The sequence below is a fragment of the Camelus dromedarius genome, unplaced genomic scaffold, assembly GCF_036321535.1.
Source record: "Camelus dromedarius isolate mCamDro1 unplaced genomic scaffold, mCamDro1.pat HAP1_SCAFFOLD_53, whole genome shotgun sequence".
Classification (NCBI taxonomy): Eukaryota; Metazoa; Chordata; class Mammalia; order Artiodactyla; family Camelidae; genus Camelus; species Camelus dromedarius.
The window spans coordinates 15,849-87,937 of record NW_026989788.1 but is presented as its reverse complement, the minus strand read 5'-3'; the positions used below and the strand labels follow the sequence as shown (position 1 = coordinate 87,937).

Below are 72,089 nucleotides of genomic sequence, written 5' to 3'. Positions count from 1 at the left end.
AGGTAAAGGCACAACAGATCACTTAAGTCGCATAAGAAGCTTTACAATTTGTTACTGAAGGTGGATTAATATTTTAAGAAAATTTTGTCCCCTTAACAGAGAGAAAACCAAATGTAGTCTTGTACCAGCTTACTTCTAAGATTAATTTACTTTGCCCAAGTTGATTCTAAACTTAGCCAATTCTGACCACGTACAAAACTCTTTCCTCAGGGTTCCTCTTCCACAAGCCTTCCCCAGCTTTCTATACTCGTATTAGTGTGTCCCTTATTTTTTCTTCCATTCAGAAGTAACCAGATTCAGGACAAAGTCACTATTTTTCATTAACAAAATATAATTCCATTCCTTATATCTTCCTTTACACATTTATCTTACCTTCCTAGGATACTGAGATCTTTCCCTTAATAATAGAGACTATTTCAGAGTGGCACCAAGCATTTATTAATATTTCTAAACACCTTTAGTTTCTCTGTAAGAGGAAGTCATATGTTAAGTAATTCATATTTCAATCTTATTTTATCTGAAAATGGTATAGCTATTAAATAAAATCCTATCATTTAACTTAATTTAGCACAACTCTAGAATTTAGATACCAAACATTTAGAGATTATATTAAGCATACATTTTAAATATATATTTTAAAAAATTTACCCAAAACTCTCTTCTCATTTGCATTTAATTTACTTCAAATTTTATCACACCACATTACTATTATTTTTTTGACAAATCTGTAACAGATATAACAGGATCTTATTTGACTTTCATTAAACCTAGGTACAGTAAAGATATTATACTTAATATTGATGACTTTAAAGATGTCTATATTAATTAGAACATACATAAACTAAACAATACCAAGTGTTATCTTAATATTGAATATTTTCCAGTTCACGTGAACCTGAAGGTCAACTTAGTCAGTTTTTATTTTAAAAATACTTAATTTGTAAGCTATTATTTTTACGTCAATTAAGCAGAGCTCTTTGACTTTGTTTTTATTTTTTTAGCAGCAGAAATATCTCACATCTATAATGTGTACTCAGGCTTATAAACAGACCAAAGCTAGAGATCTCATAGCTTCACTTTAAAACTTACTTATAAGATGGGTATAATAATAGTTGGAGTAAGCTGAATTTGCTTGCTCAAATCACTAAGGCTTACTATTTATGAAAAAGACATTTAAGATTTCTTGACAAAGTCTGACGGACCCATCAGAGTTCTGGGTTCTAAAATGCCAAAAATTTCTTTGGCCTTAAGTTTTCTCTCATTGAGCTAATTAGGCTCAGTCCTAGGTCACTGTTTGCTGTATATACATTTCTGATCTGCAAGACAATGACAGACACTTCCAGTTCCCCAGAGAACTGCTCTGTCACGCAGGCCCAATTGTATCTCCTTATTTGGCTTTTTTGTATCAGTGAGAAGAGCTGTAAACAAAGAATTCCATGTTTTAAAACTTTAAGGTTCAATTTATCTTGTCTTCCAAAGCTTGCATAAGGCATTTAGTAAGGTCTCTTTTCCTTGAGTTATAAGTTAAACCCAGGGTAAACCTCTTATTATATTTTTCTATTAGCCACTGAATATTAGTTTTTAGTTTTACATTATATTGGACGGCTCATGTAGCTCTATTGGTTTCCTTTATTTTGTTCAATTAATATTTTCTGAGGGACAGAAATGTGCCCAGCCTTGTAATACCAAGAAGAGGAAGCATTTTTCCATTGAAACATATCTATCCCACAACATAATTAAGCAAAAAGTTTATATAAAGCCCATTTAAACATACCAATTTTACAAACTTTTATCTCAATTTTATTAACTCTTATACCTTTAATTTTAATATTTATTTGGTTTAATCAATAATTTTTATTTCTAGAAGGAAAGCCAGAAGCCTTTTTCTTCTTTTCTTTTCTTTCTTTTTTTTTTTTTCCCCACTGTATCTAATTTTATAGAAAAGTCTCTGGGATCCCCAAGTTTGAGCCAAAGAACTTAGGCCCTTCTCAACTTTTAATTTGATTAATTGGTCTGTTGCCCCAGTCATTGATCAAATATCACAGTCTACATATATTATATGTATCTATCCCTATAAATACATACATTTTAAACTGGGGCAAATAAAACGGACTTCTTTGAACTTTAATTTTGGGGGGCAGTAGGTGATCTCTTTGGACATTTTTTTTTTTAACTTTACGTAGTGTAGTATCAAAACCTTGTCTCTAAATCCAAAAATGTCCATTTTATTTATCTCATTCAAAATAACCATCAAAAAGATTTACCCATTTTGGATAAGCCCCTTTTCTTTTTTTTTTTTTTTTTTCCGTTAAGAAAAAAATCTTTCGACATTTTTACATTCTTTTTTCCAGTTACTCAACCTAGTTAACATTAATTATTCTAAGATTTTATTAACATCTCTAAAACCATTAATGGGAAACGAAAAACATAAATGTAGCTTTTTAAACCAGTTTTTGTAAAATAAGTTCTTAGATTAACCATTAGATATATTTTCTACCTTTAAACTTGATTTTAATAGGTACCAATAAAACGGCTGTTTATAATGAGAGCTCTTTCAACTCTCACCAATTTAAAAGATTTTCCAAATTAAGGGATCCATCATATGGCCATCAATTTATATATATATATAGTGATATTAAACGAATAAGATGAAGAGGCTTTTCCAAATGAGAGTAGGGGTGCTGCCTAAATAAAATTCAAAAGTTTACTCTCCAAAAGGTAAAGCAGTTCATGGTCCAGACTGATGCAACAAAGGTTACGATGGCAAAATGCCTGAAAATTGGTACAAAGGATTGTTGAGAATCCCAATTTATTTGTGTGGCCACCATATGTACACAATACTTGTACCTTTTGCAAGGCAGAGTCCAAATTTTCCATTAAAAACAAAAAGGAAACACATATATACATACATACACACACATAAAACACCCAGCGAAAGATAAAACGTATATATTTCAAGGACACAGGAAGAGAAATCCAAGTTCCCCCTAAAAGGGTTTTGGATTTTATAAGTCCAGAAATCCAAAAAATGTTTTTATCAGGCCTGGTTAGTTACTTTAAGAGTGAGATTTTTTTAATTCCCAATTTAATTTGTAAGTTTTGTATTTATATAAACCTGGCTGGGGTATTAGTTGGAGGCTGGCAATCTGTCATTTCTTTTTCTTTTTTTCCTTTTCTTTCTTCCTTTCTTTCTTTCTTTCTTTCTTTTTTTTTTTTTTTTGTTTTTTTTTTTTTGAAAGTTCTATTCCCCATTCTAAGGTAGGGTTGTCAGAATAAAGTTGCTAGTAGGTTTTCCCGCAGGGACAACTCTATGGCATGAAGTCTTTGCCTATACCACTCCTGCAAGTTTCTCAGTCATCCGAGAAAACTGTTACCAGCCAGGAAGAGGGTCCCATTTTTGGAGTTGAAAGGTTCCTCATAAGAGTTTTACTTTTATTCTGAAAAATTCAATGGAGGTAACCAAATTGAGGAAAACATTAGACCAGCCTCTTACCTAACCACTCAGTCCTGACCCCAGTGTCTTTCAACATGGACCCACACTGGATGTCTCCACTGGGTATTTTCCTGGTATCTTTCAACCAGCCCCACCTTGGACGTCTCCTAAAGATTGGTGTTTCCCGTTATCTTTCAACCAGGCCCCACCCAGTATGTCTCCACTGGGTGGGTTATTCCCCCCCAGTATCTTTCAACTGGAGGGCCAGGTACCTGGATACACCGCCAAATAAAACTCAGGATTATCACCCAATATGGGAGATCCGAGAACCAAGATAGACTCACCCAAATTCATCTGGACTCCCCGAGGAAGTGGATTGGCACAAAGGGCCACTGCTGGTACCAAGGCTCCGGTTACTCGGAGAGTTCAGTTGGAGAAAGTCTGCTCTGGGTCCCTTCATGGTGTCCAAAACTGTTGACTGAAATACATGTGCAGCCTAAAATTTAAGAGTTATGTTTATTTGGTGGGAGGACTCAAGCCGGGATGACAGCCTATGAGATCGCTCTGAGGGACTGCTCCCAAGAGGTTGGGGAGGAGCTAGGATATATAGGAACTTTACAACAAAGACCAGGTTGTTGGAACAATAAAACATTGTTTGTTATCTAAAGAAAGCCAGGTATGTCAAGTTAAAGAGTTTAGTGATTTTCTATGTATCATTTGGGCTCACTGGATTCATTCTTTAGACAAGCACCTAGCTATCGAGGTCAAATATCCTGTCTTTTCTTATTCTCATTCTGTTCAGAGGGCACTGTTGTGAGTGGCTGTAGACGCTGGTCTTCAGGCCTGTCCTCGCTGGGGGATGGCGGCAGCCGCTGATGGCTTGGTTTCATCATTCTTTGTTTACTGACATGGTTGCAGTATTTTCATTCACATTGTAGTATTTTCATTCACAGACTGATTGTGGATAATCTGGAAACTTGGAAAGGAACCGAGATAGAATTACTGCAGGTACCTTCGACTTTAATATTCCGTGTGCAAACATAAACACGGATTAAGCATACATTTGAATTTGGTGATGTATGGAAGGGTTTCTGCACATTACAGGAGAAGGCAAGGCAGAATTCCTCTACTTTGTTGGCAGGGATGTGGGTCCACCTGTCTTTTCTGTAGCGGTTTCTGAGAGCAGTTTATGGTAATTAACAAACATTGATAAACGGTGTCACTCATTGCATTTAAGAGCAGGCCTGTGCAAACTTGTGTATTGGACAGGTGGATTGGAGAGAGATGTAGCCCAGGCCTGGGCTCAGATACAGGTTTAAATCGCCATTTCCTCACCAAAGGGCCTTGGACTAGAGTGTAACCTCCCTTAATCTGTTGGTGAATCTGTGAAATGTGCATTATAATATTCGTTTCTTCCTGGGTTTGTTGTAAGTTGTAAACAGTATTATAACACTCATGAAACACTTAACAAACAGGCACTTAGCAGTGTTCACTGTGTCTGTCCGCCCCGCTTAGCGTGTGTCACAGCCGTAAAGGTAGCATGTGCCTGTTGAGGATGCACTGGTAGCCCCTTGAATAGGTTGTGAATTTGGTGATTTCCTTTAATCCTTGAAACTCTATATGCCATGGGCAGTTATTTTCATTGACAGATGAGGAATCTCAGGGTAAAGAAGACTGTGTAATTTGCCCAAAGTCAGACCATAATTTTGGGTGCTGGGGCCTCGGTTCAGCATGGGCCCCTGGGCCTTCTGCCCTCTCCGTTCAGCCCCAGAGCCAGACGTGGGGTCGCCTGTCTCCCAGCCCAGAATATCCAGTAGGCAGCAACACAAACCTGGACCTGTGCTGCTTAAGCAAAACTCCGGAGGGGAGGCAGGTACTAAGGGGATAAATGTAAAAACAGACGACTGCAAAGTGTGATCAGCTCTGAGAAGGAAAGGAACACGCCTCGCCATGCAGACCCGGGAGCTTTCCCTTCGAGGCTGCTCTGGGGGCGTTCATCTCAGCTAAACAAACTCCAGTCCTGCACCAACGCAGGAAGGCAGGGCGCGTGTGAACTGGTTGACTTGGCCTCGTTGATCATACTCATTCCCCATTCAGCGGCTGTTCTTACGGGCACTTACCTAGTACACAGATGTCGGCCATAATCATCACGCACTTTGCTTGGTAGTTTTATTGGCCTCACATTTGAGATGAGGTAATTGAAGCTGGGGAGTTTGTTGCATGCCCGTGATTACCTTGGAAATACCCCCACTGGTCTTTCAACCTAGACTGGTGTGGCTGTTATATCCCAGCCCTGTGAATGGCATCGTGTAGCTTCTACCAAGTGGCGCAAATGAGTGACATTGATTTTTCTTAATTTGTAGGAAATGGTATGTGACAATAATAGAAAAAGGTAGTCAGAAATTGTTTGGAAAACTAGAACAAAATCCAATTCTTCCACAGCTGGGGAAGGGTACCCAGTGTCACTCACCCCACTCACTGCTTGGCATCTCCTCCCTGCCGACTCCGTGTTCAGAAGCCACTCTGAGCCTTTGAAGAACATTTTGCCTCATGACACTGTTGACTAGGACCTGCGGCCTCTCTGTCCCTGGTTAACTCTCTCTTCAAAGCCATTTAAATTTTATGCAGGCTCCTCAGCTCAGATGTAAGAATAGCCTCTTTAAACCTCTTGATGCAGCTCCTTAGTGAAGATCTTTCGAAGGAAATCTAGCCAAAACCTGGGAGGTATGAACACAGTGACTGTAACCTCAGCACTTTGTGAAGTTCAGAATCAGAGGGGTGGGAGACTCAGGAAAGGCTTTCTAAGGTAGAAAGGGGAAAGTGAAAGGATGCAGGCTGTGTGAGACTGAAGCATCTCGGTCCCAGCTAGCAAAGCAGCTGCGTTCAGGATGGTATGTGAGGAGTACAGAGTTCTCACAAAGAAAGAAGTGGTGGGATGGGAGGGAGGACAGATAGATTCTTTACTAGGGAAGGAAAAAGTGCGCTGAAAACTTCCTGGTTGAATAAGAGGACTGTGACATGATGTGCTTGTATTTTGGAGAGAAGGGTTTTGTGGGGACAGGCCTAGGAGAACGCTGTCTGGCTAGGGGGTCAGCACAACAGGGAACCACAGAGAACAGGGCCGACCTCAGGGCATCTGCTGGGGGAGGGGCTGCCCGCCATTTTGAGCCCTGGGGGCTGCTTCTGTCCCTTAGCTGGGGCCTGAGAACTCCCTTCATATCCCAGTCCTGTTGTTACAAGAAAACAGATGTGGGGCATGAGAAGGGCTGTGTCCCAGGCTTTGGTTGAGCCCCTGGAATGTGCCCCACCAGACATGGGTCCTTGGCTTCATGCAGGAAAGATTTCAAGAGCAAGCCACTGTTGAGTAATGGTAGATTTATTCACAGAGACACATTGAAAGGCAAGAGAAAGGCCACGAGTTGTGGGGTTCGGGTGCTCAGATTAAAAGTAGGTACACACTCCACAGAGAGAGTGTGGGCCTTCTCGGAAGAGGGAGAGAGAGTGGTGACCGCGAGGTGGCGCTGTGTTGCTCGTTTTCTTGGGCTTGGTGGTTTCGTATGCTAATAAGTAGACTGAGCAGCCTAAGGGCAAGGGGCTGGGATTCCCAGGGAGTTGGCCATTTCCCACCCTGTGACCTTTTGTGGCTAGCCTTGGGATGGCCATGGTGCCTTTGGGCATGTTATTCACCATGTTACTATTACAATGGGTGTATAATGAAGCTCAAGCTCTGCTAGAAGTTATATCTCTTCATCTTGAGCCTCAAGGCCTATTGGGGATTGAATCCTTCACCATTTTGATGTTAATTGTTGTGGCCTTCCTTGAATGGCTGTGCTCTGCCCCCTTCCATCCTGTCTCACTGTGATGACACAGAGAGAGCAAAGGCCGGGCCCTACCCGTGCTCCTGCATTTAACAGGGGGAGGGGTGGTGTGGGCTGAGGATGACTCTGAGTGGTGAGAAGGATGTTTCAGATTTTCCCACGTGGGACATGGGGACGTGCCAGCAGCCACTGCAGATTGATCTCACGGGCATTATCGCTTGTGTCACTCATCTTTTCTATTTTACTTTTTTTTTTTCAAGTATTTAATCTAAATTTAATATCAGGTTTTTTTAGTAAAGAAATTTCTCTTTTTCTTTTCTTTGGGGCTCTTTAGGGGGTAGGTAATTACGTGTATTTATCTGTTCGTGGAGGCTCTGGCACTTGAACCCAGGACCCCGTGCACGCTAAGCACACGCTCCACCACTGAGCTCTAAAACCCGTCCCATCATCTTTTACTTTTTGCTTTAGCTGCCAAGAATCTTACAGCTGAATTTCTAGTCGGCCTTTAACACTTACCCTAACTTCATGGCATTCATTTTTATGACTTTACCTTCCCCTGGTTTCATTTAAGTATTCAATCTCCATTTTGTCTTCACTCTCACTTTTGTCTTTTTGTTGTTATGGTTGTTAAGCTGTGTTTAAAAAAATTGTTTAATTTCTCTTTTAGCAGGAGGCTGAAAGTAAATAAATATGTAAACAAACTTATCACACTTAAATATTTTATACTTTCTAAGCTGTTTAGTAGTTACTTAAAAACCGAATTGAATACTAAAGTGATAAAATTTTATATTATTTTTTAACTTTTTATAAAGTTATAGCTGATTTACAGTATGATATAAGTTTCACGTGTACAATAGTTGCACAATTTTTATTTTTTTGTTCCATTTATAGTTATTGTAAAACATTGGCTATATTCCCTGTGTTGTAAGATCCATCCCTGTAGCGTGTTTATGTTAGATGGAGCAGTTTGTATAAGAAAGCTGGGTAACGCAGAGTCTGGGGAGTGGCTCTGTCTAACCCATGTTCATGGTCACCCTTCTTGTCAGAGCCCAGGCCCTCACTCCTCTCTGCAGGGGAGCGAGTGGAGGCAGCCCTCATCAGCGCTGGCACCACCCTCTGAGTGGCAGTGACAACAGTGACTGTCTGTGGACATGCAAATTGTTGTTCCAGGAGCTTTACATGCATTTCTGCATTTAATAATTAAAGCCCTCCTGTGAGGAATCATTTTATGTTTTTAATGAATAATACATTATATTTTGATTTTGATAGACTTCAAACCTCCAGAAAATGTACTGGAATAGTACAATAAACGCTTAGAGACACTTCACCTAAAAGGGCACTATTTGCCCTTTTGTGTCTGGCTTATTTTAGTATAAACTTTCAAGGTCCATCCATGTTGTAGCCTCAATCAATAATTTATTCTTTTGATTTGATAATATCTTTTTTCTTTTTTTCGTTTTTTGTCTATTTAAAAATATTTTCATTGAATTCTAGTCAGTTTATAATGTTGCATCAGTTTCTTGTTTACAGCACAACACTTCATTTATATAGGAACATACCTGTATTCATTTTCATATTCTTTTTCAACAGAAGTTACTATAAGATACTAAATATATTCTCCTGTGCTATACAGTATAAACATGCTGTTTACTCTATACATACTACCTGCAAATCTTGAACTCCCAATTTATTCCTTCCCACACCCTCTCCCCTTTGGTAACCATAGTTTGGTTTCGATGTCTCTGTGTCTGTTTCTGTTCTGTAGATAAGTTTATCTTTTTGTTTGGTTGTTTTTTCTTTTTTTGATTTTTTTTGTTTTTTTTTTTTTTAGATTCCACATGTGAGCGATCTCATATGGTATTTTTCTCTCTCTTTCTGGGTTACTTCACTTAGAATGACATTCTCCAGTTCCATTCATGTTGCTACAAATGGCATTATTTTATTATTTTTTTATGGGTGAATAGTAGTCTATTGTACAAATATACTACAACCTCTTTATCCAGTCATCTGTCAGTGGACATTTAGGTTGTTTCCATGTCTTGCTACTGTAATGAGTGCTGCTGTGAACTTTGGGGTGTAGGTGTCTTTTTGAATTAGGGTTCCTTCTGGATATGTGCCTAGGAGTGGGATTGCTGGGTCATATGGGAGGTCAATTTTTTGTCTTTTGAGGAACCTCTATACTGTTTTCCACAATGGCTCCACCAAACTGCATTCCCACCACAGTGTAGGAGGGTACCCTATTCTCCACAGACTCTCCAGCATTTATTGTTTGTGAACTTCTGAATGATGGCTATTCGGACTGGTGAGATGAGATATTTGATTGCAGTTTTGATTTGCATTTCTCTGATAATGATATTGAGCATTTTTTCATGTGCCTATCGGCCATTTGTATGTCTTCATTGGAGAATAGATTCTTTAGGTCTTCTGACCATTTTTGAATTGAGTTGTTTGTTTTTCTTTCTTATGAATTGTAAAAGCTGTTTATATATTCTGGGAATTAAGCCCTTGTCAGTCTCATTTATTGCAAATATTTTCTCTCATTCCATAGGTTGTCTTTTTGTTTTGCTTACTGTTTCCTTTGCTGTGAAAAAGCTTGTAAATTTAATTACATCCCACTTGCATATTTTTGCTTGTATTTCTATTGCTTGAGTAAACTGCTCTAGGAGAACATTGCTGAGATTTATGCCAGATGTTTTCCCTATGTTTTCTTCTAAGAGGTTTATAGTGTCTTGTCTACATGTTTAAGTCTTTAAGCCATTTTGAATTTATTTTTGTGTATGCTGTGAGGGAGTAGTCTAACTTCATTGATTTACATGCAGCTGTCCAGTTTTCCCTACACCATTTTCTGAAGAGGCTGTCTTTATTCCATTGTATGTTCTCACCTCCTTTGTCAAAGATTCAATGACCAAAAGTTTGTGGGACTATTCTTGGTAATTTTGTTTATCCGTTCATTGATGGATGGATATTGTTTGTAACCTTTGGCTGCTCTGAATGATACTGCCATGAATATTGATGTGCAAGTTTTTGTGAGAATAAGTTTTCATTCTGTTGGCTGTACAGTTGGCCCGCCATATCTGTAGTTTCCACTTCATGGATCCAGATGGCTGATTGTAAAGGGACTCGAACATCCTTGGATTATGGAATCCAGGATGGGGGGTTCCTGAAACCAACCCCTCGAGGATACTAAGGGATGACTCTACATGTAGGAGTGAAATTGCTGAGCCATATAACTCAAACCTTTTGAGGAAACAACAGACTTTTCCAAAGAAGCTGCACCATTGTCCCTTTCCACTGGCCGCATATGAGGTATCTCTGCCTCCTGAACAATACTTGTTATTGTGCATGTTTTGATTATAACCATCCTGTTGGTTGTAACATAAGATCTCATTTTCATTTTGATTTGGCTACTGATGCTGAGATTCTTTTCATATGCTTATTGGTCATTTGTGTATTTTTTTAAATCCTTGGAAAATTTAAAAATTGGGTCGAATTTCTTTGTATTGTTCAGGTGTAAGCATTTGTTATATATCCTGAATACTAGTCTCTTATTAGATACATGCTTTGTTACATTTTTCTCCTATTCTGCAGATTGTGCTTTCACTTTAGTTCTTTTAAACATTAAAACAATTTCTTTACAGGTGAGGTAATTAGATGTATTGATTTATTTTATTTTTCTTGCTAAGCACGCCCTCTATCAGTTGAGATACCCCCTTCCCCTGTCATTTCACTTTCTTGATGATGTCCTCTGTAACAAAAAGATTTTAATTTTGATGAAGTCCAGTTTATCTGCTTTTTTCTTCTATCACTTGTGCTCTTCGTATTGTATCTAGGAAACTAAAGCCTATCATAGGACCTCAAAGATTTATACTGTGTCTTCTTTTAGAAAGTTTATAGGTTTAGTTTTTACGTTTCTGTCTCTGATCCATTTTGAATTAATTTTTATTTTTTATATAAAATATGGGGGTCCAGATTCCAGATTCACTCTTTTGCCTGCAGATACCCAGCTTTCCCTGCACCATTTGTTGAATAGACTATTCTTTCCATGGAGTGTTGTTGGCACCCTTGTGGAAAACTGACTGTAAATGTAAGTTTTTTCCCCCTGGGATTTTATTGTGTCTCATAGATTTATTTATCCAAACTTATGCCAGTACCATACTGACTTAGTACTATAGCTTTTTAGTACACTTTAAAGTGAGTCACCCCACTTTGCTCTGCTTCTTCAAGATTGCTTTGGCTGTCCTGGGCCCCTTGCACTTCCATATGAATTTTGGGATAAGTTTTTCAATTTTCGCAAAGAAGTCAGCAGGAATTTTGATAGGAATTCCACTGAATTTGTAAATCACTTTGGGGAGTCTTAACATTTTTAACAATATTGTCTACCATTCCATCAACATGGGATGTCTTCCATATATGTAGATCTTTTAAAATGTTTTGGTGATACTTCAAAATTTTCAATGTACAAATCTTGTTAATTTTTGTTAAATGTATCTCTCATTTTATTTTTAATGCTGTTGTATATGGAAAGGCTGAGTTTCTTGAGGGTAGGACTATATATCAATTTGTTTATTTCTAGGATTTCTACGCAGCAACTACCCTAGGTTTATATTTGCTACATAAATCTATCCACAACTCTTCCCACCCCCATGTTATAAGAAACCAAGACCCAGGTTAAGTAAGCTACCTGAACACCTATGTGGAAGTGAGAAATGAGACCCTTGGGTGGGGCTTTGTGAAGATAATACTGAGAGCTTATTTAGGATGCTTTCATCTTAATTTCTTTTAAACAACACTTTCGGTGTAGTCAGATATATTAAGAACATGCCCTTTTGATGTGCAGAGGAGCTAAGACTATTATCAAATAATTTCTAGAGAGAGTGTTGTACTTGAAATCTAATTTGCATCAATCTTTGAAGATTTATGTTTCAGGAGCTTTGACTAAAGAACACCTGTCTTTATTCATTAGTGACAATTAAATGCTCAAGCAACATGTAATAGTCTGAGAAACTGCCCCTGCCCCGTAGTGCTGGGTGGCTGCAGCTGTAACCGGAGTCAGTGCTTACCTTTCCCAGTATGCTTGTGCTGATCTGCTCAAAGCGGTTCGTCCAACAGTGTGTCTGTAGTCTGTTGGACATAGCCATAAAACATTGAGTTAAGGTTGCTGGAATGCATTATATTCTTATTAATAATAAGTAAGCACATATTGAGTGCTTACTGTATGTTGGGAATTGTCCCTCAGACTCACATGAATATTATTTCTCTTAAAACCTCACATATTTCCTTGTTATTCTCACTTTACAGATAAGGAGACTGAGAATTAAGTCTTCTCACTTTTGGGTGGAGCTCATTATCAATGACGGGAAGTTGTAAGGAAAAAGATATTGATTCATTCTGAGAAAACATTTTTCTGAGAGTCAGCAGTGAAGAAGGTGGACACTGAAGAAGGTGATCATTGTTCGATTGAGACGAGCCCTGGGTTGTACGGAGTCAGCATCCCTGTCCTGGACACAGCCAGTGTAGAGCTGCGTGGTGGGTGAGGCAGCGATGCCGCGCAGGGAATGCGGATGCCGGGCCATTGGGCTGTGCTCACGCCCGGTGGGGCTTTCTCCTAAGGGCAGTGGACCGTCATTGACAGATTTTAAGTAGGGGAGTGGGGTGCTCTCGTAGATCACTTTTGTCTTGTAGAATGCTTAGAAACATTTAGAAGGCTCAGCAGGAGGTGATGTGATGAGTCAGATTAGGGTGGCTGCCAGGTGTAGGAGTGTAGAATTTTCAAGTGGTTTTCAGTCCCAGTTTTGTGTCTCAGTAGCCGTGTCACTTTGGATGATGCACTCAAGGAAGAGAAACAATGTATGTAATCAATAAATGCAGTGATGTACCGACCTCCCAGGACTGCTGTGGAGATCCAGTGAGATAACGTGTGCACAGTGTGCAGCATGGTACCCAGCACAGAGTCAGTGCTGAGTGAGTGCCAGTGAGTATCTGTTAGGACAGGTGTGGGTGGTGGGACTTGGTGACTGAGGAAATCTGGGCCCTGAAGGAGGGGTCCAGTCACATCTGTGAGTGATGGGCCTGAGCTGGGAGAGGCAGAGAGACCTTGCCCCCCAACCAGGGGCCCTGGGCAGGACGGCTATGGGAGGAGCACCATGAAGTCAGCTCTTTGCAGGTGGAGTTGGAGTTGCCCTTGAGACATCTAAGTTCAGTGTCACGAGCTCAAAGAGGAGGTCTGGGCCCAGGCTGTGAATTTTCCTATAATCTTAATCCCTGAGGACGCCGAGGTATTGATCACTGAACATGAAGACATATTTTACAGGACAAGTGAATATTAGTAACATCTCTGTCATCAAAGCTCACGTCTCTTTATTCATCACCCGCTTTGCTAATTGGGTTCTTACAGAGCTCACTTCACCGACCTCCCATTGGCTCAGGCTCCACAGTAAAGTGCTGGTGAGCCTCCCTCCTTTCTAGAAGACGACACATTTTGCTGGTAGCCTTCTGTACCTCGCCAGAATTAGAATTTTAGTTTGTTGATTTAATTCTATTTTCTGTTAGCCATCTTCTGACAAGAGAGACCTTTTACCTCATGGTCATATTTCAATTAGCTGTTACTGAGAATTGCTGATCTGATCAATAGAGTAAGTAGTATATTAACTTTGTAGAGTACTTATCATTTTTCTGTCTTTGCCCTTTAATTTTGTATGCCCTTTCTCTATCCTATTTGGGGCCTTAATTTTTTTTAATTAAAAGATGTCTGTTTGCAGTTAAGTAAACAAAAGAAAAAATACACATGATAGCTAAACATAGAAAATATCTAGTGTGTTTTCTGTCTCGGCAATGGAGGGTTGTAGAAACTTGTGAAAACCTTCATTACACAAGTTTCTTAAAATGCGGATTAAGAAATAAAACCTTCCTTCCTCATCTTTCAAGCTGCACAGCTAATTGTCAAGAAAGTGAGGGGAAATCCTCAGAAGCCAAGACAAACCAGAAAGCAGGGATTCTGGGTGATACATGAGCCTTAGAAGCCCTGGGGTGCCTGTTGGCTCCTGTACTGAGTTTCAGTTGCCTTGACAGTAGGGCAGGAGGTGAGCCCAAAGCCTCTCACACTGGGAGTTGGATGACTGATCATATGTAAGGCCAAGCCCATCCCGAGAAGCATGGTTTACTAAAGGGTGAACTAGGAAAAAAACATTCCTCAAGGCAAGACAGTAAGGAAAGTCAATTTTGTTGGAAGAGGGGAAAAATAACAAATCCAAAGTAAGGATATATTTTAAAGCTCTTCTGGCATGAGAGTGACCACAAACTCCTGGCAGAGAAGCACAGCTACTCCTGGAATGAGAAGCTGTGGTTTGAATGAATCAGTGAGCAGTCATTCCGAAAAAGGCCTCCAGAGTCTTGTGGATCAAGATACTGGACGGCAAACACCTCTCTTCCAAGGTCTCATTCAAATAACCGGAAATGTTTTAAAGGAAAGAAGCCATATTCATAGTTCTATTTATTAACATTACTATATGCTAGGAATTCAGAGGTGACTATGGAGTTGACTCCTCATTTATGGACCTTACTTTCTCTTTGGGGAGAAAAACTGACATAGTTGGGGAGCTTGGTAGAGGGAGGTGTTAGTCTGTTGCAATTAGCCAGGAGAGGAGATTAAGAAAGCAGTGAAGGGTGGGTGAACTTTTTAGCTGAGGACAGACAGTCTTGTTCAGTTGGCTTTTAATTGCAGGCTCAATGAGCTGTCACTGGAGGGAATAGATCTTACGGAGGATGGACTTAGCTCAGGCCTCTTTAGAATGGACAAGTGAAACTGGAGAAAGACAGTCAAATCTGTGCAGACATTAAAGTTCACTTGAACATGCTCCATCCCTGAGCCATAGATAGGACAAATATGCAGCACTTCTTAAGGACAGAGGAGTGGTTTCTAAGGTTCTCCAAGAATGAATCCCAGGGAACCGGGATGGCCAGTTGTCAAACTGTGACTTTGCTCTTTGGACGGTGTACCCACCAAGGGTATTGGACTTTTATAGGTTTCCATTTCTCTTTAATACACGTCAGGTGATGAGGACGTGGGCACAAGTATTTGACACCTTGTCGAGGCGACTTTGGTTACCTGACTAGAAGCACGGGCACAGCTATGGCTGCGTCATACATCTTGCCGCCCATCCCGTTCCCCGGCTCAGTGATCACGGCAGAGTGGTCCCTTGTTGACCTGTCTGTCTCTTCTGTGACATCATAACCCATGAAAAGACCGGAGTGTATTAACGTGGATTTCTTAAAGTCAAAGGAACAGATCAAATATGGAGTCAGATTTGTTCTTTCCTACTTCAGTAGTGCCATGGAGAAGGCAGTTTGGGCAGCTTTTTGTCGGGCCCTAGAGGCTTTCTCTCTCAGCCTCTGGGCACCTTTATTGAAAACCCTTCATAGCTGTCTGGCATGCTGTAAAACCACTCCGCCTGTTTTGCCCTGAAGATGTGTTCAGTTTATAACTCATCTCTACTCCTTGGAAAACAACTCAATAAAAACTCAGTTGGTTTCCCACCAGCCCTGGGCAGGGGTGGGGGATACCTTGTTATTATTTCATAAAATAAAAATAACAACAATAATAATAATAGTAATAATAATAATAAATAATAATAATAAAAGAAGTCTTAAAACAGCACTGGGCACATTGGAGAGAGTCAATAAATGCTTCCTGGCTTAAGTCAAAGTGATGACTCAGTGATTCCATGGCTGCTGTATTTGCTGAGCTAATTACTCCTTTGCTCCATTACACATTTTTTTAACTGAAAAATACATGCAAATGGTTAAAAAAAATTCAAACAGAGCACAAAACTACACAAGTGAAAGAAGTTTACCCTCTTCCTCTGTTCTTCCAGCCCTCCCTGGAGATGCCACTGTTTACTATCCTTTGGATGCTTTTCCAGATATGGTATGCACATTCCCAACTATGTATGTAAATTCCTTTAAAGTTTTAGATATTTTTAACTTAAAGGGATTTAAATCCTCAAGTGGCTTCTGCCCGGGTAATAGAACAGAACAAATCTGACTGCATATTAGATTTTTTCATTTGACTTTAACCCCATGCTCTGTCTCCTAGGCTTCATCTTGCTTGTAAAACAATGTTGCTTAGAGCCTGAAATATACAGGAGAGCCTATTCTGAAGGCTCTGACCTTTAAGGATATTTAACACTTTTTCATTCATGAAAAGATAACAAATTACAGAATAGAAAATAACGTTTGTTTTGTTGGAGGTTTACAGAGATTTGACCCAGGCAGATAGCTGCAAGAACAAAGGATTCTAACAACAAGGAATTCCTACACCAGGAAGATTGCAACAACCAAGCACGTAGGAAAGGGGCCTGAATTCTGACTTGGGGAGATGGTTTTCCAGGACATTATTTTGCCATCTAGGTCTACAGAGACTTGCTATTCCTTGCCCCAACACCTGGTCTCCCAACTTATTGGCCTGTCCTGCAATGAGGAGAATGAATTTGGACTCGGTAACACTCCTATCTACCTAGCAACCTGGGCACTGGAACTGAGTGTTATGGAAACAACAGGCCAGCCAAGAAACAAGCACCACTGGGGGGGTTGGAGTATTCAGATTTATTATGCCGGCGGGCTCAGAGGGGCTTCTGCTCCGAAGTTCTGAGCAACTCCAAGACATGCACATGAGGTTTTAAAGGGTTAGTTACAAGTAAGGGGTATTACCCAATAAGGCTCAAACAACAAAAAGCAAGGAATCTGTACACTGGAGCTTATCAACTTGTAATAGATCACGTTACTGACACCTGTTGAGGTTGGATTTACGAGTTAGCTTGTTAGCCCAGTAAACTGACACTAAACTTCAGATTTACGAGTTAGCCCAGCAGAATTTAGATCAGTAAACCGACACTTATCACACTTAGATTTGTGACTTAGCTTGTTAGCCCAGCTGGGCTTTTCCTTTACATGAGGATAGCTCTCCCACACCCAGGGAACTACTGTGAGCCCTTGATGGTTCCACTAGGGTGGGGTGTGGTTTACCCAGGAGGGATGGGGACTGTGCACCAACACTCAGGCAGTCGGCTCTGTCTGGGGCTCTGATCTTGTACCACCCCGCTCCCCGCCAGCCCAACACCTGGGAGAGTGGAACTAAAGCAGAGATCATGCCTGCCTGTTTCCCAGCGTGTAAAAGGGGAATAGGTACTCTTCCCAAGGTAGTTCTGAGCGACAACACCTGCGGGTGCTTGGTTCCCAGAGCAACAGAAAACCCAGCTCCGCGTGGGGGCCATGGGTGTGATACCCATAGGGGTTTTGCAGAAGCATCGGATGGAGGGCTGGATCCGAGAGGTAAAACATGAGCTGTGGGCCTTGAAGGGTAACAGAATGGTACAGAGGCAGGACTGCCGCCTCCTTCGGGGTGCCCCCAGAGGTAAAGCTTTTTCTCTCCATCTCCGCTACGACCCTACCCTCTCCAGATCCATCCCTTTTCTCTGCTCTTCCGGTCCATCTGTCTCCCTCCACTTTTCCCCTCCTCTCCTCCCCCTCCCATCTTCTCCCTCCCTCGCTGCCCCACCTTCTCTCGCAGAACCCAGAGTGGATCACTGGCCCTCCTGCGCATGGGCAGTCGGTGCCAGCTCGACCGCGGGTTGGAAGCTCCAGCTCCGAGCCTCGGATTGGCCCCAAAGGCTTCTCAGCTCTGTCGACCGGTAGGCCTTTAGCTCCTTCCCGGGGCCGGGGCCTCTGGCTGTGGAAGTGCAAGGTGGGGGGCTCCCGGGAAAGGGGTCAGGCGGCTGCGGGAGGGCGGTCGGCATGTCACAGCCCCTCAGGGCACCAGTCAGCCTGTGTTCAGCTGAATTGCTCTGGCCAGACCCCTCTGCCCGCGCCACCTACCCCGGCTCCCCGGCCACACCTGTCCATGGCCAGGTGTGCACCTGCAGCCTCTCACCCAGCCGGGCTCCCCTCAATCCGTGGCTGGCGTCCCCTTCCCCTCTCCCGCCCGCGAGTCCTCTCCTCCCGGGCTGCCTCTCCTCGGCCGCCGGCCGGTCCCCGCCCCTGGGCGGGCTGTGTCCCGGGCGGGCGGGGTCTGCGGACCCGAACTGGGGCAGGCGGCTGGGGCTGGGGCTGGCCTCCGAGCGGGGCTGCAGCCCGCGTTTCCACCAACCGCCCCCCCACTTTCCCTGTCCCGCAACCCCGGGGCTGCCCTGCTCTCCCTTTCCTGCTCCCTGAGGACAAGCTCAGCGGCGTGGGCGCTGCTCCCTGGGCTGAGAGCCTCCAGCTGTAAAGCCCAGCTTCTGGTGGAGTCGGGAAAGTGGATCCTCAGTGCTGAGCGAGCTTCTGTCTCCTCCCTCAGTGTTTCTGCCCCAGGTAAGTACCTTGAACACTTTCAGGTGTTATGATGGCGGTGCTTGTTGATGTCACGTGTTTTTATAGTGCCAGGAATTACAGTGTTGAAAGCAGGGCTTGGTTCGGTTAAAAATGAGCTGAAGGCATGAGGCTGTGACATGCTCCTTCCTTCCCACTCCCAGTGTGAAACGTGTAACCGTCGATTTTAAAAAGATAGTTACAGTCCCTAACTAGCCCAGCCCAGCTAGGGTGCGTTAACAGGAACAGCACCACCAGAGGCCTTGGAGACCCAGGGACATTGCAGTCCTAAAGAGCTCCTGGCACGGTTTGTTTTGTTTTGGTTTTTTGTTTTTCTTAAATCGTGGGGCAGACTAGTAGTATAGAGGGAAAAATAATTGTCAAGAAATATGTTTTCATATAACAGCTTTATTGTGATATTGTTCAAACACCATGAAGTCCATCCATTTAAATGGTACAATTCAGCAACTTTTAGCATATTCACAGTTGTGCAACAATTATTATTCCAGAACGTTTTCATCACATTAGAAAGACCAGTGGAAATGAGTGACATACCCACTCCTCCCCAGTGGTGTTTCTAAAGAAGTTTCTTGCCTATTCCTGACCATAAAATAACTTGTTACATTCCATGAAATATCTGGTAGGAATTTTAATCAGAATTGCAATGCACTTGTGTATCAAAACTGGAAGAATTATTGTCTTTATGGCATAAATTTCTTCTACCCATGAATATATCTGGGACTGTATCTTTTCATCTCTCCAGAGCCTGGCCCATGGGAAGTCCTCACTAATTGTTGGGCTTGTGAATGATGAGATTCTATACATCGTTAGATGCTACTGTAGCCTTTCACAGAAGAGAAAAGTAACCTCAGTGAAGCCAAGTGACTGTCTGATGGTCAGAAAGAGTGACAGCCAGTGCTGGAGTGATCCAGTGGACTTGGTGCTTGCAACCAGGATTCTCCAGCAAATACAGCTAAGGGGATTACAGTATTCTTTTTTTTTTCTTAATGGCGTTGCTTTTATTTTTACTTATTTTTTTAATTTATTTTTTATTGAAGTTTAGTCAATTTACAATGTTAGTTTCAGGTGTACAGCAGAGATTCAGTTATCAACATATGCATATGTATATACATATGTTTTAGATTGTTTTTAGTAGAACTCATTACAAGAAATTGAATATAGTTCCCTGTGCTATATAGTAGGTCCTTGTCATTTATTTTATATTTATTAACGTGTATCTGTTAATCTCCCCTTTCCTGCCTGCTAAGCACAGTTTGCTTTCTATGTCCATGAGTCCATTTGTAGCAGCACCGTTTTTCCTAGTAATATATGCTCTTTGGCTGCTTTCAGTTTCAGTAATTCCATGTTATCTGTGAGCGCTTTTCTTCTGGTGGCCTTTATGTGGTTTGCACACGTGGTAATAGAGATCTGTATTTGGGAGAACTCCAGGCCTAGTGTAGTCCCTGGTACAGAGTGCCCACTGAGTTGATGCTTGAACTGGGGAAAAAAAAATAGTAAATGTTGGAATTTCCACTATGGTTGAGACTTCCAAGTTTCTGTAACCTGTTTACCCCACCTTATTATTGGCTGCCCCCATACTGGGTAATTTGGTGGAATTTCATGGTATGGTGGTGTAGGGACAGGGCCTTGTATGCTTCTTCTCTTTGCGTTTTCTAACACTCATTCTCCTGGGCCTCCCAGATCCTCCCCCAGTAGTGCCCAGGGCTGGCTTGGTGCTGTGCTGAGGCAATATTTGTTAATAAGGCCCTTTCCTCATCTCTTCTGACCCTCCGTTTCTTTCTCTGCACAATGAGGGCTTAGACTAGATAAGTGCTTTTCAGTTTCTTTTAAAGCCATGTTTCCTTTGAGAAACAGAAAATGCAAATCTCTCCTCCCATCCCAACACTTTAGATTTTGTTACTTCCTGCAAGGAGTGACATAGCTCTTTGTGGAAAATTGATGTGATTGTGATTCCAGGTGGCACAGAAAATACTCTTCAGAAATTTATTGCAGGGAGAGGGCGGAAAAGGGGCAGTATGTCACACTTTCTAGTGTGAGCACTGGAGCAGGGGCTTGGATTTAAATATGGTGTCTGTCGTGGCCTCTCTTTAATCTTGCACAATATGACAAACCTCTCTACCTCAGTTTCTTAATGTGTCAAGTTGGGGTGATAATATTTTAAGGCTTTTGTGAAACATTATACACATAATCTATTTGTGTCTCAGTAGAAACAAGACCTGCAAGGGATTCAGGGATTTAAAACAAAAAAAATCTTGCCCATCGCACTATGTCGCTGTGTATTTTAAATTTCCTGGAGGGTGATGGTTGAGTCTAAAGTCCATCGTGGGACAGGTGGCCCATAGTTCTCTATGCCCCAGATTGGCCCCTCCTCCCCAGTCCTCTTCCTCAGTCCAGGATGAAGTTCCCTAGTAGATTTACACAGAGGTCTTGTGGAAATGGCTTTTCATTTTATTGTTTCACCAAGAAGGGCTGCCATCCTGATCTCTGTGGTCAGGTTTTAAAGGGCTGCCATCTTGATGTCTAGTCAGGTGAAGGCTATGCAATTGGGAGTTTCTACTTAATAAAAAGGAAAAATATTACAAATAGAAAATTAGAACAAGTGTGGTGACAGGGGCTCTTGGAAGTGAGCACCATTAGCTTTGTTAGCTTCAGGTGCAGTGGCCTCTTGCCACGAGGACCCATCCTCTTGCTCTGAAGTTGGAGGGACCAGTGGGTTCAGTGGGAATGTTAACTGAGTGTATCTCATGTGCTGGGCATTGACCTATTTCTTCTGTGTGTTCCTTTTTTGAGACAGTGAGCACATTTAACCTCAATAGCTTCTTTAAAAAAGTAGAAGTTTTATTTTGAGATATAATGTAGATTCCCATGTAGTTGTAAGAGATAATATGGAGAGGGCCTATGGACCCTTTTCCCAGTTTTCCTTAATGGTTCCATCTTGCAAAGTTGGGGTACGATTCATTACTGACTCACTAACAATTTGAGGTTTGTGTTATTGCCATCATTTCTATTCACGATTAAACTGGGGCTTAGAGAAGCACACACGCCTGCCCAGGTCACCCACATGGTTAGTGTAGAGACGGGTGGAACGTGGGCTTGTGATTTCCAAGCAGTACCATTATGATGGTCTGGCAGGGAGCAGCATTCATTTTGATTGTTTATTCACTCATTCAACAAACATTTATTGAGTAACCTCTGTGGGTCAGATGCTTTCATAGGGTTATCTGATTCTTCAGCAGTACTGAGAATCAGGTAATATTTACTTTTTTTTAAATCTGAGAAAATTAGCTCTGAGAGGTTATTACTCCCCCGAAGGAAATATAGCTCATAAAGGAGGGATAGTAAATTTGTAGTCACCCCTTTTTATGCAGGTGGTACCCTAGGCATTTTACATTTGCAAACTTCCGTAATCCATATATATTCTTGTAAGGCAAGAATTTTTTTTTTTTAATTGAAGTGTAGTCAAGTTTACAATGTTGTGTCAATTGCAAGGTGTTTTTTGAATTTTGAATTAAAAACTATTTTTTGAGGAGAGTAATTAGGTTTATTTATTTGTTTCATTTATTAAAATGAGGTACTGGGACCTCGTACATGATAAGCATGTCCTCTACCACTGAACTGTACCCTCCTCCCCAAGGCAAGTTTTCTTATCCATTATTCTGCAGCTTAGGGGTTCAAATAAATTGGAATTGAAATCCAGATCTTTTGCTCCTACTGTTGTCCTTTTCTTTATATTCTGCTGAAGGGGGTTGCGGAAAGCAGTTCCTTTTTTCATTTCTTTATTCCGCATTTTTGAGCAATGACTTTGCATCAGGGCCTTGCTAAGTGCTTTGAAACAGAAAACAAGAAATGACCCTTGTCTGCAGGGGCAGGAAGCCTAGACCAAAAGCTGGGTAAACTGATCCGAGCTACGGTAGCCATGTGCAGGCTCTGAAGGACAAAATGTACCCCTGGATTTGCTTGGGCTTCCCCTGCCTTCTGGCTGGTACACAACAGGTCACCGCAACCCAGAGGCACCCGCAGCCCACAGTACAATATTTACCTCAATCTCCTCTCCCCTCTCGGCAGGGCCTGCTACAGGAGCATCCCTGACTACGTGCAGTGTGCTGAGGACTATGAGACTCTTCCCGTGGTGGTCAAACCAGTGGGGATCATCTCAGAGGAGAATTTCTTTTGCATCTATAAGCGAATCTCCTTGGTGAGCCAAATCAGCCCGTGCAGCTCCCAGGGCGCACTCTGTACGCACTACAGGTACCACTATGCGCCCAAGAATGGATGGAGCGTCTTCCAGACCCACCGCATGTTTCTGGGCCTTGTCACCATTACCGACTGCCTCTCGGCCAAGGCCTTCGAGAAGCTCCACGTGCAGAGGAGCTGTATGGCATCACGCTTAATGACTCTCAGCTCTTTGTCTTTGTGCTGCATGGGGAGGTAAGCCAAGCAGCCGCGCACCGACGTGGCCTTCAATCTACGAGGACTGCAGGGTGATGGAGAAGAGGATCGAGGAATTCACTGAGTCGCTCTTCATCTTGCTCAAGTCCAAGTGGCTGGATGGGGCCCCTGACAAGTCTGGGGACAAGATCCCAATCCTCTGCATGCCGTTTGAGAAGGAGGAATTCATGGGACTGGACACAGACAGCAGGTAAGTTTACCTGGAGGCCAGTCCACCCTGGCTGTGTGCCGGGTTTCTTCTCTCCATCCAGAAAGGGATCAGCACGGAATCGGACTGTCTTGTATCCAAGGGGGGAGGGAGGTGCAGCCCGCCGTTTTACAGACATCTAAAAGTGAATCCACCTTTGTTTCAGAGAGATTCTTTTAGTGATAGTGTTAGAGCACTTACTCCTGCTTTTCAGCCAGGACCCTGGTGGGACCCCTGGAGTTGCTGTTCAATAGAGTAGCCACAGCCACTGATGCTAGGAGCACTGGGGAGGAGGCTGGTCTGAGCTGAGATGTGCTGTAGTTCAAATGCACATGAGACGCTGAGGCTTGTCTACTAAAAGCATATAAACTATCTTGTTGCTTCCTCTATTGATTACATGTCAAAATGATAGTATTTTACATACAGTAGATTATATAAGATATGTTCTTAAAATCAGTTTCTAGTACTTGTTTTTTGTTTGTTGGTTTGTTTCTTTGTTTACCATTTTAAATGTGGCAACTGGGAAACTTTCTTTACATGGCTCTCATTTCATTTCTATTGGGCAGCGTTTCCTGGGACAGTCTCATCCCTTTGCTTATAGATGAGATGCTGAATCCCGAGAGGCAGAACGAGACGCTGGTTGAGCTGGCTTGGAGCCAGTGTCTCCTGCCTCCCAGGCTCAGCACCTGTTCGGCTCAGGCCCTCTCTTCCTGCCCGACAGGCAGTATACCATGTTAGGACATCAGAAACACCGCCAGGGACCTCCGAATGAACTGCTTATGCAGGGAAAGGCGTATCACGGAGTATGGGAAAGAGCAGAGAAATGTTCATCCTCACTTTGTCCCTGTGATTAAGTCAACGGCCCCACTTTGCCTCGGAATTACAGACGAGCTCTTCTGGGCTGCCTAACCCCCCAACTTCTGCTCTGTTTCCCCATGTATCTATTGTGCTGTCCCTCGGGCAGAAGAGGGTGAGGTGCCTTTGCCGGGAGGTGGTCCCCCTTTGCTGGGGAGAGTGAGGGAATCTGTGTACCCCCGGCCTACGGCCTTGGTCCTTGAGTCTGGAGAGGGCTCATGGCGGTCCCACAGGTGATGGTCGGACGACCTGGCACGTGCTGCCGGGCCCGCTGTGGAGGCGGTGCTCTGTGATTCTTGAACTTAACTAAGATCAGATTCTACTTTCTGGTTGTTGGTAAGTTGGAGGAGAAGATGCCAGAGAATTGATAAAAAGAATATCCAGAACAGCCCTGTGAGTGATAGGCAAGAGGACCCGAGTCCCACCTGCGTGAGGTGCCTAGCGGGCTCTGGATGAATTTTCTGTTCCTCCGGGACATGCTTAAGGAAGGGGCAAGGCATGTCGTGGCCATGATCTGTTCTTGTCCTCACAGGGCCCTGTGATCTACATGCCCGCGCTCCCCATCTGCTCCTTGGAGATAAGGTGTCAGGTTTAGGAGCCTGGGCACTGCTGAGGGCACAGCTGCCAGCACCGTGCTACACCGAGGCTGGCTCCGTTCACCTCACATGTCACCTCCTGCTGATCCACCAGGCGTCAGTCAAGGTAGGTGCATCGGTGCAACGTAAGCAGGGACCACCTTCTCCCCCTGGACAGACTGGTGGGTGAGCAGTGGAAGCCTGGAGCCCTGCCCCAGCCCCCATGCCAGTGCCTCCTCTTTTGTCACAGGAGGCACTGGTGACATTTTTGCTCAGCAACTGCTTGGCTCTGAGTCTGTGGACCCACCAGAGAATTCCTGCTTGTTTTTGCCTTTTGAAGTCTGTCCTTGGGATTTGGAGGAGTAGCTGGATATGTGCTTAGACCATAGTGGTTGACACAGTCACCATTGTTTACCCAGAACCTCGTGTACCAGGCATGGCTCTCGGCATCAAAATATAGCAGCGCATTAAACCTCCCTCCTGGTGCGTCTGTCTGTTTTGGTACCGTAAGGCCTCAGCCAGCATCTTAACGTCAGTGAGATAACGCAGCCAGTGAGCTCGGGTCAAACACGTTCTCCTCCAGTCACTTTTACTCCATTGTTGCTTTTACTATTCTGCAGACATTAATTTTTTAAACAATGCTTTGGTGCAGGAACAGAGCCTAATTCTCTCCTGCTACTCTTGGTGGAAGTGCGTAAAACTGTCCAGCCTGAAATGTGACCACAATTTGTAGCTTAAGACCTGCCTAGACCCATGTATGTGGAGATTTGGTTAGGGGCGCTGACCACGTTGGGGTCCCCCGGCAGCGCCGCTCCCCTCAGGCCCCTGCTCTCCCTGGAGCAGGAGGTGAGGGTGGGTCTCACCAGCCCCGCGTCCCTGGCCTCACACACTCACGTATATTCTTGTACGTGCTGTCAAAGTCATTTTGGTTCTTGTGTGTTTCTAATTTTCTCTTGTTCCTCTTTTCCTTTTTCTTTATTCCTTTTTCTCTTGTACTGCCCTGTGAGCATGTTGTTGCGTCTGAAAATGTGGGCTGTGCACACCCTGTATTGGAAATAGCTAGATCACCCTCCGTGCTGTCTCCATCGCTTTAAAAAGCAAAAACTTAACAGCTGCCTTGATCCATGTATTATCCTTGTCATCTTTTTATTTTCTAATTTTTTTTGGCACAACACCCACTGGTGTTTGATACCTCTTAAAATCCTTGCTTTAAGGAACCAGTTTGGTCCTCCTTATATTTGGTGACAAATGCGCCCTTATTAAATTTGTTTGATTGTTTTGAAGAAGTGAGATGCGAATTCATTTAGGCGGCTGCTGAGGGATGTTTTTCATGGAGTATTTAAACTTGTAAAGTCAAATTCTGAAGCATCTTGCTCCATTCCTTCTTTTACACAAACGTGCTTGGCACTCGGTTCCTGGCTGTCGCTGTGTGACGCACGTGACGGCGCTGCCTGGCCGGTGGTCACTGGTGAGGAAGTGGCAGGCTCAGGGGTGAGCAGCTGTTGGAGGAAGCAGTCACCGTTTTGTTATTTAATTTTTTTTTTTTTTTGCATTTTACTTCCCTTGCCATTTACTTTACTTTGCCTTCATAAAGAGGCAGAAGTGGGTCTAAAATCCATGCCACTCTTCTGTTCCCTTTACGAGGCTGGTATATCTGAGTATCAGGACAACATGCCCTTCTCCTAAGTAGCTGGCTCACCTGGATCTGGTGGACATAGGGACTGCTAAAGGGGACCGTAGCTTCCACCCTGCTCCAGTCAGTGGGCATTCAGAGCCGGGTCTGTGGTTTGCCTCAGCAGCCGTGCAGGCCTCCCTGCACCGGCCTTTACTTTTAACCCATGTTGGCAGTAAATAGCTGACTCCGTGTCTGTTGCAGCTGACGTCAACCACTGTCGGCCTTGTCGTTAGTTTGTGGTAGTGAGTCTCCAACACCCCAGTCAACTGTGAAGGAAGATGCTTTGGCCGACCTAGGACCTTGGATTCTCACGCCCACCATGGTTCATCTCACCCGGTGAAAGTGTTTGGCCACCACCATCATGCTGAACATGAGGCCTTGTTTCTCCTTTCATGCTCTGGTCCAAATGTGGACACTTCATTTTTCACTGAATTTGTCTCGCTTCAGACAGGAGAGAATATCTGAAGGAGTCCATCACATTGTGGGTGGGGAACAGATCAGAAGTAAATGTCGCAAGTAGAAGGAGTCTAGTCTGTCCGGGTTGGCAAATGCAGGCTGGGATCTGTGATGGCCGGGCTATGCCCTGGACACAGGCCTTTCCCGTGGCTCCCGAGAGCCCAGGGGTCGGAGTGAGAACAGCCTTGCCTGGGTTCCTCCATCCTCGTCTGCTTACTGGCAAGTTTGTCCGCTAATTAGGAGTTCCCCCACACCTCGGGCCCTTCAAAACTCAGACCATGGTAGAACGTTGAGTCCCCTCTCCTGGGCCTCCTTTCTGAGAACACAGTGCCTTCTGAGGTGACCAGTGGCAGGAGATGCCTCCCCCTCCAGGGAGCACCCTTTGGAGGACTGTGACTCAGTGCACCATGCTGTGAGCTTGTGGGGTTCCGGCCATGGTCCCTGCAGAACCAGACTTGAGTTGGGCTTAGCGACGGATATAAACAGGACTGATTCCAGGGCAGGGTTTGGGGGAGGGAACAGTGGAAATTGAATGTGACCTCAAACACATAGGTGGGTTCTGGGGCTGTTACTAAAATGGGGTGTCTGGGAGGTACCTGCCAGGAATCGAATTCCAGAGTAAATGGCGGACATGAGGCATTTTTAAGATGCCATTTGTCATCCAAGTTAGGACTTCAAAGAGGCACTCGAGTCTATGGCCATGGGGCTCAGGTGAAGGAGCCGGACTAGAGATACACGTTGGGAGTCGTCATTCTTAGCTGGTGTTCACAGCCGCGCATGTGAATTAGATCATCTTGAGAGCTGCAGACTGAGGCTGAGGTGGGGCAGGGCTGTGCCTTGGTTGGAGGAAAGCCCAGACCATGCAGCTTTGGTGTGTCAGTCTGCGGCATTTGCGATTTTCAGACTAATGCCATTTATCCTTAAGGGGCCGGGGGTTGGGCAGGGCCAGCCTGGAAGAAATCTGAAAGGAGGGTCTTGACAACGTGTGTGTCTTGGGAAGATGCAGATTCTGCAGGGTCCGGGAGGGTAGACTTCTAAGAAGCTGGAGTTGGAGTGGGGAGGAAGTAGTCACACTCACCTGTGAGGGAGGGAGGGCGTCCTTGGGAGTCGCCACCCTACTGGACTCGCTTTCCAATGAACAGAAGGCAATCAGACAGAGGATCTGAGGTGAGAAGAGATGGGCACTGGGAGGGGAGCCAACCTGGAGAATGGTGCGTGCAAAGTTCTGGAATAGTCTCCCTGAAAGATAGAGTTAAAAATACCCAGACTCTTAAGAACATTGATAGTGACTGGGGAGGAGGCAGTTGTTTTTCTGGCCTCCTAAGGGTAATGCATGTATTCAGGGATTCACAGAAGATTCGGGCAGTCTTTTCCAGGGGTTTGATCCTTACCAGGGGGAACAGTGCAAGTTTAAAGGGGGAGAAGGGCAGCGGAGGGAAGCTAGTCAGGCCCCGTGTCAGGTACCAGTCGGCAGCCCTACTTGCGTGTTGCATTCTCATCCATGCCTCCCAGGTGGGCGATGGCAGCTCCCTTTTGCGGATTGGGAAGACTTCTCAGAGGGGTTAAGGAATTGGTCCGTTTAGCGGCTAGTCAATGCTGTAGCAGGATTCAAGCAGGGCCTTGTCAGACTTCAAAGGCATGTTCTCTCTACTAATTCCGGTACCTCTCTGTTGTACCTGGATTGGTGAATTGGGTCAGTTTTGGAGCCTTTCACAAAAAATACGAGTTAAGTGCCTCAGGACAGTTTCACAAAGCTCAGTGTTCTTTGATGGTTCAGAAGCACCGCAGTGCTTTTCGCCCCACAGAGGTAAGGTCTTACTGCTTGATGATGACGTGGTTTCAAATGACGTACAGGTACAAAACCAGACTTAACAGCTTCTGAAGGGAAACTCTCCAGTTCTCCCTTGATCGGCTTTCTTCCACGGGATGTAACTGCTGCAGCGTAGGCCTGAGCTTTCCATATGGAGTGAGGGTTTGATATCCAAAGTTAGCATAAAACGGTCAGATGAAGAAAATCGACGTTGACAATTTACTTTTGGGTTACATTAGTGAAGATATTCTATCAGTTAATGACCCATATATCGAATGAAATTCAGTACAGAACATTGCAATTCTTACTTTCTATTTAGAGTTGTCTTACAGAGTAAGGTTGCCTGCTTTGAAACATCAGCTCCACCACCACGGCACCTATCAGTGTGTTGGTGTGATTGCATTTACGCAGTGAATGTAATGTGGGCTTCCTCAGCCCCAAACACTCCAGTGCAGAATCACGGGCTGTAGCCATCTCTTAGTCACGCAAATACTTCTAAAATTATATGATGCCAGAAAAGAAAGAAGAGGGAGAGAGAGATTGCCTTTATCAAAGTTCCTTTCTATTCTAACTGCAAACTGTTGTTGAACAGCTCTGGTTTCCTTTGGATATGAATATATACATTTCTTTGCATGTAACCCGGGTTTTGGACTAGAACACCAAGCTCTTGCTGTCCACAAGCCACAAAAATAGTAGCCAAATTGCACACGTGTGAAATAGTTTATACTTTTTTCTGAGAAAGAATCCTTGAATTTGGGACTTGGGTTGTGATTTTTGATTTTGCTTCCCCCACCCCTCTTGTAATCTCTCACTCCTTCCCACGTGGCCCCCAAGAGTTCGTGGTTTCAAAGGAGTGGGCAAACACCCAGTTGGTCACCATGTACTGTTGCTATAGATGGAGCCCTGCCAAGACCTAAAAGACATTATCAGAGAGGACTTCCTGGAAGAAATGGGCTCTACATTCAATCGTGAGGACAGAGTAAGTGTCAGCCAGGAGAAGGAGTCAAGAGTGTGGCTCAGGTGGCAGGTGCAGCCCGGGCAGAGGCCTGGAGGCTTGTGGTGTGGGGACCTGGGGAGAGTGTCCTGTGTGGTCCAGGGTGGAGTGTTCCCCTGCTTGGGAGGACCCTGGAGAGAGCCTGGGGTGAATGGCTTTGGAAGACGTTGGGTTTTATTTGAACAGACACTGGAGTCAGTGAAGGGTGTCAGCAGGAAGTGACCATCAGGAAAGGTACTTCTGGTTTTGCTTCTGATATTCTACAGACAGAAGGGTCGGGAAGGGCGAGAGCAGGTCTGTCTGTCCCTTTGAGACCCACCCCGTCATTCATTTATTCATAACACGCGCACTTCTGTGTGTCTAGTGGAGAGTGGGTGGACCCACATTAGTAAGCAAAATGTATTGGCTTCTGGTGAGCTTAGCAGTGTCAGAAGTTGACTTAGCCTAGAATGTTCTAGGAATAGAGGAACAAGTTGCGGAGGTTGGAGGGAGGGAAGTCTTCCTTGGGAAACAATCAAAATGAGCCTGGAAGCAAGTGGGAATTAGGAGCAGTACAGGGGGTCCCTGAGGTCACTGGGGACCTGGGAACTGGGGTGAGGCTGGGTGATCAGTGTCGGGGGCGGGGCTAGAATTCCACCAGGGAGACTCTGAAGGGTTTGAAGTGGGGTGATGTAATCAACTTTGTTATTTGGGAAGGCTGCCGTTGCTCTGTGTGTTTGTGTGTGTGTGTGTGTGTAGCGGGGAAGAGGGGGAGGGTGCCACCAACTGGGGGGGCCACTACAAGACCATTCACAGGCTGGGAGAGGGGCGTCAGGGCTGCTTGGGGACGGCAGGGGCATTGTGGATGCCGGATTTCCTTATGGGGAGGGCTTATTAACGGGGTCGCCTGAGAGGCGACTTTTGGCTGGAAGAAAAGAGATGGAGGCTGCCAGGTGGACTTTCCTCTTCTCTCCTTCCCTGCCTTGTGTGATGATCTTAGCTCAGCCAACTTTTGGAACAGAAGAGCTAAGTTCCAGGGTAGCCCAGGACTTTGTTGAGTTCGTTCGAGTGAGATCTGATAAGATTTAGATTTCTGTTCAGATCTGCATGTTCACTTAGCTACAAATCTCCCGTCATTTCGATTTCCATGGGGTATTTTTCTTGATAAAGATTGCTTTCTTGGTGAGAAGAAACTTAATACAGCTGTTGTCTTTCTCAAAAAAAAAATCATATCTTTAAAGAAATTTAATATTCCAAAGAATAGCAAAATTTAAAAATGATAAATTAAGGCTTTGGTGTAGTTTCTTTGGTTTCTGAGCTAATGTGGAGTTAGAGCCTTTGCATTACTTAATAGCACATCGTTTTCAGTTTTTAAAGAGCTGTTAGTGAGCACCCCAGGCCCCACCTCTCAAAACATCATTAAAGTTTGCTCTGAAATAGTGAGGTCATAAAGGTCTTGTTTGCAGAATTCAAACAGTTTGTTTATATTATGCAGCATAGCTCCATTTATAAAATAATAATAGGTTCAAAATTAAGAAAGTGGAAGATAACTGATTTTTTTAAAGCTGAAACATAAACTTTCTTGTGCTAATGTTGCAACTGGAAATTTTGAAAAGAAAAATCCTACTGTAATATCATCTACGTGGAATACATATATGACTTCCACATTTGAAAAGTAACGGCGCAGTGGTTTTAGAAGTCAGGAGCATTCCAGCTCAGATACTGGCATTGATGGTTGCTGGTTTTCAATGGAAGAGCCTAAATTTGCCTTCTTAGCATTTTTTTTTTCTTTTGTAGTGAGAGGGCTGACTAGTGCTTTGCCAGCATGAGTTTGGGGCAATTTGAAGGCAGATGTCATGTACCAGCAGTGAGATATTTCCATGCGTTTAATTTTCCGGACATCACCAGGGCACATGTGGGGTTTGTGCATGCAGGCTGGGATGCTGCAGGACTCCCTAATCCATCACGGTTATGTCCTGGAGCTGCTCCGGTTAGTGAATAATTTTCTGTGCCTTGGAGGTAAAGTGGTCTGATGCAGATGAACAGAAATGTAGTTAAAGTGCTATTACTTGAAATAAGAGAAACCTAGAAACATGGCTCTAACAATACAGGATGAGGGAGGAGAATTGGCTGAGCTGCGTGCAGTGGGGAGTCTTCTCAGGTGACTCCCACGCAGTGATCCCTGCCAATATCCGCCACAGCCCTGCACGGTTGTCCTGCTGAAGGAAGCATGCACTTTGCTCAGAAACGCACTGAATTTCCTTGCACCTCTGTTTGTTGGCTTTTTTTTTGAAAGCACATCTTGCCCTTTGTTTAAATGCCATCCCTGCAAGTCGCCTCTTACACTCATCCTTCTGGACCTCTTCCATACATAGCTGCTGAATGGATGAACAGAATGTAGAATCTCCATTTAGTGAAACATTATTCAGAAGTAAGAGTGAATAAAAAAGAAAAAGAGGAAAATGAAAAAGGCCACCTCTTCTGGGAAGTCCACTCTGACTGCTCAACCCGCCCTTTTCCCTTTGAAACACAATCACTTATGCTCCACTCTACTCTTTTTGATAGTACTTACAGCCCTCTAATAAACTTTAACGTTTTCAAAAAAAAAAGAGATGCTGATACCACTTCAACATGGACGAGCCTTGACAACAGCATGTTAAGTGAAAGGAAGCAGACACACACGGCCACATATTGTTGACTTCAGTGATCTGAAATGCCCAGAATAGGCACATGCAGAGGCGGAGAGCAGGTGATGGTTGCAAAGGGCTAGGTGGAGGGGGGTTAGGGAGTGACTGCTAGTGAAAGGGGGATTCTTTTGGGGTGATGAAGTGTTCTGGAAATAGATGGTGATGAGGGCTGCACAACCGTGAGTGTGCAGAAGATTGCTGAGCTCTGTCCCTGTGAGTGCCTGTGGTTGGGGGTGGCTTTATTTTCTTCTCACCCTGCACTCTGAAGAGACATCTTGTGCAGTGGCCTTTCTACTAGTGTGAGTGGTGAGAATCAGAGACTTTGCAGAGTCTTGTTTCTTTTACCCCCCCTGCTGAGTGCAGGCAAAATAAGTTTAAGCCTGAGAAAGTGCTCCATCGGCAGAAATGTATTTCAGTTTTGCATGGTGTAAAAATCTTGAGAGCTTTTTAATTGTTGAGGACACTCTGTTGGGGGAAATAGCCCGTGAAGCCCTGGGGAGACCTGGAAAAGCCGCGCTTCCCTCCCTGACACGGGTGGAGTATTCACCCCCGTTCAGTCAGTGAAGGGCCCAGACCCGTGAGCGGAGTTGACAATCGTGAATATTTACGTGTATCCGCTGCTTCATCTTGGATATTAATTTCAAGCTGAGTCAGTTTGTGGCGGCAGCCTCATCCTACATCAGGAATTTATAGTATGTGCTCTTTGAGGTGAAGACCTGACATATTTTATTATTTAAGAGTCTCCCTTGAATTGATATCTCAGATTCCTTTGTCAAAAGCAAAACAGCAGAAATACAGACGTCCTTTAATGCCAATATGACCTGGAGCAGGTTTAGTCTCTGTGCCTCAGTGGCCTTATCTGCGGGTGGAGATGATGATAACAGTGTTTCCCTCAGAGGGGCTGGTGAGTGGAGAGTGAGGAGCACAAAGGGAGGACTTACACGAGATGCTCATGAATGACTGAATTTAGTGCTCTCAGCCTGGTGAGGCCTCAGGGGCAGAGATGTCAGAACAGAGCATTCCTAGCCGGAGCTAGATCCGTGTTGGCAGCTGTTATGATCAGAGTCACAACTGTGTGTTATCAGGCAGTTTTAAGACTTTGTAATATGAATTCATGAATAATGTAAGAAGACTAGATATCTCAGATTCACTTTACATAGTTCTCAAGATTTCCTCTGAGAAATGGATGGTTTTTTCCCCATCTTAAATCTGAGATGAGTCTCTAAAAAATTTCTGTATTCCTCCATCTTTTTGCTTTAATTCTCCATTTCTTAAAAAAAAAAGTTTTTAAATTGAGTTAGTGGGGACTGAACTGAGGGCCTCATGCACGCTAAGCACATACTCTCCCAAATGAGGTATAATCTCCCCCCTGATTTTTTTTAAAATTTACTTTCTTAGTATTCAGAGGTTAGAGGCCTCTAATTCTTTTTCTGGAGACTTGTCCATGAACCTGTAAATCTATTATTAATGGACAAAACATGGTTTATTAAAAAAATGAATAGAATATTCTGCAATGCATCCAAAAGGAAATGTTCATTGGCTTAAAACGTTTCTACTTTAAGGTGATTTCTCCTTTTTGGTCTAGCTCAATTTATTAACAGACATCCTCATCATCATAATGACCAAACTCGCTCTGAGTGGACATCTCCCTAAGGCTAAAATACTTTCCTCATGTTTTACTTCATAGCAGGTGTTTGACGGTAGGTATCAGTGTCTCCTTTTTTGCAGCTGAGGGATTGAGAGATGGAGCAGCTTGTCCCAAATCACACGCAGCTGGCGGTGGCTAGCTCGGTGCTGGAACCCAGGCTGCACAGGATGCGTTCTTAATTGCTCCTCTAATCAGCCTCCCGTTGAGTGGTTACCCGAACTCCTGTGACTCAATAAATGGCCGATTTTAGTGATCTCAGCCTGATGAGGCCTTCAAAGGGGAGACACCAGTGAGAATGTGAGACACAGTGGCATAAATTAAAATTGTACATTTTCACAGATGTTTAATTCTCAGGTAGTGGCATAAAAAGTTAATTTTTATGTATTTTAGTGCTCTGTAAGCACTAAAAACAAAACATTAAAAATAAATATTTTGCAAATGAGAAGGGGGCTTTGAAAGTCCAACCACTTCTGATGATGTTATTGTTTTTCTCTAGTGGCCCTTATTGACAGAAATACTTACAAAGACTGAATTGGTTTTATGTAGTCTTAATATGGAAGAAAAGATTGTCAGTGAATATTTTAAGAAAATCTTTATTCTTTTCTTTCCTGATGATGTATATATAAGTTGTTTTCATGACTTAAGTACATTTCCTCATTTGTGAAATTTGAGTAATATCGTTTAACTTGTCTGACTGTGAGAGTTACTAGCCTTGTATACAAAGAACCCAAGAGGTGCTTAGTAAAAATGTGCTGTCACAATGACAGATATTTTAGAAGGGTCGACTCTGAATACTAAAGAGGGTGGCTTATTACTGATGCATATTTAATATGTATATATATGATATATATGAATATGGCTTAAAGTAACAAGGATTCATTTATTTTTTAGTGCACTATGAAGTTTTAATGAAATCTGTATCATTGTAGTGAGACAGGGACTAGTTAAATTGCCTTAAGCAGACGACCTTGAATATTATTTACACAGAATGTGTATTGTTAGAACTCAGATGTCATGTTGCCGTGTAACCATCCACTCAGACATTTAAATTCGTTGGATTCTGACATCCACATTGATCATTTTCAGGGAATAAGCTTCTCTCTTTTGTGATTAAAGAAAATTTTGATCTTTTTTCCTGCACTGTTAACAGGTTTAAAATATCAAAACATTGATTTGACATGTAACTTTTTTAATAGAGAGAATAAAGCTCATGCTGTTTTATTATGTAAATAAATGTTTTTGTATTTCAACAAACGTATGATTTCCTGGATTTTGAGAAGTATGTTGCAAGATACGTAGGTAACCTACTTTCGGAAAAATACAGACACGACTTTTATGAATATAGGCCTAGTACAGATCTGTTCGTTTTTGCCACAGTGCAAGACATGAGGCCTAGGAGAGATTTGCTGCCGATTGCAAGGAGGACAGATCCCATGTCTCAGTCTCCCCTCCTGTAAAATGAAGTGGCTGGACTGGATTCTTTCCTCTTCTAAGATGAGTTTCCATGAGCCTGTGTCTTTTGTTTATATTCAGGAGTATTAGCAATATCAGATTAAATACTGAGTTACCCTCGCTTCCCCCGAAGCAAAGTGCAGTATGTGCTACAGAAGCTTTTAGTTATCTGATTCTCGTTTCTGATCCTACAGGCAATTTTTGTGTTGCATGCTTCCTGGCAACCTGGAAGGTCTTTTTAGCCATAGGTGGCGCTTGTTGCACCTTCTTACCGTCTTAATATTCCTGTTTGTTAAAGAAGGCTTAAACAACGTTATTTTGTTTTGATTTCTTTGCTTGATGCTTCAGAATAGCAGAATGTCCATTATGTCTGTCTACCTTGAAAAATTGTTATGCTTATATTTTAATTTTATTCTGTCATCTCGCTGTGAACATCTCAGACTTGCTGTGTAAACAATGGCAAAATCGGACTTTTCTTCCAGTGTTAGAAACCAGTGAGCCGGGAATTTATAAAACAGCTAGTAGCGGCCTCTGGAGCACCTTAAATCTGAAAAGTGTGCTGGGTTCCCTGAGTATTGACCCCGCTGCTGTGTGTTAATTGGTGGTAGGAGATTTGGTACATATAGGAAGGGGTGTAGTTTTTTGACTTGGGTTTGCATGCACGCGCTGCCACTGAGCCATGTGAGCCTGAGTCAGTTCGTTCTGAGTTTTTCCCTCGTCTGTGAGATTGGGACGTTGGTATCTGCTTTGTAGAATAGTGAGAATTAGAAATTTTGTAAAGTGTTTACCACAGTGGGTATGTCAAGAGGGCTCATAATCTTTAGCTGTTGTTTGGTGTGAAGCCATCATTTTATAGTCTTTGGCAATTACTAAGAAATAGGAAAACAAGAAAAGCTGGTTTTATGATGAAAGATATTTGAGGAGGTTCCATAGTTCCTATACCCATAATTAAGCATCAGCAGAGTCAGAACTGTTACACAGTCACCCTGAACCAACGTTAAGCCACAGAATTTTTTGTTACTTCATATATGTTGGGGCCTATGGGGATCCAATACTTATATGCATGTTGTCTCCAGCAGCCAACTGAGAGATGACACAAAAGAGTAGGCAGGCGATAAATGTCTTCTTTGTTACTGATGAAGCCACGTTCTCCATGAACTTCAGGGCTGTGGGAAAATGTGTGTCATGATACTGTGTCCCAGAATTAGAGACTCACCCTGTCCCAGGTAGCTCTGGGCCACAGCGAGCCTTCCCTTGAGAGGACCTGCCCCTTCATGCACAGGGCTGTCCTGACATGGAGCTGAGGATCCCAGGTGCTTCCCAATGGTGACCAACACTGGAGGGAAAGGTAGGCTTTCACATTCCCTGCTTGTCTCCCCGGACTCACACCTCACCCTGTTAGTGTGACGAGGGCTAGCTGTGATCCAGCGGCCAGGGGTATGAAGGGAGAAGCACTCTCCATGGCCCAGAGGAGTGGGGAGGAGGCATCCCCTCCCTAGTTTAAACAGGTGGTGGGATGGAATAGGAGGGTGCTCCCCAAGAGTTTATAAAAGGAGAAATAAGGATTTTCTTTGGGACTTATACTAGCCAGGAAACACCTAATATTATTAGAAGGGAGACTTGTAAATCACTTTTATATTAAGTTGACATTTGTTGAACACCAAAAATGTGCTACATTCTTTTCTGAGAGTTTTACAGAAATGAATCCTTCAATCTTCTCAACAAGCGAGTAAGGAAGGTTTGATTGTTATCCCAGTTTTACAGTGTGGAAATTTCGGCACGGAGAGGGTAAGTTGGCAAAGGTCACAGAGCTAGTAAGTGGCAGAGCTGGTATTTAAACCCTGGCTGTCTGGTTTTGAGGCTCCCAGAAATGGGCTTTGGGTGTTTAGAGGTATCTGCATCCCTGAATCTTTGTACCACTTTGCATCACTTAGCCCAGAAAGGACAGGGAAAGGAGAGTTACACAGGTGCTCACTGTCATGTCTCGGCCACTGTCCACGAAGTGTGCACTGTGATTAGCGTTAATTATTTTCTAGGCAGTAGATCTGTTCGTATAACAGAAATTTAGTCCATTGAGTTAATCTCGAAACCCTTCCTGCTTTGCTTCTGTCCATGGTTGCCATGTGACTTCCTGCCTGTGATTGGGCTGTGGAGGAGAAAATGTACTCATGGTTGAACTCTGATATTTCAGCCCGGTTTATAGTTTCACTTCTTCTGTTACATTAATAAGTTTCTGGTTTTCTTGCATCAGTGTGTCATGAGTTTGGTTAATGTGAAACCAGTCCATGGGAGCCCAGGGATGCTAACGGTATAATTTCTGAGCACACTGTCGCACTTCTACCCGTGCAGACCTGGCTGGAGTATGTCCGCCTTCCTCACTGATTTCTCCAAACAGCAGGGTCCTCTCCCACCCCCGGATATGAGGCTGGGAGCTCTATGAGTTGGCCACTCGGTGGCCAAGTCCACCAATCAGAAAATAATGAAGTACCCGGAAGTGGGTTTAATAGAAGAAAAGGGCTTCCAGGTAGTCCGATGGGCTGTTCGTGTCCATTTGGTGAGAAGCTGTCCACTGTCTGTGGTTGAGCTGCTGCTTTGCTGTTGAAAAGTCTGGTTTAGATGAGGGATTTTAAAAAGGAGAAAGGAGTGATTTCAGGTGGTACGTCCACACCGGTGAGAAGTGACGGATGACCGCCTGTGTGAGGCATAGACAGAGTCTTACAAACTTCATAAAACAGCTTTAAAAGCTCTGCCATCTGAGTGCACTTCATATGGGGTCCAGTTCATCACTGGTCGCGCTGAGTGGGCAAATAATTGATGATGGCCGAAAGGACACGGAGGCATCAAAAAGTCTCAGTCATGTTCCCTGTTTAAAGGATGTGGCACAATGTAATATATTTGAGGTGGTTTTTCACTGAACAATTTTTAGTGTTTTCTGGGACTCCCCAGTGCCCCAAGGCTCCATGCAGCTGGGTGTCCCCTCAGAGCAGCTCTGTCAGCGCTTGCCCTGGGCTGACGTGGTGTCGCGGGGAGCAGGACGGTCAGCGTCCACGGCTCCTCCGAGATCCGTCTCCTCATCCGCAGTGCCGGGTTGCTCATCCGTGTCTACTTAGTAGGTTTGCTGAGAATCACACGTGATGGTTGTCAGGTGTGATTTGTGATTGTCTCTGTGATTGGCATATAGTCAGTGTTTGATAGAAACCCTTGTTTTTTTAGTATAATTGTAGCAGCTAGATTGCAGTGGTTTTTAGTCTGTATTTTTTTATAACTTTATTCTTATTTTTAAATATGCACTTATTTTTATTTATTTTTTTGGAGGTACTGGGGATTGAAGCCAGGACATTGTGCATGCTAAGTAGGTGCTCTACAACTGAGTAATACACACCCTCCTTGTCTGCACTTGAAAATAAATATTGCAATACACAAAATAGATCTTAAACACCATCATGGGACCTAGTCTCTGTATAGACAATTGAACACGTATGCTATTTCAATAAGAATAAATGTTGTTGAGACATACATTTCTGAATCTGTTAATGTGCTTAAAAACGATCATAGGTAGTGATAAACACGAGTCTTTGATCCAGTACTTCTTAGGGTCTGTTTTGCCATCAATGGAAATTACATTCTACAGAGAAGGCTAATTGGGTCTCTTTGATATTTGGATGGTTTAGCAGATGATCAAGGCTTTCAAAAGCTGACAGAATTGTATTTTAAACTAACTACAAAGTTATCTTCTAGAAGTTGGAAATCCTAAGCTTGTGAAGTGTCCAGTAATCCAGGGGGTATGTGTCTGTGTCTGTGTGAACGTTTGTGTGTGTGATTTCAGGAAGGTAGAAATAAGTTCCATATAGACTTCTGATACCTTTCTCCTCAAGTTCAAGGTGTAGGCATATATTTACACAAATAAATTGATATTCTTTTGTCATTTGGCATATTGGGAATAAGAGGTTGTCATACTTGTTTCAGAAGGGTTGGGGTGCATGAGCTTAGAAAACGGGAGGAGAAAGAGGCCGGGAGGCACTTCACACTCTGTGCAGGATTTGAGGAACAGTAGCTTTTCTTTTTTATTCTAAAGCAAACTGGCGCTGAATTGTAACATACTATTACCCAGAATTGCTTTTCTGATCAGATACAATTGCCTCAGATTTTTGAAGGCAACATGAATGGTGAAATGTGTTTTAGCAGTTATCTTTAAAAGTAGTTTTATTTTTCAAGTAAAAGGCTATAGCCTGTTCTTTCTTCCAGCGGTACAAGACATGCTTATTAATCTATGTACATGATCTGTGTGCTTAGTTTCTTTGTTTTTTTTGTTTTTTTTTTTTTGAAATGCTTGTTTCATTTTGGTTTGAATAAATGTTTAAAATTTCTGGGTTTTGATGTTTAGAACATGCTGATTTTTGAGAACCGTTAAAAACCTGATTGATCTTTGGTCCTTGTTTGTTGGGGCACCCTATTGATTTCTGTTGTCTTTTAAAGAGGGAAATGCTTCCTCTAGCCTGTAGATCATTAAGTTAATGGTTTGCAGTGTGCCTTTAAAATTCTTTGAATGCATTGAGCATGTTTGTCCAGTGAATTTTGAATTGACTCATTGTAATGACTTTGCTTTTGTTCTGTGGCTTTTGCTCCTCTCCACAAGAATTTGAATTCTCTGTTGCATTTTGTATATGTGTTCTTAACAGGGGAAGAAATTTTGCATTTTTTACAGAGCTGGGTTTTCCTATCCCCTCTGAATGCCATCTATACTTGATACAATAAAAATCTGTTATTGCAGTGCTTAATTATTTCATAAACTATTTTTTGGCATAATCAGAAACAATGACAAAGAATGATAAAAAAATACAAAAACCTTCCTTCCTTTGAAGAATAGAAATGAGGTGGTCAGGCTCACGCCTGCTTTGTGCCTGACACACTTACTCTCATTTCATTGTGTATCATGATTCGGAGATGGAGTTGCTTCAGGTTTGTAGATTTTTGTTTTAATATTTGTGTTGAATTCTTTCTCCAGGCTGATGTTTCCTGTTGTGTTTGTGGAAAGAGTAGAAGGGAAACAAATACTTTGTTTTGTTTTCAGGAGTCCTGAGTTGATGAGAAAAGTGTTGAGGGTGGGCTGAGGAAAAGAGTGACACTCCCTCTCCTCCCGGCTGAAATTGATAAACAAATAAATCAATTAAGTGTATCGATATTTGACCAATAGTAGTTAGCGAGCCCAAAATGGATAGATATGCCCAATGGAAATTACTGAGTTCACCTGTAGAATTATGTGCTTTACCAAGTAGAAGCAGCTTAGGGCAATCAGAAAAATCAGTAATATGATGAGATATAAAAGGGATATCATATCTTTTATTTCTGAAACTTTTCTACGGTAAGTTGTGTAGAGCTAAAATTAAGTTTCAAGCACCAGGATTTAAGAGTGTGGGTGGTTCTGGAGGATCGTTATTCACGGATGTGCCTAGACCCTGCTAGAGTGGCTGAAGATGGCAGGAAAAGACCCAGAGGCAGGATTTGTCATCCTAGGGTGTCCTCTATAATGGTTCCATGTGAAAGCCCATGATTGGTTTAACAAACTGTAGCACACCTCAGCCGGCTGTGAACTTTGATAAGAAAAAAATATGCTTAGAAACTGCTTTGCAAGCAAGTGCCTGTGCATCCTCACACCAGTCTCCTTGCCTTAAAAAGCAGAGACAATGCTTTGCTTGCATAGTTGAGGTTTTAGATAGCACTCTGCTGGTTGCAAAGCAAGGACCGTGGCCCTCAGCAATAAACACTGGGCTTGTGTGCTGTTAGATAGTCTATTATCCCCAAAACAAGGACCTGGCTGGTCTGGTGGTCTGCTTTGTAATTCACATATCTAAAAATGTATCTTGTTCCCCTCACCCCATGACTTCCCTAAAGATACACTAATCCTTTGTACTCATTGTGGATTTTACAATCTCTGCCTCATCCCGTCTTTCCCGAAGTTCCTCCTTACTATCTCACAACTGTTGATGAATTTTTCCTTTGATTATACACAATAAATATGGGAGCATTTGAGAGGCTCGTGGAGTTGGCTCCCTACTCCCTCTCGATTTCTTGACTTTTTACACAGAGTCTTGAATAATCATTCCGTGCTGGTAAGACTTCTGCCAGCCAGATGCCACAGTTCCAGGTGAGAAGTATGCAGGCTTTATCTCTCCTACCCGAGGGAGAGAGAGGAGAGAATTGAGATATGCTGACCCGTGGTCCCCTCTTGCCTCAGAGCCACTGCAGTTCACCTGAAGCCTTCTGGCCTCTGCTCAGAGGGCCTCTGTCCCAGGACTGACTGCAGCCTTTTCTTCCCTTGTCAACATTTCCTTTCAGAAGTTGGTCTCTTCTCTGCAATTCCACCCTGGCAGATGTGATGGTGGTCAGCGTGCTGGTGGGCAGTCATTTGGGGACTCCCAGGAGCCATGCTGATTCTCCTGAGTCTCTCAATCGGGGTTACAGAACAGTCGAGAACCGAAGGAAGCCCATTCACGTGAGGTCAACAGAGCATTACATCACTTTCATTTTATTTTTGAATTTTCAGTAGAGAAATTATTTGTAGCAAACTGTTCCAGATTTTCGGCCGCCTGCTTTCCTCATCACCACTTCCTTGCTGGCTCTGGTGCTTGTTTTACAGACCAGGTTTCTTCTCTGGTCATTTCTAGCAGCTGGGCTTGCCGAATCCTTGATCTGCATTTGAAGCAGAATGCTTCTTCGTGATGTGAAACAATTTTCCTATTTCTGAATATTTCGTGTACACTCAGCAACTGTTTCAAGTGAAATGCTCTTGTCCAATTTCGGTTAACTCACATTTGCTGATCTCCTGCTTTCATGCTGAGGGCAGTTTCTTCTTCCTGTAATAAAATTTAGCAATTTGCATTTACTATGGGAAGGTACTGGCCCGAGGTGCTTTTTTTCTTAACAATTTTAATACAATTCACCCATTAAAATGTACAGCGGTTTTTACTCTATGCCCAGAATTGTGCATCCCATTCAATCTTAGAACATTTTCTTCCCCCCAACAGGAAGCCCCGTATGCATAAGCAGATATTCCCATCTTCCCCATCCTCCCCCAGCCCCAATGAGCCACTCTTCTCTCTCTGTGGATTTGCCTGTACTGGACATTTCATTTAAATCGAGTCACTTCATGTAAGTGGAACCGTCTATTGTGACTGACTTCTTTCACACTGAGTAACGTTTTCAATGTTTGTCCACGTTGTGGCCTGGGTCAGTATTCTATGCTTTGCTATTGCTGAATAATATTCCACTGTATGGCTGGGCCCCACTGTTTACCCATTCATCAGGTGATAGGCATTTGGGTTGTTTCTGCTTTTTGGCTGTGATGAGTAGTGTCGCCGCGAACATTCCTTTAGGAGTTTTTATGTGGACATTTGTTTTCAGTTCTCTTACGTGTGTGCCCAGACAGCAGAATTGCTGGGTCATTCAGAAACCAAATGTTCAACTCCCTGAGGACCTGCCAGGCTGTTTACCAAAGTGGCCACGCTGTGTTACGTCCTCACCAGCAACTGCTGCGAGCTCCGCTTCCTCTGTGTCCTCATTAGTGCTTGTTATTTTTTTTTTTTTTATTATAACCTATTGTTGTGGGTGTGAAGCGGTTTCTTCTAGTGGTTTTGATTTGATTTCCCTTAGAGCTAATGATATTGAACATCGTTTCATTGTGCTTATTGGCCATTTGTATATTTTCCTTGAAAAATACCTTTTCAGATCCTTTATTCACCTTTTAATTGAGTTGCCTTTTTATTGTTGAGTTGTAGGGTTGTTTTTTTTTTTTTTCATTTGGAGATACAAATTCCTAATCAGATAAATGATTTGAAAAATTTTTCTCCTGTGTATTGGTTTTTCACTTTCTGGATGGTGCCCTTTGAAGCAAAGTTTTAAATTTTGATGAACACCAATTTATCTCTGTTTTCTTTGTTCCTTGTGCTTTGGGGGTATTATTTAAAATCTGAAGTATTTTATTTAAAATTTTATATATAAAATAACTTAATTCGTAGGACCGTTCTAGGAGATGGGTGCGGTTGTTGTCCCCAGTCTATGGATAGGAGACTGAGATGCAGAAAATTTCACTGACATATCAGTGTCACAGCTACCCAGTGCTGTGGGAGTTCAGACCCTCATGTTTGTCCCCAACATCTGTGCTTTTCACCAACATGCTCCACTCCTTCCTGGAATCGTTAATGAAAAAGTGTTTCCGTTTTTGATTTCTTGTTAGTTTGTTTTCTCTTTGGGGACCTCATCTCCTCATTTTCCTTTCGGATATCAGTGTAGATTTATTTTAGGTCTCATGTAGGCAGAAGCATTGCTATCAGTTAACTTCTTTATTACTCACTCTCCGGTGATGATTGTTGCTATTTGACCTAATAAAGTCATGCTTAACCCTTTCCTGCTCATGACACTGAAAAGAGTCATGACTTACAGAATGCTCAAAGAAGAAAGTACTTGATTGATTTCATCTTGCTACCCAATCAAACCAATCAAATAAAAACCCGGTGTTGACACAGACTATAAGCCCTCCAGAATAGGGTCACTGTCTTCCTTGTGTTTCATTTGTTTGGTCACAGTGTCTTGATAGCGCCTTGCTGTCCAGCAGTTTTGTGAGGATACGGTGCTCGTGAATTATTGTAAGTACAGAAATTTGACAACAGACTATGTTGTTCATTTCACAAGGGAAAAGATAATATAGAAATACTGCTCAGATCTATTTTAAAATTAAGCTTGGAATTTTGAGAAGAGTTCAAGAAACCATACAAAGATCTTTTTCACTAATTTTAGATCTATCTTAGACACATTATGGTTACATAGCAAAGTAACTTATCAAGTAGATTTGACAAGAGGTGTGTATTATTGATTTTTTGTTTTAGTTGAAATATTCTATCTGAGATAAAGTAATCAGTGCCTATAAAGGCACAAATATGTTTGTATTTCTATGCAACATGGGAGCAGACTTCATATGTTTCTATATAATATATATGACTGTGTGTTTTAATCTGTCTGTCAGTGTTTTTATAGTTTTTCAGCAATGTTGTAACTTTAGAATTCTTCTAAGAAATTCACTCCCAATACTACTGCAGTTTGTACTATGTATCCTGTCTTATGCATGGGATTCCACTGTCCCCTCAGGGAGGAATTTCCTCTCCTATTGAGTTAGTTACAGATTTAAAGGAACTGTGATTTCTAGGCCTTTGCTCTCCATGTGTTTGCAGTTGGCTGTCAATCACGATTTTCCCTTTCTTGAGTTTTCATTGTTCAATTAGAATTTTTGAAAATAACTATTAATATTTTGCATCGGTCTCCCTAGAAACTTGATGTGTTTGTGCTTTTCAGTTTTCAATTTATGAAAAATGTAAATGCACCCTTTTTTTAGGTAGTCTTTTTTCACTAGATATTTGTTTATCTCTTTATAGTTAAAATAATTTTTTTCCCAATGAATGAATCGGTGTGCATGTTTTAAAAAATCTTACTTTTTACTTTTCTTATTCTAACAGGTATATTCGTTGTAGAGAATTTAGAAAATAAGGATAAACACAGTAATAACTTAAAATGGCCTCTAATCTCACCTGAAGATACAGTTGTAAGGTTTGAAATTGAGAATTACAAGTCCTCTCACGTTGTTCTTCTTTTTCAAGTACGTTTTGGTTACTGAGACCCTCGAATTCCCATATGAATTGTAGCAGCAGCTAGTCAGTTACTGCAGAGGAGCCCACTGGGATTGTGATCGAGACCACGTTGAATATATAGATCGCTCTGTCTAGCTCTGACATTCCAAGAGCGCTGTCATCTGATCCACGAATGTGCGTGGTTTGTCTGTCCAGGTATTTAGGTCTTCTTTAATTTTTTTTCAACAATGTGTAGAGTTTACATAGTATTATTTTTCTTTATTTTTTCCCTTTATACTGTGTAAAAGTGTGCAAGGTACCGGAATCAGAACTGTATTATAGCCCCAACACTTGCTGCTACAATGGGCGCTGCTGTCTTTCTTTGCCCTCTGTAAAATCTTGCACAAAATAGGACCTAAGTAACTCTTTCTTGAATGAATGATTTTATGATTGCTGAATGATGCTTGAGAGTCCTTGTGATGATATCTTTTTCCCAGACTTTCCCCTTTTCTTAACTATGCCCTTTCCCTTCCTTTCCTCCAGCCTGGGTTTCAGCCTGCCTGTGGCATTGATTTTCCCTATCTGTGGACTCTTCCTTTCACTAGTTCAAGATAATGTTACATGTGGGCTGTGGAAACTAGCTAGATGTCAAGAAAGATCCAATCCATTGCATGCTAGTATTTTTAGTGTGTGGTATTCTTTTATCTATTGAAATTAAATCAGGCTGACCCCCTGAGCTCTTTTCACCTTCCTACACATGATACTGCTCTGGTTGCTGAATGTGCCCTTCCCACAGACTTAGTTTTGGAATTGAGTAAGTCACCATCACTGGAGAACTCTCTTTTAAAGATGAGGAGGACATTTGATCCTTCTCCCTGGTTGCGGACTTGGATGAGATGAGGTAACAGATAAAGAATGGAGCCCCAGCTCATTCTGACCGCTGCTCTTTCCGTTCCTTTCTCCAGGGGAAAAGAGTACAATTCAAAAATATAAAGATTGTGAGCTAATGAAATAGACAAGACAACCGATCATTTATTAAATGTCATTTCATGCCAGAAACAAATGTATTATACACAAAATAAGCACACAAACCACGGTAGAACCGTGATTACAAACGTGGGTCCGAGTTCGAGTCCTGCTCTGGAATGACCAGCCCTGTGAGATGGAGAACTGGTAGGCCAGCTTAGCGTCTCTCGGACTAGTTTTCTGTCCTCCAGAGATGGGGCTCGCTAGGCGTCCCCCCCGTAGAGTTGCTGGGGGGTGTAAGTGACGCACGTGGGCAGCCCTAGCACAGCTGCTCGTTCCTCGTAAGTGCAGGAGAGCATAGCTTTTGCGGTGACGGCTTTATGACCGCCCCGTGAAGACTCTCAGTGCTTCTAAGGGATGCCTTGTGGTTTGGAGATGGGATTCTCACTTCTGTAAATACCCAAGGATTGTGTAATTGGGCCCTGCTGATTTGAATCTATTCTTATGAAGTACATATTGTAGATATATTTTTCAAGCATGCATGCTTTTTTCTTTTATTATTTATAGTTCTACCCTCTCTCTTGGTGGGACATTTCATGGAATCCAGGAAACAGCCCTAAGCCACCTGCCTCTTCACACGTCTCCGTGGCGGTTTTCTTCCCTGACTAGAAGAGGGCTCTGCACAGGAAATTTTCTTTGTTCCCCTTTTCTTGGAGTCTCTCTGTCTGTCTGCCCACCTCTCACCTGTCCAACTGTCCATTTCTCTACCCACTCATTCTTCTGACTTGTTCCAAAAAGCATTTCAGGCAGCTTACAGAAGAACAGATGCCAAATAAACAGGTGAGAAAATGGGGCCAAGTTCAAACAGTGAGGCTAGGAGGCGAGCCTGTGTGAGGGTGGCAGGCATGAGAGACACGCGTCTGCCCTGTGACTTATAAGATCGACAGCAAGAGTGTGCCTGGGGCTCCCAGCAGACACAGGGAAACAGGGTTTGTGGGAGATGCTCACTGGCTGTGAAATAAATAAGTGGCTGAGGAGAAGCCCAGCCTTTCCAGCTACTAAGGCTTAGGAGAATATTTTGAGTGTCTTCCAAAATCAGAGAATTTCATCTTTTCCTTTTTCAGAGTTATATGTATAGTTGGTTACATTCTATACATGGAAATTTCTCCAAAATTTCTTCCCACGTGTGTCCCATGGCTCGGAATGGGGTGGTTCTTCTCATTGACTGGTGTTGGCCAGAAACCGAAAATGACATCCTCCAAGAAGCCTGGGATTTGTCAGTTATGTTTTGTCAGTGCTGTTGACTTCAGAAAATGCTTTCACAGTTCCTCTCCATCTGAGGCGGCAGCGTGCTCTCTTAGCAGCATCAGGAGCTCAGGGCCACGGGATGGTGGGGGCTGACTGCACTGCCGTCAAGACAGCTGAGGTAGTCACTGCAGGCGTGGTGCTTTCACGTAGTGCATTTCATGTTCTTTCATAGGTTTCAACAGGGAGTTAATTGAGTTAATTAACATTTAATAAATATGATGCTTTGTTTTAAAGACAGTTATAGGCAGAATATAAGCTCTGAAGACTTTAAAAAAGGTTTCATTACTTAAATTTCAGCAGGGAAGATTTAGTTTATCTTATTTACGCCTCTCTTTTACAGTAACAAAGAAACAAGACAGAAAAGGCAGAGGATGATTTCTGTTCTTCCTCTCGGCTTGCAGGTGCCCTCACCTCCAGTGGCATCCATCCAGACACCAGCACTGACACTGGCCGTGCTCAGAACTGCCTCAGCCCTGAAGATACAACTGACAAATAGAAGGGGGCCATGCCCTGTTACAGCAGGTGCTCTCACTTTGTGGGTCCTTATGTAACTGTGCGTTGTTATTCAGGATCGCCCATTCTACATTGTGTGACGCTGCTGCGGTGTCTCCTAGTTATTTGTTTCTGTAAGTACTCATGTATTTTCTCCAATGCATGGTACTAGACATCTAAAAATGCTTTTTTCAGATGAAAAATAATGTGTATTTAATATAATAAGTCTGAAAAAAGGGGCAAAAGAGTGTATCCTTGTCCCACTACTCAGAGACAGTAATTAACACTTTAACTTCTATTTTCTGTTCTTTTCATCAGTGTGTATCACCTCTGTCATAAAAACCAGCGATCACTCTGTGCATGTTTACTGTGTGGAGACCTCCATTTTCCATTCGGCTTATTACATGTTTTTCTGCAATATTCTATCTCCCCTGGCATGATTTTTAATGACCAGTGTAGCATTCTGTCTTGTGGAGGCATCGTCCATTTTACTTCGGACTTAAATAAACTTTTAAATTCAAGTATACTTAACTGAAATACTGAAAAGAGAACTGTGGTGGTACAGGAAGGCCCCTAACTCCCTTCCCCTTATTTCCTGAGTGTAAAAGCTGTTGACAATGTGGTGTATATATTTCATGACCTTTATGCCTATGACATATATATATATACCCATAAATACATACATACCTACATACATACACGTATATGAGAAATCTATGTATATGTGTGTGTATATATGCTTTATTGAAAAATAAGACCATACTATATGTGTTCTGCAGCTCGCTTTATTCACTCACGGGTATATCATAGACGTCCTCCCACTCCAGACTCACCAGGTCCTTTCAGATAGAGTGGAGGGGTCTCCTGATGTGCAGGTGTGGTCTCTTGTGCAAGGACACCTTTGGTGGGAGAGTGATGTGGACAAGGCCCTGGAGCATGCTGAATCGCCGGCCCCTTCCGAGCCCACGTCTCGCCGTGATTTACCGCATCATTTTCTTGATGTTGGACCCTTAAGTTTTCTCCATTTTCCACTTTCAGAAAGGATGTTTGACTGGCATCCCTCTTGTATAAACATACCTGTGATCTTGTATGAGTATTCCTTTAGTTAAGGCTTCTGGAAATTTAGTCCCTGGATGTGACATTTACATTCATCACAGGCTCCTTTCAAGTGACTCTAGAAATTGCTTCTCCAGTGGGGAATGAAAAGCTGTAGAATAACTTATGTAACCAATTCTCTATCACTGGATATGATTTCACTTCAGCTTTTCATCCCACCATTGTAAACAGTGCTGTGTAAATGCTCTGATGAGTACATCTTTTGAACTGATTTTTTTTCTAAATGAAATGATTCCTAGAAGTTGAGTTGAGTCTGTGTGTACACACGTTTTTCAGAGTTTACATATCCATTGACATGTCGTCCTCCAAAATGTCGCTCACAGTTTGTTCTCTCACAGATGGACACTAGCTAGAATATCTTTTACAAATATTTGCCAATATGATGAGCAAAAGTGCTTTTTCATTGTTTTAGATTGTATTTGATGACCAGTGAGTTATTGAGCATTTTTCACTCATTAGCCATCGGACTTTTTAAAAGTGAATGATCCCTTTTGTCCTTTGCACATATTTAAGTGAGGGAGCTTCTTGTTGCTTTGTGACAGCTCTTTGTAAGTTATGAACATTAACCCCTTGTCTTCATCAACATGTATCACAGAGCTTTTTCTTGTCATTTCTTGCCTTTCATTTTGTTCAGTAGGTTTTTTATTTTCGTTGTGGCCCAAAATACTTTTAAGATTGTAAATGTCTTCCTTTTGGGTTTTATCTTTGGTATTATTCTTAGAAACACTTTCTTATAATGATATAAATCACTTCTGTAAGTTTTTCAATCTCTAAGATGGAGATGATAATACTACTTGTTATAGTGAGGAGAAGTTGAATTAATATGAGCAAAGAGTTGCATTTGTTGTTATTAGTATTTTAATATTTACATCACTATCTGTAATTTTTCTTGTGGTCATTAGCACAGGAATAGAATTTGTTCTTTCCAGGTGATTCTCTGATTGTCCCAGGACAATTATTGAATTCATACTTTGCTCTTTGATTTGAAATCCCACCTGTACAATATACTTATGCACACTAGAGTCTCTTTTTGAGCTCATGGTTTATTTCTGTCAATTTTACTTTCTTACTCCAGTGCTATATCTTACATATTGTAAAAATTTATTTAATAACTGAAAGTGTGATTTTTTTTGATTCTTTTCTTCCACCCCAAATTTTCTTGGCTAGTATTATGACTTTATTATTCCTGAAGAATTCTAAAATACATTGTTCAAGTTAAAAAAAAACAGATAAGGGTTTTCATGGGATTTTTTAGTAAGTTTTGAATTATCTTTAGGAGAACTTACATCTTTACAAAACTGCTTTCCTCCATGCAATATGTTGATGTCTCTACATTCACACCTCTTACTTTACTCCTCAGTAGAGTCCAGTAGTTTTCTCCATGTAGAACATGGGCTTTAATTTTGAGTTTATTCCAGATTATTGTTGATGTCTTTGTTAATTCTGTAAGTGAGAATTTTTTGCTATTATATTTTGTAACTGTTAAAACTGACACCTAGGAAGGCAGATTCGGTTTGTAAATACTCACTTTGTAAATTGTCATTTAAAATTGTAAGTATAAACTACTTGTTCCAGAATCCTTTCTTTTCTGTTTTTAAAAATTTGTTTCCAAGATTATCAAAATGGTCATAGCTAAGTAGTATATTTGGGGAGACAGATGGAGAGAGGTAGTGTGGCTCATGTACAAACTCTAAGCACTTTCATGGCTGCCTTTAGGCTGGAGAAGCTGCAGAAGAGCCCAGGTTAGACCAAGGGTGGCTTTGTCTGCACTTGAAAGCCAGCTTTCCTGCCTGTATGGTGAAGCATGTTGGGCGTGGCAGGTAGATGATCAAGGTCCGATGGAGGCCATTGGCTGCACAGAGCGCTGTGTCTGTGAGAACTGGAGACCATCGCTATGGGAAATCCTTGGTGCCAGGAACACTGCAGGGGAGCTGGGGAGCCTGTGTGTTAAGGATTTTCCAGCCCTGGGAGTGGGAATAGCAGACTCTGCATTCAGACCTGAGTTTGAATTCATCCTCTCTTGTTTACTGGTCCTCTGACTTTTGTCAAGTTATACATCCTCTTTGAACTCCTGTTTTCTTGTCTCTCAAAACAGGAGAATTACGGCCTGCTGCTAGAGTGTTTGATCAAGTTAAATGAATTGTGTCTATAAGATGCCACGTACAATCACAAGCTCAGTAAGAAATGGGCTGTCACCTTTCTTCTGCAACTCAGTGCTTGACAAGACATGGGGGAAAGCCAGTCCATAATTTGTGTGTGATGTAATTAGGAACAAAGTTAACGTCTTGCCTTTCCCTAGCAGTATTCGTACTCCTTTGCTTCATTTACTTCTTTCCTCCTTTCCTTTCCCCTTTCCCCTCCTCCACCATAAGAGCCTGAGACTCTCTCAGAACACTAGATTCAAATTACTTTAAAGGTTGTCTCATCCTCATGAAATGACAGTAAGATAAAAAAATCTGTAAATATCCCAGAATTCATTGTATTTGATTTACACACACGCGCACACACACACACAATCAGGCTACCTCCCACTTGCTGAGGGAGAAGGAACACTTTTTCTGTGTTTCCATTCACTGAGCGTGAGAACAAAGTCTCTTATGCAGACTTTCTCCCGGCTTCTTGCATGGTGTTTTTAATTGGATTTCTGCTCTGTTGCCATAGAAATATTCTCCTAATAGAAGAGAGGAAGTGGAGATATAGACATTCTGCTGAGATATTGGTTTCATCATATTTGAGTTGGAAAGTACTTAAGAGCATAGAGCCGTAACTTTTTATGGGTGAGAATCCATGATGGTGTAACTTGGACAAGAACCTGGGTCTTCTGCCATCGTGTCCATGCGGGCGAAGAGGCAACTGGGCAAGGGATGGCAGGGGTCCTTCTTGCTTGATTTCCAGGGTCTTGCTAGTTTTCATTGCTCACCTGCCTTTAGTTTATGTCCATGTGGCCTCTCATGGGAAGGCCACTCTGTCCTGGTAGACTGAGTTTCTAATCAGCAAAAAGCTCTGGATCCACTCATATTTCCCAGAGTTTTTCTGCTGTCCTGCTGACACTTTATATAAATGAGGCCTAAGAAACTACTGAATATAAATTCCTTATTGATATCACTTGCCCTCGAGTTCCATAGGAATGGGGTGCTGTCTCAGGCTGTCTAAGGCTAGATCTGAACAAAGATATGGTGATAGGCTGTGCTGCTGGACCCTCCACAGTCAAATGGGATTTCCACCTAGTTTTTAGAATCAGGCAGATGAGTTCAAATCTTGCGTTTACCAGTTATTAGCTTTGTGACCTTGGGGAAGAAACTGTACTTCTTTGTGTCCAATTTTCTTTGTCTGTAAGTAAGTTCAGTAAATATTTTAAGGTTTTTTTTTATAGAATTGAATGAGCTAATTCCCTCATTTATACCTAAAATACTGATCATGTGGTTCTATGTTGGTGCCTTGGTAGTTGATTACTAAGGAACTCGGCAGTGAGAATGTGGGTGGTGGACCCCTGGAACATAGAGCTTTTATTCCAGGATATGCTTGTAAAAGACTGGATGTGCAGTGGATTTTTAGTAAATATCCATACCTTTCCTAATCCACATTGATTGTTTATATATCTTTACACAAATATATGAACAATTTTTTATTGCAATTTAAATATCTTTTTAGTATTTAAAATATGCAGCTATAACAAAAATACATGAAATAAATAGATTTGACTTTTATTTTCTTTTCAATAAGTAAAACAAATAAAATAGAAAAGAAAAAAAGTTTTGAAGGAGTAGAAATAATTTTATTTCCATGGAATCAATTCCCTATGTTAGGTTTTTTGGTTGTGTTGCTAAACAGCATATAAAATTTATAGGTTGTGACATATTGGAAATGAGGAAACAGTGGAGACATACTACCTCCAATGAAGTCATTTAGTTACCACGTCAAAGCTAGTTCTGCTTCCTGAATGACAGGCGAGTAAATCGGGAGATGAGGTGTTAGAGCAAGGAATAGTGACTTTATTTGAAAAGCTGGCAGACCCAGAAGATGGCATACTGATATCCTGGAGAACCCTCTTCCCCAAGTCAGAATTCAGTCTCCTTTTTTACTAAAAAGGGGCGGGGGTGTGGTTGGTTGTTGCAAACTTCTTGCTGTACGAATTGATTTCCTTGGAATCCTTTGTTCTTGCAGCTGTCCATGTGGGTCAAATCACGGTGACCCTTTAAAACCTCCAAAAAAAAAAAAAAAACAGGTTATTCTCTATTTTGCAACTTGCCATCTCTACATAAGTGTAGAAGAGCTAACATCCTTAAAGATCAGAGCCCGCAGAATAGGCCCTCCTGGATATTTCAGGCTAAAGGCAACTTTCTTTTACAAAAGATGCAGAGCTAGCATGTCTGAGCCTAGAAAACAGGGCACAGGTTTAAAGCCAAAGGAACACATCTAACATGAAGTCAAATTTTTTCTTTTCTATTACAATCCCTTTTTCCACCTCATAAATAATTTTAGTAAGGAACATGAACAATTTTTAATTTTTCTTCTCAATAATGGATAAATGAGCCAACTACATTTTTGTGAGCAGGGATGCTGTGCGTGCCTTGGGGTCACAGCAAACTCTTGTTGGGGGTGGTCGACCCTGCAACATGTCTGATGCCCTGTGAGTGTTGGTGAGGGTATCCCTAACCTGGGGCTCTCTTCAAGAACCAGCATATGGGCATTGACCTCTGGAGACCTCTTTTTCAGCTGCAGGAAATTTTTTCAGATACTGTGATTGAAAAATCACTCCAGCTGGGGATAAGTAAGGAATAAAGGAAGAGGAAAAGGGCTTGGATTAAGTAGAAGAGAAGAACAGAAGATTAGGGATCCTAGGGGCTTGGAAGCGGGGCTTCGGGAGAGAGACGAGCAGAGGTGGGGTGGTGCCCGGCTCTGGAACCAGCTCCTGCACCTGTCCGTGCGCCCAAGCCACACAATTTAATTGGCCCAGGACGCTATCCTGTCTGGATATCACCCTGGGCAGAACCTTGAGAATCGAAGGTAAGGGGTGGGCAGCACTCAACTAGGGGTCACTGAAGGCTTTAGTCAAGTCCACAGTGCCTTTTATAGTCATGTGTCTTCACTTGCCCTTTATCTTAGGATTTGAGAAGCAGGAGCAAGGAACTCAGGGAGAGATCCAGGAAGACATCTGACTCTGTTAAGAGACGACAGTCACAGCGACACGGGGAGCGAAGACACGTGCAGCAAAGCAAAATGGCTTCACAACGATTGCATCAGAGCTGCAGGTGTGAGAGAGCCTAAGCCTGTCTCAGAGTGCAGGGGACAAGTGGAAAGGAATGGTAAAATTTCCACTGACAATTGAAATTTTGTTAAATAGCCTGCTACTCTTAATTGTATCACTTCATTGTATGTAGGTGTATTTCTGTGAGCATTTATAGGTTCACACATCCCCACCAGCACCTCTTGCCCCCATTGGGGATGGGCTTTCTCAAGCACAGTGCACCTCATGCTTGGGTGGGCCATGCTGTGTGTCCTCGCCTGGGGCCGGGTTGCTGCAGGGCACTGAGTCCCCGAGGCACGGGCTGTGAGACACGACAGGAACATCTCAGCTCATGACTGAGGGCCTCCGTTTCCCCCTGCAGTGTAAGAATGACGGTGACTCAGTTAGAAGCATGCTTCGAAGCTGTCCGTGTGCTTGCCATCCAGAAGCAGAGCCTGGGAGCTTCCGAATTTCTCCAGAATGCGGTTTACATTCACCTTGACAGGTGAGTGTATGTCCTTTTACATGTGGAGGAATTACTGCCGTTTCCCTGGAACTTACTCACCACTAGTCTATCTGATTTTCCTGTGCTAGGATTCAGTATAGCCTGCTAAAAATTCTGGAGTCAGATCTTGAAACCCTGATGAAGAGGATTATTTATTTTATTTCTTTATATGATAGTATTTTACTTTCAAAATTCAGAGTTTTCGGTTCATTGAGGAATTTTTTCGGGGGTTGGAGAATCAACGTTGTTCTTACCATCTTTGTGACCTGTTGCTATATGCCTCTCACCTGTCTTCTGTCACTTGTGAGGCAGTTCCATTTGTGACCCTGTGCGGGTTGTTCATGTTATAAAATATAAAGTCTGTAAAAGTACAGTCCCTTTTACTCCGAAGATATTCCACAAGTACTACTTAAATCTGGGTGTGGTTTTTAGAAGACAGAATCATTAGAACGTTTACTTGCAGGTTGCTAGTGCAAAATCCCCAAATCAATAGTCTAGCTCAACATCTAAAATCTTTCTAATCTACCTTGGATTTGTATGGATAAGTGAAGCAGTTTGCTAAGAAATCAAGACCAGGTTTAGAATACAGGCTGGTGTAGCTCAGCAGGTCGTCCCATGCTGATGCTCTGCCAGAGGGTGGGGCCAAGGGGAGAGGGCGTGTCCTGCCCTCCCTGAGCTGACAGTTTGATGGCAAAGACCTTCACCAGGTGAAGAACTTGGAGTTTCTTCTAAGAAAAGTGGGTTTGGAAAGAGTCCTAAAAGCACGAGAGTGACCCAATCCCATTTGTCTCAAGTAGGGGAGAGCGGCTGTAGGGCCACTTGGGAGACTCGTGAGTCCAGGTGTGCAGTGTTGGTGGCTTCCACTTGAGTGTGGGATGGTCAGTGGGTAAAAGCGAACAGATTGAAGACATGTTTCGATGGTAAAAATGAAAGGATGAATGCTGTCTGTGAAGTTAGAATGGAGTAAGGCCCAGGTTTCGGGGTGGATTAATGAGGTAAATGATAGTCCTGCTGTGCTGTGATGAGGGAAACCTGCAGAGGGAGTTCTGGGGAAAATCTGATGAGTTCAGCTGTGGGTAAAATGAAAGGCTGTTAGATGTGTGGACTGGGAGATCTGGTGAGAGCCAGTAGTGAGTAGGGTGAGGGGAGAGAGACTTTCAAATCATTTTGTCTTGTGAACATACAAATAAGTATGAGCAATGACACACTTAACACCTCCATATTCTGGATTTAAAACCCAGTAACATTTTGCTTTATTGACTGCAGAGGTTCTTAATTTTTTTAACAGAAATAAAATAGAAACAAAATAGTGGAGTTAATCAACATCTTAGAGTTGATGTGTGTCCTTGTATATATTTTGATACCTCATCTGTTTATAACTATAATCTACAAAAAGTTAACTTGCTTAGCATAAGAGTTAAACAGAGGGACGTGACACACTCTGTTAGGGTTTGCAGCTGATCACCTTGGGCAAATTATGCCGCCTCTCTGTTCCTTAGTTGCATATTCTGTGACTGCCCCTGGGCCCCTCATCACAGCTGATTTCCTAGACTTGATGTTGGGAGGGAGGCTGCTGAAGGGAGTAAGAAGTGGCAACTACGAGGGATACTGAAGAGAGAGACAAAAGCAGATTAAAGCCTATAAACTTAGTACAAATACCCTCAAAAGAGAAAGAATCCCGCAGTGTTTTGAGCCACTTAGCGTAAGGAAAACAAAATCACGTGGACCCAATTCTCTTGAACATTTGAGTATTGTGGGTGGGAGGGTGTCATCAAAAAAGTGTCGAGAAAAGGCTTTTTGGTTTCCCTTGACATTTCCAGTAAGGGTGGGTAGCATAAGCAAAACCCCCCCGGTTCACAGTGGAAGGTGCCTTTTTGTGCAAAACTGACCAAAGGTTGGAAACCAGTCTTCAGTGGTGCTGGCAAATGAAGAGACTTCTGGATTGGGTGGGGCACTTGCTGTGACTTCCAGGTGACATGCTGGCTGGGGACTGTGAGGCAGGCAGTAGGTTTGCAGGGAGACACGGGCATAATGCCTGGCTCTGAGGCTGCTGGTCTGACTAGCAAACCTGGGCACCCGCAGTCCTAATGGGGCAGCTCGGGATGTGGCCTGGGACACCTGTCATGCTGAGGGCGAGAAGAGGGCTTCCCTGAGGGGGTGTCCCTGCGGAGATTGGAAACCTCCTCCTGCAGGGGAGGAAGTGCCTCTCAGCAGGGTGCTGGATGCACAGGCAAGACTACCCTGAGCATGGAGGATTTGGGAAGCCGGAAGTCATACAGTGGCCAGAGCAGCCTTGTTCCTGAGAGACTGGAGGTAAAAGATGCTGAAAAGGCAGGCTAGGTTCAGACCCTGTGGTTGGTTATGTGTGACAGGAAACGACTGGTCAGGCAGGCACGAGAGAACCCTGTGGGCGTCCCAGCTGGGGCGTCATGCCGGAGGGAGGAGCAGAGTTATAGACTTTGCTACTTATTAGCTGTGTGACTTTGAGCAAGATCACCCCAGTTCTCTCTATATATATATTCATCTGTAAAGTGACACAGTGAAAAGCTCGTGTCATCAGAAGGCTTAGTTTAGCTCTGATCCTCTGTATCCAGTCCTGCCAGTGCTGCCCTGTGAGGTTCTGCAGCGGCTGCTCTTACCCTGAGATGGGAGGTCGTAGAGGGACATTGTAGCACCCGAGGGCAGGATGGGTTTGCTTTAAAAGCAGACATGTTGCCGCCTGCAGCTGCAGACCTGCAGGCAGCTTGGTTGATGGTCGTGGAGAGAACTTTGGAGGCCTTAGCGTCGTCTTAAGACTTGTTTTCACTTAGGGACTGGATTTGCCTTTGCAGATTAATGTTGAAGATTTGGGCTTCTGACAAAGCTGTTTTCAGAGATGGGTATATACGTAACATATCATATAACATAAAATGATTTTCTTAACGTGTGGGACTTTGCAGCTGTTGGGAACAGCTCTGTTGCCCTGGTCTCCACGGAGGACACTAGGGGTCAGCAGAGCGTGCGGGAGGGCAGGCAACCCACAGTGCTTTTGCCGGCTGTTCTCCCCAGTAGGGCAGTCTGCTGAGTTGACTCTTCTCTGAGTTTGGTTACCAGATGAGCAGACAGCAAAGTAATGAGTTCTGGTGGGACTGTATAATGACAGGAAGAAAGAGGAACCAGTAGTTTTTCAGGACTAAAACACTCTTTTGGTTCCTGATCCAGTGTATTCCATTAAAGAAGTGATGAGTTGTGTCTCTTCTGGGACTTGATTGAAATAAATGTTCAGCCTAAAGTTAAGAGTTGTGTTTCATTTGGCGGGAGGACTCGAGCCTGGATGACAGCCTCTCAGATCACTCTGAGGAACTGCTCCCAAGAGGTATGGGAAGAGCTAGGATATATAGGAGCTTTACAACAAAGACCAGGTAGTTGGAACAATAAAAGATTGCTTGTTATCTAAAGAAAGCCAGGTATCTCAAGTTCAAGTATTTAGTGCTTTTCCATGTATGGGAGGAAGCAAACATTTGGACTCACTGAATTCATACTTTAACAAGCACCTAGCTATCTAGGGCAAGTATCCTGTCCTTTCTTATTCTGAGTCTGCTCAGAGAGCACCAATATGAGTGGCTGAGAGGCTGGGCTGCAGGCCTGTCCTCGCTGGGGTGTGACAGTGGCTGCTGATGGCTTGGTTTCGGCATTCTTTGTTTACTGACATGGTTGCAGTATTTTCATTCACACTGTAGTATTTTCGGTCACAGAATGATTATGGATAATCTGCAAACTTGGAAAGCAGCCGAGATGGAATTACTTCAGGTACCTTCTAATTTAATAAGCCGTGTGCAAACATAAACATGGAGGAAGCATACAAAAGGATTTGGTGGTGTAGGGAAGGTGTTCTGCACATTACAGGAGAAGGCAGAATTCCTTTTCTTTGTGGGCAGGGACGTAAGCCCACCTTTCTTTTCTGTAGTGGTTTCTGAGAACAGATTATGGTAATTAATGAACATTGAGAAACGGTGGCAAACATTGCATTCAAGAGCTGGCCAGCTGCAAACTTGTGTATTGGACAGGTGGATTTCATAGGCAAGTGGTCAAGTGGATGGGAGAGAGATGGAGCCCAGGCCTGGGCCCAGATTCAGGTTTAAATCCCCATTTCCTCACCATGGGGCCTTGGACTAGAATGTAACCTCTCCTAACCTGTTGGTGAATCTGTGAAATGGGCATGATAATATTGGTTTCTACCTGGGATTGTTGTAAGTTGTAAAGAGTATTATAGCACACATGAAGCACTTAACACACTGGCACTTAGCAGCGTTCACTGTGTGTGGACGTCCCGCTTCGCGTGTGTCAGAGCCGTAAAGGCAGCATTTGTCTGTTGAGGATGCACTGGTAGCCCCTTGAATAGGTTGTGAATTTGGTGATTTCCTTTTATCTTGGTAAACCTGTGTGCCATGGGCAGTTATTTTCATGGACAGATGAGGAATCTCAGGGTAAAGAAGACTGTGTAATTTGCCCAAAGTCAGACCATAATTTTGGGTGCAGGGGCCTCAGTTCAGCATGGGCCCCTGGGCCTTCTGCCCTCTCCTTTCAGCACCTGAGCCAGATGTGTGCTCGGCTGTCTCCCAGCCCAGAATATCCAGCAGAGAGCAAGACATACCTGGCCCTGTGCTGCTTGAGCAAAACTCCGGGGTGGAGGCAGTTACAAAAAGGATAAACATAAAAACAGATGACTGCAAAACAGTCGAGCGCTGCGTAAAGGAAGGAACAGGCCTCGCAGTGCAGCCCTGGGAGCTTACCCGTCGGGGGCTGCTCTGGGGGCGTTCATCTCAGCTAAACAAGCTCTGCTGCTGCACCAAGGCAGGAAGGCAGGGCACGTGTGACCAGGTAGACTGGGCCTCGTTAGTCATACTCATTCCCCATTAAGCGGCAGCTGTCATGGGCACTTACCTAGTAAACAGATGTTGGCCATAATCATCACGCACTTTGCTTGGTAGTTTTATTGGCCCCACCTTTGAGATGAGGTCATTGAAGCTGGGGAGTTTGCTGCATGCCCGTGATCACCTTGGAAATACCCCCACTGGTCTTTCAACCTAGACTGGTGTGGCTGTCATGCCCCAGCCCTGTGAATGGCATCGTGTAGCTTCTCCCAACTGGCCCAAATGACTGATATTGATTTTCTTAATTCGTAGGAAATGGTATGTGACAGTAGGAGAAAAAGGTAGTAAGGAATTGTTTGGAAAACTAGAAAAAAATTCAATTCTTCCCAAGCTGGGGGAGCGTAAGCTCTGTCACACACTCCACTCACTGCCTGTCACCTCCTCCCTGCCGACTCCGTGTTCAGAAGCCACTCTGAGCCTTTGAAGAACATTTTGCCTCATGACACTGTTGACTAGGACCTTCGACCTCTCTGTCCCTGGTTAACAGTCTATTCAAAGCCATTTAAATTTTATGCAGGCTCCTCCACTCAGATGTAAGAATAGCCTCTTTAAACTTCTTGATGCAGCTCCTTAATGAGGATCTTGTGAAGGAAACCTAGTCAAAACCTGGGATGTATGCACATAGTGACCGTAAACTCAGCACTTTGTGAAGTTCAGAATCAGATGGGTGGGAGACTCAGGAAAGGCTTTTTAATGTAGAAAGGGGAAAGTGAAAGGATGCAAACATCTCGGTCCCAGCCAGCAAGGCACCTGCGTTCAGGATGGTGGGTGGGGAGTGCAGAGTTGTCACAAAGAAAGAAGTGGTGGGATGGGAGGGAGGACAGTTAGGTACTTTACTGGGGAGGGAAATAGTGGGCTGAACATTTCCTGGTTGAACAAGAGGACTGTGACATGATGTGCTTGTATTTTGGAGAGAAGGGTTTTGTGGGGACAGGCCTAGGGAGAACGCTTTGTGGCTGGGGATTCAGCACAACAAAGAAACATAGAGAACCGGGCAGACCCCAGGGCCCCTGCTGGGGGAGAGGCTGCCCGCCAATTCGAGCCCTTGGGGCTGCTTCTGTCCCTTAGCTGGGGCCTTAGAGCTCCCTTCACAACCCAGTCCTGTTGATACAAGAAAAAATAAGTGGGGCATGAGAAGGGCTGTGTCCCAGGCTTTGGTTGAGCCCCTTGGACGTGCCCTGCCAGATGTGGGTACTTGGCTTCATGCAGGAAAGTATTCAAGCGCAAGCCACTGTTGAGTAAAGGTAGATTTATTCAGAGAGATTCATTGAAAGGCAAGAGAAATTCCACGATGTGTGGGGGTTTCATGCTCAGATTAAAAGTAGGTACACACTCCACCGAGTGTGGGCCTTCTCTGAAGCGGGAGAGAGAGGTGTGACCCCTAGGCGGTGCTGTGTTGCTTGTATTCATGGGCTTGGTGGTTTCATATGCTAATAAGTAGAAGGACCAGCCTAAGGGCAAGGGGCTGGAATTCACAGGGAGTTGGCCATTTCCCACCTTTGGCCTTTTTTGGCTAGCCTTGGGACTGCCATGGTGCCTGGGGGTGTGTTATTCACCTTGTTACTATTACAATGGGTGTGTAATGAAGCTCAAGATCTGCTAGAACTTAAATCTCTTCATCCTGAGCCTCAAGGCCTATTGGGGTTGAATCCTTCACCATTTTGATGTTAATTGTTGTGGCCTTCCTTGAATGGCTGTGCTCTGCCCCCTTCCATCCTGTCTCACTGTGATGACACAGAGAGAACAAAGGCCCGGCCCTGGCTGTGCTCCTGCATTTAACAGGGGGAGGGGTGGGGTAGGCTGAGGATGACTCTGGGTGGTGAGAAGGATGTTTCAGATTTTCCCACGTGGGACATGGGGACCTGCCAGCTGCCACCGCAGATTTATCTCACGGGCATTATCGCTTGTGTCACTCATTTGTTTCTATTTTTCTTTTTTTTTTTTAAGTATTTAATCTAAATTTATTATCAGGTTTTTTAGGAAACAAATTTCTCTTTTTATTTTCTTTGGGGCTCTTTTTGGGGGGTAGGTAATTAGGTGTATTTATCTGTTAGTGGAGGCCCTGGGGCTTGAACCCAGACCCTGTGTATGCTATACACACGCTCTAACACTAAGCTCTACCACCCGTCCCTTCATCTTTTTCTTTTTCCTTTAGCTGCCAAAAATCTTACAGCTGAATTTCTAGTCGGCCTTTAACACTTACCCTGACTTCATGGCATCCATTTTTATGACTTTACCTCCCCCTGGTTTCATTTAAGTATTGAATCTCCATTTTCTTTTCACTCTCACTTTTGTCTTTTTGTTGTTATGGTTGTTAAGCTGTGTTTAAAAAATTGTTTAAATTCTCTCTTAGCAGGAGGCTGAAAGTAAATAAATATGTAAATAAACATCACACTTAAATGCTTTTATACATTCTAAGCTGTTTAGTAGTTACCTAAAAACTGGACTGATATTAAAGTTATAACATTTTTACATTATTTTTTAATTTTTTCTAAAGGTATAGCTGATTTACAATATGATATGTTTCAGGTGTACAATAGTTGCTCCATTTATAGTTATTGTAAAACATTGACTGTATTGCCTATGTTGTAAGATACATCCCTCTAGCGTGTTTACGTTACATGTAGCAGCTTGTATAAGAAAGTTGGGTAACACAGAGTCTGGGGCATTGCTGTGTCTGACTCAGGTTCCAGGTCACCCTGCCTGTCAGAACCCAGGCCCTCACACCTGTCTGCAGGGCAGCGAGTGGAGGCAGCTCTCATCAGCGCTGGTACCAACCTCTGAGTGGCAGTGACAGCAGTGACTGTCTGTGGACGTGCAAAGTTTTGTTCCAGGAGATTTACATGCATTTCTTCATTTATTATTTAAAGCCCTCCTGTGAGGGATCGTTTTATGTTTTTAATGAATAATACACTTTATTTTTAATTTAATAGACTTCAAACTTCCGGAAAATTTACAGGAGTAGTACAATGAACACTTAGATACACTTCACCTAAAAGGGCAGTATTTGTCCTTTTGTGTCTGGCTTATTTCAGCATACTTTTTTTAAGGTTCATCCATGTTGTAGCCTGAAACAGTAATATATTCTTTTGGTTTAATAATATTTTTTCTTTCTTTTTTTTTTTGTTTTTGGTCTATTTAAAAATAGTTTCATTGAAGTCTAGTCAGTTTATAATGTTGCATCAGTTTCTTGTTTACAGCACAACACTTCAGTTATATAGGAATATACATGTATTCATTTTCATATTCTTTTTCAACATAAGTTACTATAAGATATTAAACATATTTCCCTGTACTATACAGTATAAACTTGCTGTTTATTCTATACATAATCAGTATCTGCAAACCTTGAATTCGCAAGTTATCCCTTCCCACACCATCTCCCCTCTGGTAACCATAGTTTGGTTTCTATGTCTCTGTGTCTGTTTCTGCTCTGTAGATAAGTTTCTCTTTCTTTGTTTTTTGTTTTTTTTTTAAGATTCCACATATGAGCGATCTCATATGGTATTTTTCTTTCTCTTTCTGGCTTACTTCTCTTAGAATGACATTCTCCAGGTCCATTCATGTTTCTGCAAATGGCATTATTTAATTATTTTTTATGCCTGAGTAGTAGTCTATGGTATAAATATACTGCAACCTCTTTATCCAGTCATCTGTCAGTGGACATTTAGGTTGTTTCCATGTCTTGGCTATTGTAAATAGTGCTGCTGTGAACATTTGGGGGAAGGTGTCTTTTTGAATTAGGGTTACTTCTGGATATATGCCCAGGAGTGGGATTGCTGGGTCATAGGGGAAGTCAATTTTTTGTCTTTTGGTGAATCTCCATACAGTTTTCCACAATGGCTCCACCAAACTGCATTCCCAGCACAGTGTAGGACGGTTCCATTTTCTCCACAGCCTCTCCAGCATTTATTGTTTGTGAACTTCTGAATGATGGCTATTCTGACTGGTGTGAGGTGATACTTGGTTGTAGTTTTGATTTGCATTTCTCTGATAATGATATTGAGCATTTTTTCATGTGCCTATTGGCCATTTGTATGTTTTCATTGGAGAAAAGTTTCTTTAGCACTTCTGCCCATTTTTGGATTGAACTGTTTATTTTTCTTTCTTATGAAGTGTAAAAGCTGTTTATATATTCTGGGAATTAACCCCTTGACAGTCTCATTTATTGTAAATATTTTCTCCCATTCCATAGGTTGTCTTTTTGTTTTGCTTACTGTTTCCTTTGCTGTGAAAAAGCTTGTAAGTTTAATTAGAACCCACTTGTATATTTTTGCTTGTATTTCTATTGCTTGAGTAGACTGCTCTAGGAGAACATTGCTGAGATGCATGTCAGATGTTTTGCTACGTTTCCTTCTAAGAGGTTTGTAGTGTCTTGTCTACATGTTTAAGTCTTTAAGCCATTTTGAATTTATTTTTGTGTATGCTGTGAGGGAGTAGTCTAACTTCATTGATTTACATGCAGCTGTCCAGTTTTCCCTACACCATTTTCTGAAGAGGCTGTCTTTACTCCATTGTATGTTCTCACCTCCTTTGTCAAAGATTCAATGACCAAAAGTTTTTGGGACTATTTTTGATAATTTTTTTACCCATTCATTGATGGATGGACATTGTTTGTAACCTTTGGCTACTCTGAATGATACTGCCATGAATATTGATGTGCAAGTTTTTGTGAGAATATGTTTTCATTCTGTTGGCTGTACAGTTGGCCCGCCATATCTGTAGTTTCTACTTCATGGATCCAGATGGCTGGTTGTAAAGGGACTCGAACATCCTTGGATTATGGAATCCAGGGTGGTGGGTTCCTGAAACCAATCCCCCGAGGATACTGAGGGATGACCCTATATGTAGGAGTAGAATTGCTAAGCCATATGATAACACTAAACTTTTGAGGAAACACCAGGCTTTTCCAAAGAAGCTGCACCATTGCCCCTTTCCAATGGCTGCATATTGAGGGTTCCCATTCCTCTGCCTCCTGACCGACACTTGTTATTGTCCGTGTTTTGATTATAACCATCCTAGTGGGTGTAAAATGAGATCTCATTTTGATTTTGATTTGACTAGTGATGCTGAGCATCTTTTCATATGCTTATTGGTCATTTGTGTATCTATTTAATTCCTTGGTAAATTTAAAAATTGGGTCGATTTTCTTTGTATTGGTCAGTTGTAAGCATTTGTTTTATATCCTGGATACTAGTCTCTTATTAGATATATGCTTTGCAATTTTTTTCTACTATTCTGCAGATTGTCATTCCACTTTACTTTTTTTAAGCATTAAGACAATTTCTTTATAGCGGAGGTAATTAGATTTATTCATTTATTTTATTTATTTATTTATTTTTTGCCAAGCATGCACTCTATCACTTGAGCTACCCACTTCCCCTTTCATTTCACTTTCTTGATGATGTCTTTTTTAACAAGTGGTTTTAATTTTGATGAAGTCCAGTTTATCTGGTTTTTTTTTTTTTATCACTTCTGCTCTTGGTATTGTATCTAGGAAACCATAACCTATCCTTGGACCACAAAGATTTATACTATGTCTTCTTTTAGAAAGTTTATAGGTTTAGATTTTACGTTTCTGTCTGTGATCCATTTCCAATTAATTTTTATTTGTTATATACAATAGGGGGTTTCAGATTCTAAATTCATTCTTTTGCCTGCAGATACCCAGCTTTCCCTGCACCATTCGTTGAATAGACTATTCTTTCAATGGAGTGTTGTTGGCGCCCTTGTTGAAAACTGACTGTAAATGTAAGTTTCCCCCCTGGAATTTTTACTGTGTCTCATAGATTTATGTATCCAAACTTATGACAGTACCATAATGACTTCAGTACTATAGATTTGTAGTAACATTTAAAGTGAGTCCTCCCACTTTGCTCTGCTTCTTCAAGATTGCTTTGGCTGTCCTGGGCCCCTTGCACTTCCATATGAATTTTGGGATCAGTTTTTCAATTTTTGCAAAGAAGTCAGCTGGAATTTTGATAGCGATTCCACTGAATTTGTAGATCACTTTGGGGAGTCTTAACATTTTTAACAATATTGTCTACTATTCCATGAACATGGGATGTCTTCCATATATGTAGATCTTCTAAAATTTTTTCAGTGATACTTCAAATTGTTCAATGTACAAATCTTGTAAATTTTTGTTAAATGTATCTCCCATTTTATTTTTAATGCTGTTGTAAATGGAAAGGCTGAGCTTCTTAAGGGTGGGACTATATATCAATTTGTTTATTTCTAGGATTCCTACACATCAAATACACTAGGTTTATATTTGCTACATAAATCTATCCACAACTCTTCCCTCCCCTGTGTTATAAAAAACCAAGACCCAGGTTAAACTACCTCAACACCTATGTGGAAGTGAGAAATGAGACCCTTGGGTGGGGCTTTGTGCAGATGATACTGAGAACTTATTTAGGATGGCTTCATCTTAATTTCTTTTAAACAATCCTCTCAGTGTATATAGTCAGATACATTAAGAACATGCTCTTTTGATGTACAGAGGAGCTAAGACTATCATTTTCAAATAATTTCTAGTGAGAATGTTGTACTTGAAACCTAATTTGTATCTATCTTTGAAGATTTATGTTTCAGGAGCTTTGACTAAAGAACACCTGTCTTTATTCAATAACGACAACTAAATGCTCAAACAACATGTAAGAGTTTGAGCTGTAACTGGAGGCAGCGCTTACCTCTCCCAATACACTTGTGCTGATCTGCTCAAAGGGGTTCGTCCAAATGTTTGTCAGTAGTCTGTTGGACAAAGCCATAAAACATTGATTTAAGGTTGCTGGAATGCAACATATTCTTATTAATACTAAGTAAGCCCATATTGAGTGCTTACTGTATGTTGGGAATTGTCCCTCAGACTCACATGAATTTTATTTCTCTGAAAACCTTACATATTTCCTTGCTATTCCCACTTTACAGATAAGGAGACTGAGGATTAAGTCTTCTCTCTTTTTGGGGGAGCTCATTATCAATGACTGGAAGTTGTAAGGGAAAACATATTGATTCATCCTGAGAAAACATTTTTCTGAGAGTCAGCATTGAAGAGGGTGACCACTGAAGAGGGTGATCATTGTTCGAGTGAGACGAGCCCCGTGTTGTACGGAGTCAGCATCCCAGTCCTGGACACGGCACTGTGCTGCGTGGTGGGTGAGGCGGCGTGGCCGTGCAGGGAATGAAGATGCCGGGCCGTTGGGCTGTGCTCAGGCCTGGTGAGGCTTTCTCTGAAGAGCAGTGGACCGTCATTGACAGATTTTAAGTAGGGGAGTGGGGTGCTCTCTTAGATCACTTTTGTGTTTGTAGAATGCTTGCAAACATTCAGTAGGCTCGGCAGAAAGTGATGTGACGAATCAGAGTAGGGTGGCTGCGAGGTGTAGCAGTGTTCAATTTTCAAGTGGTTTTCAGTCCCATGTTTGTGGCTTAGTAGACGTGTCACTTTGGATGACTCACTCAAGGAAGTGAAACAATTTATCTAATCAATTGAAGCAGTGATGTACCCAATTCCCAGGACTGTTGTGGAGATCCAGTGAGATAACATTCGCACAGTGTGCAGCATGGTCCCCAGCCCAGAGTCAGTGCTGAGGGAGTGCCTGTGAGTACCTGGTAGGTCAGGTGTGGGTGGTGGGGCTCGGTGACTGAGGAAATCTGAGCCCTGAAGGAGGGGTCCAGTCACATCTGTGAGTGATGGGCCTGAGCTGGGAGGGGCAGAGAGACCTTCCCTCCCAACCAGGGGCCCTGGGCAGGACGGCTATGGGAGGAGCACCGTGAAGTCAGCACTTTGCAGGTGGAGTTGGAGTTGCCCTTGAGACATCTAAGTGCAGTGTCACGAGCTCAAAGAGGAGGTCTGGGCCCAGGCTGTGAATTTTCCTATAATCTTAATCCCTGAGGACGCCGAGGTATTGATCACTGAACATGAAGACATACTTTACAGGACAAGTGAATATTAGTATCATCTCTGTCATCAAAGCTCAAGTCTCTTTATTCATCACCCACTTTGTTAATTGGATACTTACAGGGCGGTTCTTCACCGCCCTCCCCTAGGCTCAGGCTCCACAGTAAAGAGCTGGTGAGCCTCCCTCTTTTCCAGAAGAAGACACATTTAGCTGATAGCCTTCTATACCACGCCAGACTTAGAATTTTAATTTGTTGTTTTAATTCTATTATCTGTTGGTCATCTCCTGACAGGAGAGACGTTTTACCTCATGGTCATGTTTCAATTAGCTGTTACTGAGAATTGCTGATCTGATCCATAGTGTATGTATTATATTAACTTTGTAGAGTACTTATCATTTTTCTTTCTTTGCCCTTAAATTTTGTTTGCCCCTTCAAGTTTCTATCCTATTTCGTGACTTATTTTTTTTAATTAAAAAATGTGTGTTAGTAGTTAAGAAAACAAAAGCAGAGAAACAATGCACATGATACCTAAATTTAGAAAATATCTATTGTGTTTTCTGTCTCGGCAATGGAGGGTTCTAGAAACTCGTGAAAACGTTCATTACACAAGTTCCTTAAAATGCTGATTAAGAAATAAATCCTTCCTTCCTCATCTTTCAAGCTGCACAGCTAATTTTCAAGAAAGTGAGGGGAAATCCTCAGAATCCAAGTCATACCAGAAAGCAGGGATTCTGGGAGATACGCGAGCCTTAGAAGCCCTGGGGTGCCGGTTGGCTCCTGAACTGAGTGTTAGTTGCCCTGGCAGGAGGGCGGGAGGTGAGCCCCAGGCCTCTCACACTGGGAGTTGGAAGGCTCATCCTATGTAAGGCCAAGCACATCCTGAGAATCCTGTTTAATAAAGGGTGAATTAGAAAGAAAGAAAAATATCAGTCCTCAAGGCAAGAAATTAAGGAAAGTCAATTTTTGGGGAAGCAGGGAAAAATAACAAATCCAAATAAGGATTTAGTTTAAAGCTGTTCTGGCATGAGAGTGACCACAATCTCCTGGCAGAAAATCACAGCTCCTCCCGGAATGAGAAGTTGTGTTTTGAATGAATCAGTGAACAGCCATTCCGAAAAAGGCCTCCTGAGTCTTCTGGATCAAGGTACTAGACCCAAACAGCTCTCTTCCAAGGTCTCATTTAAATAACCAGAAAGATTTTAAAGGAAAGAAGCCGTAATCATAGTTCTATTTAGTGACATTAGTATATGCTAGGAATTCAGATGTGACTATGGAGTTGTCTCCTCTTTTATGGACCTTACTTTCTGTTTGACATAGTTGGGGAGCTGGGTGGAGGGAGGTTTTAGTCTGTTGCAATTAGCTAGGAAAGGAAATTAAGAAAGCAGTGAAGGGTGGGTGACATTTTTAGCTGAGGACAGTCCTGTTCAGTTGGCTTTTAATTGCAGGCTCGATGAGTTTTCACTGGAGGGAATTGATCTTACAGAAGATGGACTTAACTCAGGCCTCTTCAGAATGGACAAATGAACCTGGAGAAAGACAGTCAAATCTGTGCAGACATTGAAGTTCACGTGAACGTGCTGTATCCCTGAGCCAAAGATCGGACATGTAGGCAGCACTTCTTGAGGACAGAGGAGTGGTTTTTAAGGTTCTCCAAGAATGAATCCCAGGGAACCGGGATGGCCAGTTGTCAAACTGTGACATTGCTCTTTGGACGGTGTGCCCACCAAAGGTATTTTCCGTTTATTAGTTTTCATTTCTCTTAAATACATTTCAGGTGATGAGGACGTGGGCACAAGCATTGGATGCCATGTCGAGGTGACTTTGGATACCTGCCTAGAAGCGCGGGCACAGCTGCGGCTGCGTCATACATCTTGCCGCCCACCCCGTTGCCCGGCTCCGTGATCACGGCAGGGTGGTTCCTTGATGACCTGTCCGTCTCCTTTGTGAAATTTTAACCCACCAAAGACCGGAGCGTATTAGCTTGGTTTTGTTCTTTTCCATCCTTCTCTTTGAATGGACTGATAGTGGACCCAGTTATGTTAGCAGATGTTTTACAAGTAGGGCTCTCAGTACAAACCATGTAATCCCCGCTGTGTGATGTAGAGAAGAAAGTTACATTCTTTCCAAATTGTTTTGATGCACTTATGTGGGAAAATGGTGTACGTTTGAATATGTATTTCCTCTCTGAATCATCATGGCTAGAGATGAATGTGGGCAGACATGGAATGTGTTTTCTGTATTTGAACTGTATGGTCCCCTAAATTCTCCCCAGCTTTTTAAAGTCATCACTGGAGTGCTACCTCCAGAGTGTCCCAAAGCATCCACCACTGCCTGTTCTTCAGACACTGTGAGTTTCCAAGTTGGAGAAGGCTGCTAGCTGGTGAGGCATTCTCTGGCACATCTCTGGCTGGCTGATGTGGGCTTAGCACCCAAGATTTGGCAGACAGTAACTAACCACGATCACTTCCATTTCTGGGACACTCATGAAGGATTTTAGACGTATGCTAGTGGCATACGTTATTTCAATTAGTTTTCCCAACAATCATAATTAGATTTTTTCACCTGTATTAATAAGTAAACTGTCAAAGCGAGTGACGTGCAGACTTTGGACTGGAACACGGGTCTTTCTGATCCCTGTCTCTGTTCCCTCCCTGGCCTATCCTTCCAGATGGCCAGGAGACTCTTCCTCAGTCTTGAGTTTCCTGCTGATATTACCACTCTCTTTGTTTCTAGGAGAGGAAAACAAGTCTAAACTTACTTTCCAGTTGAAAATGGAATGGAGAGTTAACGTTGGAAGCCGGGAGAGTCTGTCCTGTGATGAAGCGGTCTCCGAGCCACTTCCACTGGGACGTCACGTCACTGTCTGGGCCCCTTGCACAGCCTGTGCACAGGTGATAAGCCAGATGTGCCGAGCAGTCCTCCCGGACAGGGCAGTGTGTTGGAAATGAGTTTGGGGATTCGGTTTCATTTCATAGGTTTCTGAGGGCCTTGGCCTGGCACTTCGAGTGGGACCATCCCTTGTCCCACATACTCGTGCTCTGGGCCCGTGCAGACCTGACGTGGCCTCAGCCTTAGGCTCCGGGCCCGTGGTGAAGTGGAGAATTTTAGTCCAGGGTCTGTGGAGGCTCTGACAATTCTGGGTCGTGGGACATTGTCCAGGATGATAATAATTCCTCCCCGAGTTTCAGATTTCCTTGCCTGTGAGCCGGGGTAGTAATAGTTTCTGAGATGATTGTAATGATTCAGTAAGGGGCGCAGAGTGCTGGCAGGTAGCTGGTGCTTAAGGAGCAGAAGTCGCAGTCACTCTGTCAGCCTCTCACTGTGTGCTCTGTGCTTTGAGAAGATGTGTGTTTGGTGAAAGTCCTGCCCAAATACTAGGGTCTAGATGAAACGTTGTTCCTTCACTTTCCCTTTCTTTTGCTCCTTCCTTTCTCTGCGTCTCATGTGTAGGGAGCAGATTCCTCTGTTTCAGGGAATACAGGCCTTTCTAGGAAAAGGACAGGATGAACGTGGATAGGTGGGGCCGGAGGGGGTCTGGAGCATCTGCATAGCGCTGCTTCCCTGCATTTCTGCATCCGGTCCCATCAGTGCACGAACTCAGCCTTCCTCTTCCTTCCTGTGTCATCAGGTCTCTGTTTTATGGGAAAACTTTTTACGTGTCTTTTTTCACTTACATGTTTCGTTCAGATGCTTGTTGCTTTTCTCCCTGTGCTTCAGCGTTCCTAGGAGAGAATTCAGCAGTGCAGCATCCTCTCCGAGCTCTATGAGTTGATCGGCTTCCACTGCAAGTCCGTCTTCTTCAAGTGGGTGGCCCCCGTGCAGCGCGTGGCCCCCGGCATCCCAGAGCCTGGTGGGAAGGCCTGCTACCGACTCCTTCTGCAGACGCTTCCTGGCTACAGTCTGTCACTGATTCTGCAGGACTTCAACAAAGGTTTTGGAACTAAAACATTGCTTCAGTCCCATTAACCATGCCTTGTTTGGGCCCTGCTCTCCTGTCTCATCAGGGTGAATTGTGATTCGTGTAGAGCAGGACACAGCAGACTTTTTTCTGTCAAGGGCTTGGGAGTCAATATTTCAGGATCTGCAAACCTCCTGATCTCTGGTGCAGCTGCTCAGCTCTGCTGTTCAGACGCCAGAGCAGCCGGACAGTCCACACACCCACAGAGCTTTATTCACAGCAGTGGCTGGGGCTGGATTGGGTGTATGAACTGCAGTTTGTCCCCACAGCCTCCTCACTATTGACGCCTGTACCTGAGTGTGCATTTGCGACAATGGGTGAACCTACACTGACACGTCATCATCACCAAGAGCCCATACTTGACACTAGGATTTACACTTGGTGGTGTGCACTCTGTGGGTTTGGACAGATGTACAATGACACGTTTCTACCATCACAGCATCATACAGAGTAGTCTGTCTTAGTGACCCTAAAAATGCTCCGTGCTGCACCTCATTCGTTACTCCTTCCCCTCTAGCCTCTGACAGTAACTGATCTTTTAGTCTCTGTGGTTTTGCCTTTCCCAGAACACCATACAGTTGGAATCAGACAGTTGCAGAACCTTCCCAGATTGGCTTCTTTCACTTAGTAATATGCATTTAAGGTTCCTCCATGTCTTTCCATCCCTTGATAACTCATTTCATTTTAACATCATAAATAGTCC

The 72,089-nt window shown here is 42.9% G+C and overlaps 1 pseudogene; it reads left to right on the top strand.

Moving 5' to 3' along the window:
• The first annotated feature begins 17,846 nt into the window (after window positions 1-17,846).
• LOC135320757 (trafficking protein particle complex subunit 9-like) lies at window positions 17,847-71,120 on the top strand (annotated as a pseudogene).
• The last annotated feature ends 969 nt before the right edge of the window (window positions 71,121-72,089 follow it).